This window comes from Electrophorus electricus, chromosome 7 (assembly GCF_013358815.1).
Source record: "Electrophorus electricus isolate fEleEle1 chromosome 7, fEleEle1.pri, whole genome shotgun sequence".
Taxonomy (NCBI): Eukaryota; Metazoa; Chordata; class Actinopteri; order Gymnotiformes; family Gymnotidae; genus Electrophorus; species Electrophorus electricus.
This window is the reverse complement of record NC_049541.1, coordinates 25149722-25221810: the sequence shown is the minus strand read 5'-3', so window position 1 is coordinate 25221810 and position 72089 is coordinate 25149722. Positions and strand designations below refer to the sequence as shown.

General features: G+C 44.3%; 1 protein-coding gene across 3 annotated transcripts; it reads left to right on the top strand.

Annotated features, from left to right (window-relative positions):
- The first annotated feature begins 23790 nt into the window (after positions 1-23790).
- Positions 23791-71184, top strand: cdh7a (cadherin 7a). 3 transcript variants are annotated; one of them, XR_003410057.2, is made up of 13 exons: positions 23791-24259; positions 28870-29335; positions 41750-42044; positions 45378-45497; positions 47557-47724; positions 48252-48439; positions 49326-49579; positions 50102-50238; positions 53641-53762; positions 59306-59423; positions 59622-59873; positions 67168-67766; positions 67861-71184. XR_003410057.2 is itself a non-coding variant. In XM_027001275.2 (12 exons), exons 2-12 carry the CDS (start codon positions 29105-29107, stop codon positions 67674-67676), a joined length of 2394 nt encoding a protein of 797 aa, XP_026857076.2. In that variant the 5' UTR covers positions 23791-24259; positions 28870-29104; the 3' UTR covers positions 67677-71184. The 3 variants fall into 3 exon arrangements, 1 of the variants encoding a protein (XP_026857076.2); XR_003410056.2 differs by having other exon boundaries at positions 67168-68094; positions 68185-71184; XM_027001275.2 differs by having other exon boundaries at positions 67168-71184.
- Positions 71185-72089: the final 905 nt, after the last annotated feature.

Below are 72089 nucleotides of genomic sequence, written 5' to 3'. Positions count from 1 at the left end.
GTGTACCAGATCCTGTAATGCAGCGGTGTCTGTAAATCTTTCACAAGTGAGTGGAACCTTCATATCCGTGACCCCGTAAATTAGTTTGTATTTGTTGCATACTGGATACTATATTTCATACTATGACAGGGACCACTATGCAGTGTAGAGTATATACCAAGTGCAGTATACGGTATATAGTATGTACTAGGCTATTGTGAACATAGCCATAGTTTGAAATTGCAGTGAGAGTTCTTGCATGGGGAAGTGCTTGGCTGTCTAACACTGCGCTTTTCCCGTGCTCTACATCACCCCGTGCGTCCCATGCGGGACAGGTCTTAATTAGATCCCTTCCGGGTAATGGGCTGGAGTGGGGTTTGGTCTGGCATGTTGGGAAGGTGTCAGCTCCAATGTTCTCTCACCATGTGAGATCAGAGTCTCCTCTCCCTCCCCTCTCTTACACTTGCACACGCACCTGCGCGACTACCCTCAACGCTGCAACCTCCACTCATTAAAAGCTAATTAGCCTCATTAGCATTTTAGCCCGTTGTTTTCGTCTTAGCGTCTCTGCAAGTACACGAGGTGCGAATTTATTCAAACTGGGTGCCTTTAATTGGACTCGAGTTAACGAGAGAGCTTTTCCACTTAGTTTTGCAGGTGCCAGTAACATGTATGCTTACACCCTATGTAGTCCTCACAATCATGTTAAAAGACTGTACATGTTAAAAGGCTCTGGCCTACATCTTGTCAGTAGCTGCAGCACATCTACCTGTGAACTTCTCATACCTCAGCAAACTGTTTGAACTGATACTGGAAGGCTAAAATAGTTTTGCGGAAACCTAACGGGGCTTCCAGACCTATCACACTCATCTTGGTGCATCAAGAGGTACTGTGTCCACCACCTCGGTTCATTAAAAATGTCTCCTTATAAAAGCTCAAATGGACTGTGCTGGGCTTGACACACCCATGTGTTGAAACAGTGTCCCTCTGCTGCGTCCCTGTTCCAACACTCCCTGCTCAGCCCGTCGGCTGGTTACCGAACCCTGGGTGAACCGGCTCAGGTGCGGAAACCACAGCTGGAAAACTGCAGAGAGCTGTGGCTCACGGCACCGGCACTCAGCAACAACGGCACTGGAAACCGGCCTCCACTCAGGAGCATAAACTCCCAGCTGCTACCATGCTGCGTACCCTCACAGGTGCCATTAACCAGTAAATCATGTGGATAAAATGACGGCTGAGCGAAGCAGGTGCTTGCAACAATGCACAAACATGGTGTGGATTATATTTAAAAAAGCATTTCAACAAGGTGCTAGATCTGAAGGAATTCTTAAAACGATGCCAATTTTGCCTTGGAGGCAAAACTACCACGACAGCACATCTAAGGTTTGCTAAAATGCAGCATCAGTGTACACTGAGCCTTATGCGTTCTGAAATCACATGGATGAGCTTCAGAAGCCTTTATCCAAATGACATCTCCCTTTGCCCTCCCGCACGTCATTGTGGTGCTGGCCAAATTCACATGGCAAATAAACATTATAAATTGTGCCTTTTTGCATCAGCAGTACATCTTTATAAAGCTGACATATTGATATCTGAACAGTTGACACCCTGTAATCAAAGGTGCAGGTATTCTGTTTTGATTTTCTTATCAGGAGCTGCAGCTTCAGGAGAGATGTACTACACTGAATGGGAACGTGATGTTCTCCCTCCAGGTCAGATTACAGACAAAAGATTTAATGCCTACTTAAGTTTGTCCATTATGGAATTAATTCATTTGCGAAATTCGCATGAAATGCAAGTAAGCACAACCCATGTATATCCCATGAATTAATCATCAGGTAATAAAATAAAAGAACCCAGGGAAATGTACATCAAAATATATAATGATAATGAACCCCAGACATTTTATAAAAGGTGAAAATCCTTGTTATTGTAGGTAAACTCTGCGACAAAAAAAAAATCGAATGAGAGAAGCTGTTTATGCTTCAAAGCCAGTGAAAATCCATTGAATAAAAGTTACTCTGGCCACGGGAGAGCCCCAGCTGTGATGTTGTCCATTGCTTTGTTTATTTACTTCTTTTAATGACGAAACGTTGAGTCCCTTCACAGTCCTGTTGGTGTTGATTATTAACCTATCTGTGAACCATCAATTAATCCACTTAAGGGTGGCGCTCATCTGGAGTGAAGCAATCCAGCACGGAGCTGCCCCGGCTCATTGGTATTCCGCTGGGCAGGGCGTGTGTATGGAGACTTAATTTGTTACATATGTCATGTTCCTCGTGCAATCCTGGTGCACATTATAGCTGGGACCACTTGGATATCCCTGCCCCCAAACCGTGCTCCAGGCCTCTCTCCCATTTCCTAAGAGAGCAGGGCGGAGACGGATGGAATTAAGGAATTAAAATGATTTACTGCTCTGAGGATTAGCTGTCTGGGCTTGGCATCACTGGAGCATGCTGGTGGTTTTGCTCACACAAATCCACTGCTCCACAATATACAATCTTTGATAAAAAGGTAAAAAAAAAAAAAAAAAAAAAAAAAAACAGGTTTGTCTCTGGGACAATATTAAAATCTTGATGGGAACTTAGAAGAGCCTCTCAGAACAGAAGAATGGAGACAGTGGAAATATAACCAACAGCAGAGGATTTCCTCCGTGGACAGTTTGTGAGAGTGCTGTCTGGGTCAGACGATATATTGTCTCCCTTACAGTGCTATCATATAAAGTAGGAAAGTACGCGAGAGTGGAGTAAAGATGGAACACGATCATATTTATATGTGCCAGATATGGCTTATTTGGAAGGAGTTCAAAAAGAGTAGTATAGAGGGAATTATGAATCTAACTACTTCCAGGATGCAAGACATTAGACCCAAACAGAATTGGCTGTTTGCTTCTTATCCCAGACCTGCAACTCCCCTTCCCCAACATCTATCTATTTTCCTCTCTGGCTCTCTGTTTGTCTCCGTCTTAAGACAGATGAAGGTCCTCACTGGCAGAGGGGCGGACCCTTCCCCCACTGCCCACTTGGCAAGTTGATTGACAGCATTCACTTTCGTCGGATAGATGGTCAGCCCATGAGTGCTCACTCCCGCCTCAGCTGCAACACAATGGTGGAGGGCGTCCCCAATGCCTGTGTCTTGGAGTGTCCTCACCGACGCAACCCCCCCCAGGGACTCTGCCTCAGTGACAACCCCACAATGAGCTGTCTGATGTCCAGTGGCTCTAAAAATGGAGGGACGTGTTCCCATCAGGCTGGCCCCAGGCTCTGCAGGGAATTGGCTTTGGCCCGAACACCTCTCCATTGTCCCCCTTTCCTCCCAGCTGCACATTTAAATCGTTCACGCTACTACCGCCGGGAAGAAATGGAACACACGTTTTCCAGCCATGCTAGGCTACTTTGGAGCATTTCCCCAGTTTAAGATACACAAAGAACTTCACCGTAAAGATTTGCACATTACCTCTAGGGAATTATCTATAGAGAACCATCTAGTCTTTATGACCCAAATGAATCATTTTATAAGCATTAGGACAGCAGAAGTTATCCCAACTTCGAAAAGCGATGGCAAAGTTATGTCAAAATTTCTCCTGACTGCCCATTCTGTTACAGGCTTAAAACGTCCAACCAGCAAAGGTAGCTTTGACAGTCATTCATCTGCTGAATGTATCCTTGATGGAGGAGGCAGGAAGCACAGGAGCTTCAGCACCTGCTTATGCAGCAGGCAGCAGTTACGTGCGGCCCTTATTAAACATGATATTCCTGACCTTTTACACACGCCCAGACATTTCCTAAGGCGATTAGGAGGAAGGGCCACAGCTAAGGGGAAGCATTTGCCCAGCATGCTGACCATGTACCCCACCAGGGCAGTTTCCCGGGGGGGGGGGGGGGGGGGGCAGTCTTTAAGCGCTTCCTTAAACTTAAGCGCCACACTGAGGAACCGAAACTCTGTAAACTCAAGCTCAGTCCTCATTTCCTATTGCAGATCCAGCAGTATTCAAAAAGAAGGCACAAAAAGGATTTCTCCTGACAGAGAAGGCGAGCTGAAGCTCAAACAAAATGAAGAAGATTAACTGTGGCTGATGGGCAGTAAAGACTAAATTAGTAGTTGTGTATAAAACTGTAGAGAGACAAAAAGGATAGTCGATGTAGCTATTCAAACCACTGCCTTGTGGGTCTAGTGTCAGCCATTTTTAATGGACCATTCACAAATGTAGCTAAGATGTATTGCATTTCATAATCAACTAAATTAGCTGCCAAGCAATCAAGACAATACTATTTTAAACTGAATTAATAACTGAATTTAGATGTCCAGATCTCACAAAAATTCAGAGAACTAACAAAAAAGGTTATGACCATGTTTTTTATGCATGATCTTGAGTCTTTTGGTATCCTCAGGTGTTTGCTGCTCAACTTTAGTCCCATCTGACTATAGGATCTGGTTCCAGTCAGTGTCTGTGTGATGTTTAGTTAGACAGCAGACGCTTCTGGCATGCCTTTAAAATAGTTTGTTGGTAAGCAGGTGGCATTTAATTGTAGTTTTAGAGACTTGGTGGCCCCAAGGCAGTAAGCACTCCTACAACTGTCCAGCTCTGGTCCTTGGAGAAAGTTTCCCCTCTCGTACCATCCTCCTCACAGTGAGTGGGGACAGAATATACACATGTTCTTTTACAGGCACATTAACTGCACCTGCTGTCTGAAACTTCTTAATTATTAGTGAAGTAATCAAGTATGAAGTTGTTTTATAGTCTTCTATTGCTTAATTTGCACACATTTATTTATTGTAAGCACGCATTTCCTCTCATTTGATTTATGTTACTTGACATTTCACATCTTATTTTGTGACTAAGACCTATTTACATTTGGCATTAACATCCATTCTTCATGGTCCAACCACGGTAATCAGATGATCACCAAATCAACAAACAGCATGCTCACACTTGCCCTGTTCACAGTATCTACTGCATCGATACCGATCAGATCTCATTTCCCCGAGCAATATTTACGTGTTTAAATCTGGTTTTCCACAAGCTACGTAGTGTTTAGATTGTCTTGAATGGAGAAAGAGTGTTCAGTGTAATACCTACTCTATCACTTAAAGGTGATCTTTATGTTACAATAAAAAAGTGCAGTAACTGTACAAAATGTTCCAGGTATCTTAAACTTGCAAAGAACAACTGGGATGCATTTCTCAAAAGCTTTGTAACGCTATGAGCTTTGTTAACTTTATCTTAAGAATGTTTGTTAATTAGTGTGTTAACCATAATGCTTCTTGATTTAATTAGGCACAGAAACTATCCTGTTTGCAGATGATGGTGCACTTCGGTTCCTAATTTTACAAGATCTAAGTGCTGCCTTTGACACAGTTACTGTATCCTTCTGTCAAGGGTCTGTGAGCTAGGCATTGATGGTTCAGCCCTCAACTGTATCACCTCATTCCTAACTAATAGAAAGCAGTTATCACTCTCTCTAGACAGATTTCCTCCACCTTTGTTCAATGAAGGGGTTCCACAAGGCTTAGTCCTAGTATCTCTCTTGTTTATTATCTACACACTCCCCATCGGCTGTATTACACTTTGTTTCAAACTGGATTTTCAATGCTATGTGGATGACACCCAAATCTGTCTCAGGTCATTTAGAAACAAACCTTTTAGAAATTAAATTCTGGATGAAACACAACTTTCTTATGTTAATTAATGCCAAGACCAAGATCAAAATCAACCCTTGCTACCTCTCTCCATTGATGATGGAGCTCTGACTCCTTCCCATCACGTTATCCTTGACGCAATTACTTCATTCAACACTCATGTCTGCTCTTTTGGCAATACTGATGATATTTTCACCTGTGCAGTATCACTAAAATCCAACCATGCCTCTCTCCATCTTCTGTTGAATCTCTCATTCACACTTTCAACTCTAGCCACCTGGACTACTGTATTGTCTCTTTGCTGGCATTAGCTCTTCTCACTTTCCCAAGCTTCAGATGGCCTGGAACTCTGCTACTTGTCTTTTCATTCATAGCCGGTCACATCAGCACATCACACCCGTTCTCCAAAATCCTCACTGGCTTCCTGTAAAGTACCCCATCCATTTCAAAATCCTTCTGTTCACATACAAAGCTCTCAACAACCTTGCATTTTCTTATCTGTCTGCTCGTCTTCTCTACCAACCCCCTCATGTGCTCAGGTCTTCTTCAGCTGTCTGCTTACTGTTCCTATACCAAGCCTTCATAGCTTTAGCGAGCGAGCATTTTCCAGAGTTGCTCCATGCCTCTGGAACTCTCTCCCCTCACATATCTGACAGTCTACTTCACTTTCTCTATGGAAATCCATAGATGTCTTTTGACATAGCCTACAACCTTCCTCAAGCCTAATCTATCTCTGACTTTGTGATATGCGCTTTTCATGTCCTGTTTAATGTTGTATACCCCTGTGTTGTTGTGTTTTCTTGACTGTTTTCTCATGTTCTATGTACCATGTAGCTTCAATTGTAAGCATCTTTGGGTTCTTGAAAAGTGTTTCATTAACCCAATGCATTATTATTGTGATTATTTTTATTACTGTAAAAACTCACTCCTAAAGGACGACTAACAGGACCCAGTCATTATTCACAATGTACTTTTTTTGTGGTTTTTCCTGTAGTTCTGCACTACAAAGTCTGAGGCCACCAAAACGTATAACACTATGCATGACGACTAAAGGATAATAATGATAAATACACTGCAGGCACTTAGGCTATTTACAATGCTGTCTTATTTCTTATTTTCATTGCATTTCTGAATGTGAATGCCAGGGGAAAATGAATGCATCTCTGTCTTCTTTAGGGAAACAGATGCAGGGAGACCCTCCATACAGACTAGTAGAAATAGCTTTAATTAAAGGCTAGCTAGCACTTTCACATTACTGTCTGAACAGCTTAAACAGAATATTAATGTGCACGCTGCAAACCATGTGTGAGAAGCTAGTTGTGCAAGCTACAACTAACAGTATGCTTATGCGCGTGCACGCACTGTGAAGCTTTCAATCCAATGCCACAGTTTTTTAAACTAAACTTTAGAAAAAAGCCCTTCTTTGTGTTTTTTTTTTTCAGCAAGCTTCCACAAACGATTATCTTCTTCTGAAAATGCTGTTTTCTTTTCAGTTTCTTTTGTTTATGTCCCACGTGGGCCTGAGCTTGGGTCCAGGGAAAAATCACAGAGGTTGCACTGGAAATAAATGGGGGTGAACCCATTTGAAAAATATTTGAAAGCACTGATTAACTTCAAGAAAAATGACAGAGAATGCATACACAAATTCTTCTGCACTTGCATGTCTTCACTGTCTGGCTTTTACTTTTTTTATATATCTTCATCCCGACAAGGCGATTTGACTGTTCATTATCATATAAGTGGTGAGAAAATGGGAAACCCAAAATGATTCAATATAGCAGGGTGGCTTAACAGGGGGAGCTGATGCACATGCACACCTCATCCAGTTTTCATGCAACACCTCATTCTGTCTTCAGTTTTCATGTCAGAGACTGCACAAATGTTTGCAGAGATAATATGAATCTTTGAAGCATTTCAGAGTGCATGCGCACTATGTAACTTAATTATAGTCTTATAGCCTGCTTAACTGCATTTTCCCCAAAGCTCCACTGATGGTGCAGAAATTCAAACTGAAGGAGCAGTGCTTTTTCACCCCAGTCAACCCTGGACCTGTGTGGGTTATTCTTCCACATTTTTCCGTGTTACTAGTTGATTTATTGACTAAGGGATTTTTTGTGTGCACACGTGTGTAACAAATACTTCGGTTTTCGTCGCTGTTGGTTGGTTTTAATGGTTGTGTAACTTGTGTTATTGCCAAACTCTATTTGATTTGCAATCATGTGTGCATATCAACATGGCTCAGGTAATCAAATTTTTGAATCAGTATAATATTAACAAACAAACTTTTAGAAGGTTTGAACTGTAAAGACAATGTACACTGGACAGCAAAAAATCAAGAGATCAGTTTTTAGGTTTGTTCAACTTAACAGCAGACCAGTTGCTGCCTGGCTCAGTACAGTGCATGCTGGTTAGTTTTATTTATTTTTTATTTTTTGAGGGGGGGGGGGGGGTTCGACTTGCATCAGCTCCATGAACGTGTCACAATGACATACGGCGTTACAGTATCATGAGAGTGAGGTGGCTACAGGTTTCAGAGCCAGCTGCTCTCCTTGGGCTCGTGAGCCTAGAGATGGCATGATGACTTCAGGGCTTAATCCGCATTGGCTAAAATATGTTTAGATTTAATTTCTTCAAAGAGTTGCCAGCTCATGTGTGGTGTGGCGGGTAAAACCATCCGGCTTGATGGCTCTCTGCTCGGCTCCTCCCCCGACTGCATTCGGATACTCTCGCTGACTGCCAAAGCGAAGTGCAGCTCATCTCAGTCAAGCCTAATCTGTCTGCTTTGTGTTTACATTACAAAAAGATCCAATCACAATGCCAGCCTACTACCGTATGATCAGGTCAACCTAAATCACTAGTAATACTAGTTTTTTAAATGAATACAGTGGATTCAGAAAATATTGAGACCTCTTGTTGCACACTTTACTGTTTTGTGGATTTGATTTTTAATGGATATAACTGCCTTTATTACTGATCAATATACACTTCATCATCCATAATCCATAGTAAATTAATTAAAAATCAAAAACTGAAATCTCTTATTCGCAAAAGTATTTGGACCCTTTATTCAGTACTTTGGAGACGCCCCTTCTACAGCAATTACAGTTGCAGGTAGTCTTGGATACGTGTCTACAAGCTTTACACACCTGGAATTGGGAAATTTTTTCCATCCTTCATGGCAGATCCTCTCAAGCTCTGCCAGATTGGATAGCAGGTGACTGTGACCTGCAATCTTCAGGTCTCTCTAGAGATATTCAATGGGGTTTAAGTCTGGGCTTTGGCTGGGCCACTCAAGGATAGTCAGAGACTTGCCCGGAAGGCACTCCGGTGTTGTTCCGGCTTCAGGTCATTGTTGTGCTGTAATGTGAACTGTTGCGCCAGTCTGAGTTTGCGTGTGGTCTGAAGGAGGTTTTCCACAAAAAAGTTTTAGTATTTGGCTACAGTGATGCTCCAGTATTTACTATTATTTATATATTATTACTATTTATATATTATTCCCCATAAGGATGGTATTAGTGAGGTGATGTTCAGCGCTTCATTTTCACCAGATATGCTTGCAATTCTGCCCAAAGATTTCAATTTTCATCTCATTAGAACATGGCTCAGCTAAATAAATATCTGAATTGGTACAATAACCTTTAGAAGTTCTAAACTTTTAGAAGGTATAAACTGTGAAGACATATTGTATATTGGACAGTGTGAAGTTGATAGTCAGGTTTTCAGTTTTCATCGTGGCTCTTTCTCACCTCGTCGAGTAAACCAAGAAGTACTTTAAACTAATTAATTACATTTTGGATTCTGAAAGCCTTTGGGAAACACTTTCAGAACTCAATCTTTTCTCACATTCTTTAATTTGTTCAATATTCTCCAAGATTGGTCATTTTCCCCCGAAGAGCCTTTATCTGAAGGCACTCCAATGTTATTTTGCCTCCAGGTCATTGCTGTGCTGTAAGGTGAACTTTCTCCCTGCCCCTGCTACTGAGAAACACACCTATGGCATCACGCGACCACCACCGTGAATCACTGTGGATTAGCTAGGTGATGTGCAATGCCTCTTTTTCTCCAGACATGTTTGCTTTTCTGCCCAAATTTTTATCTCATTAAAGCAGAGAATTTTTTTCACGTTTTGCCAGTGTCCTTTGGTTGCTGTTTAGCAAACTCCAAGCAGGTTGTCACATGCTTTTTACTTAACAGTAGTAGCTTTGGTCCTGCCACTCTGCTATAAAGGCCTGATTTATGGAGTGCTGCAAATGGCTATCTGGTCAATAGTTTCTACCATCTCTGCACTGGACTTTTGGAGCTCTTTTCGACTGATCATTGGGCTCTGTCTTACCTCTCTGAGCAAGACCCTTCTTGACCAGACACCTTATTTTGGCCAAGGATGGTTCAAGATTATACCTCTTCTTCCATTTCAAAATGATTGATGCCATTGTGGCACTGTGAACATTCAAAGCTTATTATTTTATTTATTTTCTGCCCATAGCATGGGCATAACTTTGAACAACCAGTTGTCGTTCTCAACTCATGTTTCAAATCTGACCTTGTCTTGCAGATTTCTTCTTTGTAACATAGGATTTGGCCTTTTCTCTCACAGGAAGGTGCCCAGGTACTTGTGCAGTCTCTTGTGATCTCAAAGCTAGACTACTGCAACTCATTACTTGCTGATCTTCCTCTAAGAGCCATCAGACCTCTACAACTTGTCCAGAATGCAGCAGCATGACTGGTCTTCAATCTTCTGAAGTTCACACGTTACTCCACTGCTGCGCTCCCTTTATTAGCTTCCAGTAGCTGCGTGCATCAGATTTGAAACCTTGATACTTGCCTACAACGCCAAAAATGGACGAGCCCTTTCATACATGAGGTCAATGGTCAAAGCCCGATTCATACCTTAAGTACTTTGAACCTCAAGTACGGCTCGGCTTGAAATATCATGCTTCAGTTCTCATGGAAGACAAGCATCGAGACTATATTCTGCCCTGACTCCAAGATGGTGGAATGAACTCCCACTTGCTGTCCGGACAGCAGAGTCCCTTGCAGTCTTTAAACGCAGACTGAAGACCTGTCTATTTGTGGAATATTTAAAGGACAACTGACCCTGCTCCCATATTGACTGACTAAATTAGCACTAATTGTAAGGTAGTGTTTATTACACTGATGTTGTTTAACAAACTATTTTTTATTGCACTTATCATTGTTTAAGATAGACCTTATGTATTTTGTACTTGTAGGTATCAGCATTGATCCCTGTATTTCTACAGTATTCTAGTTCATTGGTATGTTGGACTCTAACCTACTGTACTGTACTAGGATGTATTCTATGAGTAATTGACTTTTGTAAGTCGCTATGGATAAGAGCGTCTGCTAAATGCCGTAAATGTAAAAGTAAATGTAAATGCTACAATGTGATTATGGAGATCCACAGACAATTCCTTGGAATTTCACAATACAGTAAGTGTGCAACTCGTAAAAGGGTCTGAATACCTTCTGAATCCACTCTATTCTGGCAAAATCCAGACACTGGACATGTTTTAATGCCAAGTGGTCAAAAAGACATGGCCCAAAGGAGTTTGGCCTGGGTGTCACCTTATATCTACACTCCAGTGATGCTGGAAGTCAGAGATGACCACTTCTTAAAGAAATATGTATGCATAAAATGTCTGACTGGAAATATACTGTACAACAATGAAGTGTTAATAATTGTTTATAAGAAGTCCTTGGAGTCCCAATAATTGTGACAATTGTTTTTTTAAAGTTTATTTAAACATTTTTTTTTCTTGTGTTATCAATGTAATTTAAAATACAATCAAATTGATAATGAACATGATCAGTTTGAATTTTAACGCAAGTGGCTGTCCTTTGTTTTTGAGTCATAAAAAAAACCTACTCAAATAAATAACTAAATTTGAATAATAATTAAAATAATAATGTAAGCTCTCCATCAGTCTTTCTTAGGGGATATGTGTCAGTGACCAACAGTTATGAGCTCTAGTAAATCTATATCTATAGTCCTCTCCAGTGCAATTTGCATTCACAGTGTTCACTAATTTGGTTTTAAAATAGATTGGGGGAATGGAATGGCAAGGCTGTCATTTAAGTACAGAAGCACTGTAACCCGCCTATGTCTATGGGGACCTAATGCGATTTAATAAAGACTTCCACTGAGCCAGGAGTCGTGATATTTCGAGCAGAGCTCTGATGTCAAAAGCAGCGTGACTTTTATGAACTTTTATAACCTTGTGCAAGGAGGACTGGCATCTGGGGTGTTGTTTTATGTGTCCTTGAGCTTTCTAATGTATCTTCAAATCATCTAATCCCACCCATTAAACATTGTTCTCAGCTCACGATGCATCACAAGATCGCATTTCATTATACTTTCTCTCCAAGATTAAACCATTAGTCTTGCAGCAAGAGCGTAATCAAAGCTTTCTCCTAAGTCCTTTGTGGACGGCTCCTTCCTCCGCTTTCAGCAAATACTACAGGGTGCCCGCTTCGTTTTCCATATGTTCTGTTCTGGACAGCGCGTTGTTAACTGCGCGCTGCGGAGTTACATTGCCCTCTGCCACAAAAAGGTCAGAGGGACCTCGTGTGTCTAGCTGTTAAAGGGTGAAGCCAGTGAGTGGGGAGGTGGCCATTCGTGCGTGTCTTGAGGGGGCTATAGATGATAAAGTCTGGGCAGTGTCAGAGGTTCATTGAGTCAGACAGCAAGCTGTAATTCCGCGGCTGCAGGTGAAGGAGCCTGCTCTTGCCCTGAGGCTGATGGCCACCAGCTTTGGGCCCCTTTGATCTGCCTGCTCGCTGTAAAAAGTCCTCATTAAAGTATGTTTTATTTGGCTCCCCTGGCCACCCGCCACCCACCCCATCCACCTCCGCCTCCGAATTCAATTTGCATGATGGTGGTGCGGCGAGATCTCGCTCGTTCTCTCCTCCGTCCCCGGGTATCAATACCAGTCTCTCGCAGAGGGGCTTATTACACGGGCGCACGCAGGCAGGTCCCAAAGACTGATGGGTCGGCGTCAACCCTCTGAACTCTGAATACCATTTAGGGGAGGAAAATAAGTAGCCGCTGCCCTGAGGCATAACGTGTGGATTAAACTTTGTGTGAAATGCAGTGAAGATTGTTTGTAGCTATGCCTCGCATTTTATCTGAAGCCGTAAATGGCAGTAAACTGCACGATGCTGAAAAAAAAAAAGAGATGAGATTGGGCTGGGTCCTGCATTCTTTATTGTGAGACATGAGGCAGTGGGCTGTAGTTTAATAATACTGAACCTTCAGGGACGGTTTCCCAGACACGTCTTACGTCTAGTCTTGAACTAAAGTGCAGCTCCAATGGTAAATCACAATTGGAAATTGTTTAGATTCAGGATTTATCTCAATCTGGGAAGCCGGCCCTTAAGGAATGAGAGCTGCCAGTTTGTGCCATTGTGGCTGTGTCAAGGTGCTCGACGAGGAATCACGACAGAAATGTTGGCAGGAGAAATACAACACCAGGGACTGAAGTACACTTTAAGCAATTATAATAGAGCTATGTCATTCCTTTAAAAACAGACCGTGGCTGTATTTTCATCGTATTAAAACAGGCCAAATTAAATCAACTGGGAAAAAAATCTTTCCTCGGGTTATCACACAAAGCAGCTCAATGAAGGCAATCACTTTATGTATACTTAGAAATTACTTACACAACTCCACTGAGCTAATTGAAAAGTTTTATAAGTATTAAACTAATGACACTTTAACTTGTTAAAATCTGTCCCATGATCAGTGATCCATGATTATTGTGTAGTTGTACAGTTGCCTAGTAATGGGTAAAAACAGGCAGTTGTGTCCATTTGCACCATAACGTATTACAGCACTGCCTATGACTCATAGAGCATTTCTCTGATTTATGGTTCCCAAATACGGTTTTCACATGGGACAAAAAGCAAACCTACACACAATCTGAGGCAGATCTTGAGAACACCCCCTTCGACTGTGCGAGGTTTGCGTTCCTGCAACTCAAAAAGGTCTGGTTCATGGTGAGCACACTAGGTCACGCATGACTAGGTCCAGAAGGCACGGACACGTTCCTCTCTCTCTCTGGGCAAGTCAGCAAGTCCAACAGCAGCCCACGTGTGAGTGCCTGGACATTGCCCCCAGGATACAGGAGATGATTGAGTCACCAAATTTCTGTCAACAAATTAAGAGAAATTAAACTTTCATAAAGTATAAATGAAGAAAGAGTATTTTCTGATTTTTCCTGATAGGAAAGAGAAAATATGCTCTGTTAGATAATATTAGTTTAAACAAACTATTTGCATAGGGGCTTACACAATGGATCTTTGCTGGTTATGTGCTCTGCATATGTCGTACCATTTTGCTTTCTGTGGTCACACTCTAAACAAGGTGTTTAGAAGATGCACTGAAAGACATTGCTCTAACCCTGCACCTCAGCACTTGACTTCAGTACTTAGGTTCAATAGAGAATAGGGTTTCTTGTTAGAGAGAAAGGCTGAATTCCTGCATTTGGGACCTGCAGCTGATATGGTCTTCCCAGAAACTCAAAGTCTTTGAGTGGAACGTTAGAGACCTACAGCTTCCTATTACTTGGCTTCTCCGGAACAGAGTCACATGGCTTCGAGCGTAACGCAGCATCGCCGCTGGGTGCGGTTTTTACCGAAGTGATTAGCATCCCTTGCTCGGAATGGCTCTATCAAAGTTGCAGCCTTGCTGGAAGAGGCCCTGGCCTCATTTATATAACCCAGTTCTCTTATTGGTATTTTTACCCATTGCGTGGCATTTTTGTTTTGGCTGATACTCGTCAGACAAATCTGACAGGGCATCCTTAATGCTCTTAATCATGCAGTGCTGAAAAGATGGGGAAACAGCTTCAAACACTCGGGGCTTTGTCTGTGCACTTCAAAGGCCGAGCGTTTGTTGATCCCTCATTTATAAGGCCTTTGTTCAAATGTGGGTTTGTTTTTGGTCACTACTCTGTCAACAGCACCTGTGCGCAACTTTTACGCAGCATGGGCTTGGTCTGCCTTCTTGCACAGTCTCCAATCTAATATTGTCTTTTTAAACATTACATAGGGATCCGTCTGTGTCTCTGAAACCCTAATGAATAGCTGCATATGCTGACAGTAAAAACGCAGCTTGCTTGGTAAAATATCTGCGTAGCTGTTCGTTTTTTGTTTTGCTCTGAAGGCTGACTCTAATTATCTGTTCCTCGATGATAATTGTTATTATGTCTGAAAAAAAAATGGGGAGATTAAACTCAACACGGGGATTATAAAGGACGAGGCAATTATGGCCATTTCATTCAGAACTCAATATCCATCAAAATGAGGTCAGGGACGCAATTACTGTACCTGCGCTAACAGGCATCCCACAAAATGGCAAACACCGGGTAGTCAGAAGCGCGTTCTTTTCGCGTGGCCTTTGGTCATTACAAGGAATCCACACGTGTGAGGTCACAAGCCCTACGCTTTCCTCTAATGACCCAGGCTGTTTTCACCCAGCATCAACACAGAAAACCTGGAAACGTCCAGAATGACTGATCCCTCGAGAATGGGCCAATTCGTATTGTAACGGATGACAGTGTTGGACTACTTGATTAACGTTACATTTAGTTGAGTTTAATAGGGACAGTGGAAGCATGTATGCTTATAACATTTAATGTTTAAGAAACATATATTGTACTAAACAGTTTTCACACAAATACTAAATATTAATTCTGGACTGAAATAGTTGGTGTTAATTTGATACTGGTGCTTTAGCTGGGGACGTATATTCACTCATCCTGCTAAAATCACGGCGTTTCACTATATAATGTGAGTGAAGTAGGTTCTCACATAGCAGTAGACAGGCTGCCATTGACGCCTTCAGTGCTATATGCTGAAAAGGGCCTCTATCAATCAGCGCCGGGTGCACGGCATGATGTGCCGCGCCTCATAATGAAATGTAGCTGAGCGTCGTAGGGCAGCGTTTCCGCAGCAAGTCAACTCGTCACCGCCGAATCCTCCTGCAGCCGTTTCCCGCGGTAACGAGGCGAGCCGGGAGCAATCGTGATCAAATGGGGCGTGATTGAATGAGAAATAATTGAATTATGCGGGGGCAAAATCTTCACAGCAGGAGAGAACGCGAACAGAGGCAACGCGTCTCTGCTGCGGCCGATGAAGGAAACGGTTTGGGCTGTTTTCCAGTGGATCAGCTGGTTCTGACAGATGCACCATGCTTCGGCCTCTTTTTAATTTTCCAAAGGCGGTAGAAGCGAGTGTATATCGCGACGTCCAGTCTAGACGAGAAGGGAAAGAAACATTTCCCCGCTCTCTTGAAATTGTCGCCTGTGCACAGACAGGGTTGCAATAACATGGAGTAAACGTCTTGCGCCCAAGGCACATAGGCAAGTGGCAAAGAAACCGCACAAAAAATAAGTAGAGGCCTGATTTTGCATGGTGACGCAGTTAGGAAGCTCGTGTGCTAAAACAGTAGGAACTGAACATTGGACAGATCGTATCATTGGTACAATTTTGACATGCTATTTATAAATGTACACTTGCCCAGACTATGGGTTATATCAGATGACGTTTCTGTTCGCCCTTTATACGATAGCTCCTGAAATTTCGCTGTCTTTGTTGTTGTTGGAGGAGGGGGTTGTCAAAACGATTTCCCCCAGACTGCCGCTACTCTATTAAATACGGTCGTGAATGCCCGACACCTCGGTAGTAAAAGCTCACTTACGTAGCAGCGCTGCAGTCTACCCCCTAGGCTCCGCTCAATATGACCGCAACATCCACAATCATCCTTCTGTCGCCGCCTGGCGCGCTTCTGTCACATGGCTGGCGGCAGTGGCGAGCGCAATTTCGATCTAATAAACGTCAACATCAATAAAGCCGTCCGCCTAAAAGAAATCGGAAACCTAATCATGAGCTCAAATAAACACTCAGAGCCAAGGCTAGTCCCACGGTACCGCGGTCTCGTCAGAAAGGAAACCACATGAACGAACCCCAGACGTTATTGTGGAAACGGCTATAAGTCGGTCTGTTTTTGCATTTCATGGCCAGGTCTGCACAATGGTTGTCCCTTCGTCTTAATTAATGACCAGTATACAATCTGAACAATTTATGCATTATGGAAAAATAATGATCTCGTATATATAATATAGTCTTTCATAACATGTATGCCTGCGTATTAAATTGATTGCAATTTAATGAATGATATCAAACTGATATCGCTTGTTTTGCAATATGATCTGCAACTACTGCTGTTAGTTTGCTCACAGGGAGACAGCGATATGAAACAAGTACCCGCTAAGTCTGGCCACCTGCAGTTTTCCACACGAGAGTTACCCCCTCTGAATTATGGGCACGAATGAAGAATCCCCTTTTCACTTCGAGGGAACATGCTTGTAGATCTCATGTGAAATCCATTTCCACTGCTTGGAAATGCTCGAAATGTGCCCCGCCCGGGACACGAAATCTTCCGCTCTCTCCCGCGCCCTTCGGCTCACACTCGGCGGCGGTGACATCTGCGGGAGACGTGTGCGCTCTCACTCGCGCTCTGTTGGACCGCAGGCTTTTGTCAGCACGTCAGAGCTGCAAAGTGAAGTGTATGCGTTTACTCTTTTTTCCCTCTCAATGGGGGAAGAGAGAAGCCCTGAAGTAACCTGCAGGCTTTACCGAACCCTCCTCGCAAGCCTTTTTTTGCGGAAGAAAAAAAAACAGCATGTAGGTAATATTAACAACTTTGGAAAAACGGGCATTTCTCTTTACAGTAACTGCTGGGGGAGCTGCACTCGGAGGATGAGAGAGCTCCTTAGTTAAGTAACCCGCAGGCTTTTGGGAAGTCCTGTCAGTGCGCTAGCCATGTTTGTTTGGTACACTAATCCACTCTCGCTCCTTTTCATCCTGGCCATCCGTCCACTCTCTCCTGTTCAAAGGGGATTTCCATGGTCTAATTAGGTGTATCACAGTAATCTCTGTGCCCTCCACCATAGGCTACACCAGTCGCTGAGGGACAGCCACGCCATTGTAGGTCGGCCTTCCGTTCCCCAGGCCCGTGAGCCTGGGTGGGGAGCGTGTCTCCGTATTGGCTGTATCGAATCTAATCCCATGGTGCTTTGTTGTGTTGACCCAAAGTGCATGTTTGCTTTGAAACGAGAGCTAAAAATGTTCTCACCCTCGCTGGTGGCCATGCGGGGCTCTGATTGGCCACAGTGCATCTTTTGAGAGGAAAGAGATTTGTGGGGGTAGTGCAGGCAGCGGTCGAGGAGGAGGAGGATTTGTTCGTGTCTGAGCAAGCATGATGACGGACCCAACTGGGTGAATAAAAGCAAGACAGGGCCTCCCGTCTTTCACTGTGATTGCTGAAGCATGTGCCCACACACATACACATCAGCTCTGCAGGAGACAAAACCACAGACACAAACACACACATACACACACACACACAACAGCACCCATCTGAAAATCCACCCTCTCGGTGTGTGAAACATGATCAATAAAGGAGAGATTGTGTGTGCGTGTGTGTGTGTGTGTGTGTGTGTGTGTGTGTGTGTAAGGGAGGTCACCATGTGTGACAGACCCAGAGCCCCAGTGTTGTTGACATCTGTTCCCCTTCACTGCAAGCCTGATTGATTGGAGACATAAGTCCATCTTCAGAAAACAGAGAGCCTTTAAAAAAAGGTGGGGGGGGGGGCACCACCTGAAAGAACCATAGGAGCAGTGGCACTTTTGTTCTGGTGTTCCTGAACCCTGGGAAGGGACTGATGTCATTTCCTGGCCTCAGCAAGTGGGTACTCGCCCCAGGCGCTCTTCCGAAGCTGACAAGAGAAGTGTGAGCCTTCCCTGCCCCTAGCAGCCCTGGGCCAGAGCGAGTGCAGGAGGAAGAAATTGTCATCTAATTACGAAGCCTAATAAACTCGCGCTGAGGGGACTGCATTTCTTCCTGTCCGTTGGATAGATACTCTTTCGGCTTGACAGTCACTGTGACACAAATAAACACATCTTTTAAATATCTTCACACTTATTACTTGGTGTCAACTTAGGGTTTTACTCTAGTGCAAAGTAATAACAGATAAAGCTATTTTAATCATCTGTCTCCTCAATATATTTACATTTGCGACTAGCAAATGTTGGGCTGGCCAAAACGCTGACGTTACTCCACCCACAGTTAAGTTCTCCCGGCTGTTGGTGCTCAGGTGTAGTCAAACAGCATAGGAGTTAAAGACATATTTGAATAAAGCCCCACAATATCTGGATAAGCTGAGCGAGCACATGTGGACTGCTTAACTAGGAAGGATCATTTCCGTCTGTGTGTGCACAGATAGCGTTCTTGGGCTCCTGCTTGGTTACCCAGTCAGTGTGGTACACTGGAAAATGAAAATAAAAGGTGTAATTCACAGCTCTGCATTGAAGGTACACCACATACCAGTTTCACAAAAAAAAAAAAAAATAATAATAATAGTTGCACATTGCCTTTTCAATTATCTACTGTAAATGGTTTTCCTTTGGTCACAAAGCAAGACATATAGTCCCCAAATGTTGGTTCCTCATGCTCTCTAGTTAAGCTAATGTACCGTATGAAAAGAGAAGACAGCTGAGGAATGTGGATAGAAATAACGTCGTCTCCTGAATCCTTAGTAAAAATGAGCAAAAAACACGATGAAAACATGTCCATGTTGTTTATCTTCTTGACTTTATACTGATAATATGAGAAAAACCCAAATTTCCAGTGAGATAAAAAATATTAAAAGAAAAGTCCTTATTTTCAAATAGAAGAGTCTATTATTGATTGGTACAACTATAATTTTATATATACAAAATCGAGTTGTTCATATTTGACCTTTTTTAGACAACTGTGTTTAAGGTGCTTGGAAGAGGCCGCAGGCATGCCTTGTCACCTTGCACGGTGGGGTGCCAAGTTTTCTCCAAGCAGCACAGCTGGACAGCTACAGGGGCTGGTGGCATCCTGACGTCACTAAGTCTCCATAAGTCCAATTTCACATCACCGTCATGCCATGAAAGGCTTGCCAGAAGAATGTTTCTAATCACAAATAGAAATTCAAATCACAAATGGAAGCATGTGGAACTTTGATGCAAACCTGGCTCTGGTTGGACAGCACAAAACCAGAGACAGAAGTGAGTCTGGTGTAGAAAGAGTCAATGTTAAGGTCATACAGAAAAGAACTTAATCTCTAATGTGCAGTAGATGGTTTAGGGGTTGTTTTTCTTCCAGAGGCCAGGGGAATTTTATTAGGTTACAAGGCATTATGTGCTCAATCAAATAGCAGATTTTAGATCACAGTGTGGCTGTTGTTGTCAGGAGGCTAAGACTGGGTCATGGCAACATCTTCTAGGGGCACATTTTCCCCCCAAGCCATACGAAAATTGTTCACTAACCACAGACCACAGAAGCTTTGGCAATAGTCATCCCTGTGCCCTGACCTCGGTGCCTTTGAAAATCACTGAGATGAGCTGAAGACGAACGCTTACATGAATGTTTACACAAACTCCGAAGGTACTCTGATAGGTCTAGACAGATTATATAAAGGAATGATAAGATACCTGCGTGACCAGATATATGTGTTATTTCTCCTCATTTAGCATTATAGCGCAAGACTCAGAGCTGTTATCTAAGAAGCAGCAGGGTGCCAATAATTGTGACATGTTTTGAATAAAATCTTTTTTTACACAGATTATTTCTTCTGTCATCGGATTTCTTTGTAACAGTTTTAACTCACTGAGAGATCAGATTAATGTCAGATAAAGAGCAAAGACATTTTCCATTACCTCCTTGGTGTCACGATACGGCTCCTCCCCTTCAGAGTCTTCTTGTGTGTGTGTGTGTGTGTGTGTGTGTGTGTGTGTGTGTGTATGTGTGTGTGTGTGTGTGTGTGTGTGTGTGTGTGTTTGCATAGTCACGCCCTCTCATGGTTCTCACCTGATCCTTGTTCTGTGTCATTATCGTGTGCGTATATAAGTCTCTTGTCTAGTCGTGGATGTTGTCGATGTTTAACCCCGATAGCCTGCGAGCTACGTCTTCTTTGTTGTGTGCTAATAAACGTATGTCTCTATTTTCCTCAGCTCATCCCCGCATCCTGCTCGGCCTCCTCAACGTTACACTTGGCTCATTTTTGCCAAGGGTGCTAATAATTCTGTGAGTCACATTAAAGTCCAAGTAAGGAAACACAAACAGCATCATGCTGTCAGACACACGGCAAAACAAATCAAGAGGTGTGCAGTTCATCAGACGAGCTCCCAGGCGAGTGGAAGCCAGACTCGGCAGCACACATTTCTCAGCCATTACCTGCTTTGTGATGCTGGTCTGGTCATCAAGGGAGGCATAAAGTGGCATTGTCCCACTGCCTGCTGCCCTTCAGGACTAATACGCAACTCACATGGGGAAGCGTGGATCACAGCATAGCCACTGTGGAAATTACCTCGGTACAAAAGGAGTGTTATCCTGGCTGTGCTTGCGCTCTCGGGGACATCAGGTTCCATGGCTCTGAGTCGGCAGCAGTAGCAGCCGGGGGCAGACAAATTTCACAGAGAGTGTAGGTGAACTCTGAACTGTAGCTTCTACAGCTTCTACCCTCCTCGCCCAGGTGGGAGTTGAGACACTGTGTGTTTAAAACCACAGAGCATTAAATGCATTGGCAAAATTAACACTTATTAGTAACAGTATGCCTGGTGTGATAAGGCACAAACCTTATGTTCAATCAGTCCTATAGAGAAACAGGACCAAGAAATGATTGCATTAGAGAATATGGATGGCATTTAAATGTCCAGATGGACTTGTTCTCTCTTTCAATTGAAAGGCAAAATCACTGAGGTGACTGTATTGCTGCAAGCCCTCAGCTGAGGTGACATCTATAACAACCTTCACCAGAAAAGTTCTTGATTTGCCATATACTGATAATAAAATACATGGATCACAAGGGAATGTATTTAATTTAATATATTTCATGTATTTCCATCCATCCATCCATCCATCCTTCAATCCATCCATCCATCCATCCATCCAAAAATAAATGCAGTTTTCTGCCTTCTAGCCCTACAGTGGGTCAAGATGCAAAGAGCCAAAGTGTTTATGTTAACTTTTGCCTGTTACCATAACTTCATGCCTCTGGCTGGCTGTCCCAGCTCACAGGTGAAATATCTGTGGGTACTCTTGTCAGGGAGTTCACCTGCTGTGCCCATTTCTCCTAATCAGATTGCTACATGTTGCGTCATCAGCTATTGTCAGGAAACAGGTTTCACACCAGAGATCTTCGGCTCGGCGACGTCACATGTCAACATATGCCTGTCCAGTAATTCTGTCATCAGTCACTCTGAAATAAAAATTCTTTTTTTTGTTATTTCAAGTAAAATATGTGGGATTGCCACACAGGGGAAAAAATAGTTTATTGTATTTTCACATAACATTGCTAACATTTTTGATAATGTTGATGCTAATAATGGATAATACTTAGTGTCTTCATTATTTCCTACTGATATTCCTTCACTTTTAGGCCCAGTAGCAATTCGGGGTGAAACGGTCCTTTAACATGTGCATGCACATATGTTTGGCCTAAGAAATATGGCTCCCCAGTGGCTGCTCTCACCTCAAGGCCATCGTCACATATGGCTAGCCATGTTCCTACCCGACCTAATGTGGATATACCTTTACTGGAGTCAGCATGCAGACACCAGGTGGGTGTACAGGACAACCACTTTTTACTGCACAACAGTGCACTTCACAGTCAGCCTGTATTTTCTTAGCAAAGGCTCCAGCGCAGGGTCCAATGCAGCACAGCCTACTGAGCTCAGTTCTGCAGCTAAAGTGTTCCTGAGAGGACACATGCGGTGAAAACTCTGTTCCCTAAAAATGGCAGCCCACTTCAGTCTGCCATACCTCCCACACTTCTAACGGCACCCGGGTGACACCGGGTTTAGTCTCAGAGGTTGCTGCTTCATAGGATGTTCAAGAAATCAGTAGATCTTTGCTGAGGATCTCAAAACAGAAGTGCAGACCTGAGATAACTTTTCTTGTTCTCATTGTCGTATCAGGAAAAACTGTCCTCCTACACAGCTGTTCTTTTGGTTTATACTGCCCGTCTTTTTTCTCTTAAGTGGGCCTGTTTCAGCTGTTTCCTGTAAGACTAGCATAAAGTGGCACCAGGGCTGTCGAACAAAGCTCTCTCACACTGCTTAATCCACGGTTGCATTAAGACCGAGCTCTGTGATGTTTGGTCGTACACGTACTGCTGTGGCATTCAACTGTGCTTCTACCGTGCTACATGTCCATCTCTGAAACCTAGTGATGCCAGAACCACCTAATTGAGTTTCTCATAAAGTCATTTAGACATCTAGGACTGGATTAGACACAGCATCTCAATAAGAGCCTATTCTTGTATTTGTCTTGAAGTCACAGAGAGATCACGGTTTGCTTTCCCTGAGAGCTTTCTGGAACTGTTTGACTCAGTTCAAATGGGTGACAGACATATGTTATGTGTTATGCTCATTGCGGTGTGTGAATGTGTGTGTGTGGAGGGGGCAGGGTGGGGTGTTGGGCACGTCATAATTCCCTACTCCTGACTCATTCTCTCAGAGGCATCAATACCACATAAGATAAGTGACAGAAAAATTAAAAGCACGATCCCTTTTCTGTCACAGTTTTAGCCATAGACACAGACCATTGAACTTGTCAGTGAGCGGAGCATGTCAGTGAAAATGCAATTACTCTACTAACGACCTCCATTTCTCTCTCTCGCTCTCTCTCTCTCTCTCTCTCTCTCTCTCTGTCTCACTCTCATACATACATACATACATACATACACACACAATTACAACATCCACGTTGAAATTGGAAAAATAACATTGTGCGTCTGTATAGACGAGAAAATAACAGGCCAAAGCAGGAGTTTTATTTTGTTCAGGCTAAGACAAGTCTCAGGGTCACAAAACAACTCAAATTCGTTCGCATTACGATGACTGGGTATTACCTAAATAACTATGTTGCTTAGCCTAATTTGAATTTAGCGGAGAGTGTGAGGCATTTGCGCGCTTGGTCTGTTGAAGCCAATGCTGGATAGGGTGACTGACATCAGCACCACCCCTCGTTGCTACGCTACGTTTCCCCCTATGAACGATGGGGGCATAGCCCACCGATACAACGACTTGTCCAATGTGACAGGGCAGACACCTGTACTGTGGGGTGTTGGGAAGAGGGAAGAGCCAGGCTGGCGCAACACTTTGCTGTCGTTTCCGAAGAGTTTGGGTGATTGTGCCACTCCTGGGCGTGCTGCGCCGATGGCCGGGCGGCGAGCTGTCACTCCTCGTCGCGTGGTGCTCTCTCACTGGCCGGGTTTCGCTGCAGCTGCGACTTCTCAATGGGGTTCATTGTAACGGTTTCACGTTGTAGCGGCGAGGAACCTCGGTGAAGCAGCGCTGCGACTGCGATCGCGGTGAGGGAAGCGGAGCGCGGCGCTCGTCAGTGGCAATCGTCCTGTCGTACAAGCGCCGAAGACCACAGAAGTGCGCAGTGGAGGGAGATGCTGTCACATGCTTGCTAGACTTATTCGGGGACGGACTGACCAATATTTTAACAACGAGCCGGAATCCTTTTTCTTTCTGTTAAGACGGGTTGCTTATTTGAATGCGCAGAAGGATCGGGAAGCCGAAGGTAATTTTTTTTTTTTTTACGTTGCTGGCTGGCTAGACTGCGCATTGTTTAAAAATTGTGCTGTTGTTTTTATTACCTTAAGAGTGACGAGTGTGCGCCATAATGATTTAGAAACATCCATATAGCCTACTGGAAATTGTTAGTTTATTTGTAATATCTGTATATGCTGATTTCTTTTGTTTGTTTACTCCATTAAAAAAAAGATTTATAGTTTTTCTTACACTGAATTCATCCCTTAGCCCACTCCAGCAAAACTATGTTGAAACCTCTTTTTTTTTTTTTTTTTTTAAACACAGGCTACGCTGGTGATTTCTTAATTAGCATCCAATGGATCAAGGGGGCTAATCTCTGCGATATATTTTATACATCGCATGTGTATGAACATTAATTAATGGGCTGTTTTGATTCGTGTATAACTAAGTAATTATAACACAAGCGTTTGCCGGACTCAGTCTTGGCTAACGATCATTACGCTTCAAAAATAATTTGGTTAAAGGAACTCTGATGTGGAGGAACGGAATATCAGAAGGCATCTATCTATTTGAAAAGTTATGACCATATTGTTGTCTCCGGAATGTTATGGAGTCCTTTACGCACGAAGACTTCTGTGTGTAGAGGTCAGTGGAACCTGGGAGCCAGAAGGACACGTTTGTGATTTAAATAACATCCGGCGTGTTTCACCCGTTTAGACATTTTTAGTATCGGCTGTCGTAAACAAAAATGGCTTAAAACAAACACTTTTCGAAGAGAATATATAAAAAGCAAGCGTTGCGAAAACGAATAATAGCTTTCTTAAAAAAGATTTGTATGAAAACATGCGAATAACTTTTGTGCAGGCCTACTGATGCCTTGAAATCTAAATGTATAGAGACTGTCAGGGCGCTTTTGCGATACCACAGACGGTGCGGCTTGTAGTCGAACTTTCTCAGGCTTGCGCCAGTATTAGTCGCTAGGTGGCGCGTTGAATGAACGGTGGAGACAAGTTTAGACTTAATCTACAACAGTGAGTTAATATCGACTCCGCTGATAGTTCGATTGATATTTGTAAATGCGAAAGTGATGCCTGTATACTGAATGTACATTTCCAAGGTTTAATTTTTAGGGAAAAAGTTAAGGGAAACGTTACTTTTACACTGAACTGTGCATTTATAAGTATGCAAGCATTTAGATTGTGCGCGTGACGGGCTGGGATGGCGTTCATGTGAGGGCATCTCTCCAGTGCCCGTGCACAATCTGTGTCAAATTTGTTTCTTGTGAGTTAACTTAAGAGTAAATACATTTTAAAAAGTCAGAAGGGTATTGCTATAGTTGGCCTTCAGGAATGTACACTTTTGTGATGAAGTAGTGTAGTGATGAAGGCTCCCTGTTAGCTCCAGTAGAGTGGTGTATCTCTGAGCAGCCACAAAGTACCATGGTAAGCCTTTTCAGCTCCTTCAGTGTGTGGTGCTGTTCTCCTGTGAGCAAAACTGCGAGGTGGCCATAATAACAAGGCCATATGCCGCCAGTCCTTGCCATGCTGTGTTTGATGTCCAGATGCCAGGAGTTATGTACTGCTGCATGTTTGAGCAAGTGTGTGTGTGTGTGTGTGTGTGTTTGTGAGGGGTTATGCGAGGCTCACTGAGAGGACAGCTCAGCTGGTGAGTGCTTTGGGCAGGCAGGGGTGGTGTGGGGCAGGGGTGTTTGGAAGAGTCGTGGAAGTTCAGACTGCTCTTGTCAGAAGGCTGGGGAGGCTAATAGAGGAGTCATGGAAGTCCAGACTCCTCTCGTCAGATGTCAGGGGAGGCTGATGAAACTCCATCACCTGGTCCCAGACCATTTGGACTGTCTGCGAGCAACACGGCGGCTGAGCCCAGCAGTGAGACGATCAGGGCCATGCACTCACCAAAATCAGGTGATGACAAAGAGGAGGAGAAGGAAAGAAGAAGGTGGGAGGGTGAGGAGAGATAAATATAGCACAAAAAGACTGCGTGGGATCAGGCGCCACCATTATCACGTTTGGGGCCTCTTTGTGTGTGCATTAGATTCCAGACCTCTAAATGCAGTAAGACCAGACAGCTTAAAAGAGAGCCATTGATGGATCACAATTAACCAATGAGTTCTCCATGCAAGACACACCAATACAAGTTTTGCTCAAGGACTGAATTCTTACTGCCTTGGCTTAAGCTCTCATCATATCTAATGTACTGAGGTGCGTCAATGCACCTAATTAATCCTACACTTCTCATTCTTATTTAAGTGCCCATTACTGTGAAACAGGATTTGTTCAGTTCTAATACATTCTAATGTCACCTGAACTTTTTCTGTCGGCAACCTGCCTAGCCCTTTATTCCTGCCGTGTGATATGCTTCTGCTGTAGGGAAATTGCATCTTTTTTTCTGAACACTCATTCTTTGCATCCCATCTAATTCCACATGCACAGGACCCAGATGTCCCCCACAGTGAAAGTGCTGTAAGATAACTGGAGGTGATAGAGAGGAGAGAGTATTATTTTGGCACAATTGCATCCCCCCCTTGTAAGTGTCTGCTGCTCTTTGGCATTTGTTGAATTTACCTAGTGAAACGTGTAGTGATCTAATCACTAAGCTAAGCACTTGTAATTCCCCAGTAAAGGGAAGCTTATTGTGGAGATTAGAGGGTTTAGATGAGGCATTTTCCCCTCTGAGGCTGGCCTACTCTCCAGGTCGCTGGGATGCAAAGGCTCAAGACTGTCTGTTCCCTTCCAGCAGGGCTTCTATTCACAGTCTGGGAGGGAAGGAGAGAGATAGAGAGAGAGAGATTGGGAGTGGAGAAGTCCCTGAAGGATACTTACTTACTCTGCTACAGTTGCTATACTGTTCACTAGAGAGGGAGAAAGAAAGGGAGTGCGTTAGAGAGAGAGATAGATAGAGAGTGAGGAGTAAAGGGGAAAAGGAGAAAGAAAAAGGAAAAATGTTTGAAGGAAAGAGAGAGAGCATAAGGGGATAGAGATACTGACTTTCTGAAGGATGCTTTTTTTGCTTTGGGAAGGGCGCCTGATGCTCCCCTCCAGAAGACCTTCTTATCTCCACATTCTGCCCACCTTCTGTAACATATCTGAAATCTTCCATCTTACATCACCAGAGAGCACAGGAGCCATGTATTGATGGATGGATTTGTGTACTGATCAGCCCCCCAGAGAACATGCATGGTATAAAAAACCTGCACTCGGTTTAAGTTTAACCTGGCTTGGCGTTCGTGGGGTTTGTGGCATTCATATTGTTCATTGTGTTTATGGGGTTCCAGGGCTTTGTGTGGTTTGTGACATTCATGGTGTTTGTGGGGTGTGTGGGGTTCATTGGGTTCACGAAACCTCCTTGGACTGCACTGATTTTGCGTTCAGGACCTGGCACCTCATTGCCAGGTCAGAAGCTTTGAGGCACTAAGTGTTTCTGTCACTTTATATGAACTGCTGTGAGGAGGATTTCTCTACAGACTGTCTGTGGGTCCTGCCCAAATTCTGTTTAAACAGAATTCTTGTCCTCCCCAAAGAATGTTAGTTCTTGATTTTAAAGGGGCTGTTTGAAACATGTATAAGCCTCACTCACGCGGAGTTTAGAAGGTGGAGCTCTGAGAAATTAAGAGGAGGAGCTCCAAGATATTAGGAGGCGGAGCCACGTGAGTTTAGTCGTTGGATCCTAGAGATTGAGGTTGAGCTTGACTGTCTGGTGCTCTGTCATGTCAGTCTGGGGTTATGCCCTTTTGAACCATGGTTTTTCTGCATTACTGATGGAGCACGCTGGGTTCCCAGCCAACGTGGACTTGCTCTGCCATTTCTCTTCTACACCCATTAGTATGAAAGTGGAGGCAAGCCAGCGTCTGGCAGAGACGTCTGGTTGCTTTTTTCTAGACTGCTCTCTGCTCTTATCAGATGCTGCTGAAACAGACAGCCACAGAAGGCTTCACACAATATCACACAATCTACTATTAGGCATTTTCATTAAGCCTTTATTTTTACAGTGGGGACTTGGAGTGGCAGACATTTCAATGCTCTCAGCAATGATCTCTTTCTTTTTTCTCCACCCCCCCCACTCTCTCTCTAGAGTTTGGTTTCTTTTCCTCTTCCCCCCTCTCATCCATCTCTCTGCTCCCTGCCCTTAAGATGAATGTGTTCCACTTTTCGTGGCTCTGTCATTTGCTGTCTGGAGCAGAGAGCTATGGGTCTGTTTGGTCACCTGTAGGAGACCCACTCACTTCCATTGAAATATCAAAAGATGTCACTTAACCTCAGGGTCAATCGCATAATATTATTAGCATTGCATCTTAGTAAATAGTTGAAAGAATGAGGTGAACGCAAAGTCAGATGTCATTTTTGCCCTTCTCCAAGAGTGCATGTTATTGGATGAAAATTGGGGCTTGCATGTACTGAGTTCCATACAGGCATTCTCAAATCTCTTTGTTCTCTCCCTCTTTCTCTCTTCTCTTCCCTCTCTCTCTTCTGTTCTTTTTCTTTCTCCTTCTTTTTCTCTCCCCTGATTCTTTTGCTTTTTCCCTTTTATCCTTTTTCTGTCTCTCCCTCTCTCTTGATTTCTGTCTCTTTCTGCTTCTTTTTCTCTTTGTTTTGCATTGTCTTTCTCTCTCACTCCCTCTTTCAGGTTTGATGCCCCTGATTTGGCTGCGATCATCATCTGCTCATCTCATGCTCTGGCTCATCAATCACTTTCCCTCCAGCTGTCCTGCTCCGGTCTGTGCTGTTGGAAGCTCTGTCCCCTACCCGCTGCACCGCTCTCACTGAGAACCTCCAGATCCACACTTCTAGATCCTCCTGGTCACCAGAAAGCTCTCCTGCCTTCCCTCCATCCTCTCCTACTTTCTCCTCTGGCCCACAACATGAACGGGAGGCGTGGCCTGTGGACAGCACTTGCCCTCTTCCTGCTGGTCCAATGGGAGGCAGGCTCCTGGGGAATGACCCTCAACTCCATTCCGCTGCATCCAGCATCGCGCCGAGCCCATGGGGCGGACCCAGGAGCACCTCCGCCCAGGCACAAGAGGAACTGGGTGTGGAACCAATTCTTCGTTCTGGAGGAGTACACCGGCGACGACCCACTCTACGTTGGCAAGGTGAGGTGGCCGCATCCAAAAATTCCACAGAAGCTCCATGGTGATTGGAGGATTGTAGTGGGATGGTAGCCATAGGAACTGCACCACTAGAATAGACATTCCCATTCAGTGGGAGTTCTAGCTTGTATGGCACCCTGGGCAAACCCCCCTTTCTGCCATTCTGCACTAATTGTAATTTTTAATAAGATATTTGGAAAGACAGAAATATTTATAAAATTACTCAAATCTATCAAAATATCAAAAAGAAGTAATAAAGACAAAAAGAAACACATTATTGTATATGAATTCAAATAATAAGAGAAACAAATTATTATACTATTACCCTGCTCCTAACAAAAACACACATATAAATCAAAATTATAGTAGGAAGACCTGAGGTCAACCAACCCACGCCCAGTGTTATAAAACCTGAGATAACAGAACACCGATGGGGAGGGGATACAGCAAGTGGGCAAGGAGGGAAAAGGTCCAGGTACATACAGATGTAACAGTGTTCCGAGTTGTCCACCTTCGGAAGTATGAGCGGAAGTATGCTCACTGCAGTACAATGAGGGGTTGCAACCATAAAATCCCAAGGATTTTGTGGGAAGACTGGAAGTGTCAGCAGGAACATTTACAATGTGTTAAGCTATGTGTTCCACCTCATCACCTTTTTTAACACGAATACCTTTTTTCACCACTTCCAAACCTTGCCATTGGCTAGCTCTCCTGCTGTGTGAGCACGCAAAATGTGACCTGACTACGACTGTGGTTACCACAGAAAATTAGGGGTTTTAGTAAAGGATCATACACTCAATTAAGTATTATTTAACAACATTCCGTTCATTAATATCACTTATTTTCTGGATTTAATCAAACAAATAAACAAAAATACCACAGAGGTGCTGGACCTACATAAATAATTTCGGGAATCCAGGCGCTCCAAATTTGAGAGGTACCGTATCTTGTTCTGGCAGGATCCAGCACAAATGAAGCACTTCTCCTGTCCCCTCCTCATATAGTACTTCCCAGTGGGAGACATTCAGGCAGCCTGCCTGTCTCACAAACTAGAGTTGGGGTGTGACGCTGTAAGAGAAGAGGCAGACTGCACATTTCAGTGTTTTAATACAGTTCCAGCAATGAATGCACCATACTCAATGGGATAATCCACAATCAAAGTCAAGGGCAACGGTGAACATAGGTAGGGTTATGATGCAAACAGATGCACATGGAGGCACTGACAGAAAACAAAAAACACGGTGCACCCAGTGACCCACATGGTGACATGATTAATGTCATTGGCATGATTTGCAAATGTCACCGTTCCAATTTGTGTTTGTGTGTGTGTGTGTGTGTGTGTATGGACACCCTGTGGCGACCCCAGTAAGATGCCGCCCTGGCAATAGTCCATGTCGTCCATACCAAAATCCACCACTAGGGTCATCGTTAGGGGTGGCATTGAACATTTTGATGCTGGCGCCGATTAATTTTTGTCCATGTCAGGTTTAATAAAAAGTAACTTGGATAAAAATGGCTTATTATTGTTAGTGAATGTGAACACATGAACCATTATGTAAGCTAAGATGCAGTCTGATTGCAGCCTTAGCTATCAAGCTAAATGTATAATGTTAGTGCTCTTCACTGGGAAGCAAACCTAGTCCTTGATGATCTTACAAAAGTATATGACTCCTTCTCTCTTGGGTAACATTTTTCTTTTTAAGACAGTGTGGCGCTTAATTACTGCAGATAAAATCATAATACTCGACTAACGTTCCGCTCAACTCTGGTCGTTCTAGAGGAAAAACACTTCCTGGCTAGGTTCGAAACCTGAATAAACAAATGCCCTAGCGACACCCTACTGTTCCCATTTATGTCCATAACAGGTGAAATTTACATTTTTTATTCAACACCAGGTCATCGGGTATTGGCTGCAGTAACAGAGGTCCCACTCCTTCTGTTCGAATTCTTCTACATGACAAAAGTGGAAGTTCTGTTATTTTTCATGTCTATCACGTTTTCTCATCCCATCCATCATTGTCTCTCTGAGGATGGCAGCTGTCACATTCCTAATTGTGCAAAAAAAAAAAAAAATTCAAAGAACCCAAGTCTAGGTTATCTTTTCTGAGGTCTACATTTGATGTTAAGATCCCTTGCCTTCAACCACCACCCTGGGCCCTCCCCTCATCACAGCCTTGCCAGGAAGCCTCACGTGGGCACATCTGTCGTGCCGGGCACGTGTCCGCAGTTTGCCCATAGGGTTTAGCCAGAGGAGCGTTAGGGCCAGGAGCCTGGGGGCTGCTGGCACCTACCACCCTCACGTGTTTGCTCCTCCAGGGTTTACATCACTTTCCCCAGCCTATCAGCTGTGCCCTGTCAGTTTTACCTCTGAACTCATTACTTTTTAAACTATAGTTGTTGTTTTTTTAATATATGTTTTTATCCCAAATTTTCACCCAACTTTAGTTGTGCCAGTTTACACCCACCAGCTGGCATGCTTCCTTGAAGACACGTGAAGCCAGTCACATCTTATCAAGCTGCGGCCCAGCCTGCAATGTAGGGCAGCTGAACACACCCAAGAGGAAAGTGTTAACTACCCTCATCCACAAGCACAAGCACGTCCACGCCCACTATTGGCTAGTGTTTCTGTGATTGACAGGGGACAGAGCAATGTCATCCCTCCCACCAAATGAGCAGCACAAATTTTGCTCTCTGACTGCTGGCCACGGATGGTTCTGGCATTGTTGGTGCGTGTTGGGGCGTCACTTGTTTAAACGAATTTCTGTTGACATGTCCTAAGCAGGACCTCCAAAACCAGTCCATCGATTGATTAATCAATCGATCGATAGGTAATTATTTTAGAAAGTGAATGTAAAAAGTTGCTGCTCTGAAGTTCAATTTACTTTCCAACTTCATACTGAGATTTATTACTTCTCCTGTTTTGTCTCGAGATTTCATGAGTCTTTGTCATGGCAATCTTTGTGATGCAGGTGTGCATCATGCATTAGGAGACCCACATTCCATCTGCCAGCTGATTTAGTAGTGCCGCACATTACTTGGGCTCCTGCTATTGCTAAGGCTCCTTCTAATATTTGCTCTTTGAGGCTTTCTGTTGGTTAGTGGAGCTTGGCTAAATGTAAGTTGGTGTGCACATTCCCCTCAAAGCCTTGCTTTGGCTTTTAACTGTGTCTCGCTGGCTCTCCACTAATGGCTGGATGTGGGGATGAACATGTCTGTTTAATGAATATCTGATACATTGTGTGATCTGGGCTCTTTGATATCAGGATTTCACAGTCCTGCTCCCAGATTAAAGATGTATGGATTAGTAACATGGGGAGTGCAAGAAGTCCTGCCTGGCAGTGAAATCGAGTTAGATTGTGTTGTGTTTGTATTACATTAGACACAGATTTTGGTGCTTATGTGGTTTTGTGTGTTCTGAGATACAGTGGCGATATTATTGCTGAAGTCAGAGCCTGAATTCACACCTCTAGAGAGGAGCTGAGCCCTCAGGTGGCCACCTGTCATTCACATCCCAACGGCGCCAAGCAAAGCCTCAAACAGCCATGGTGATCTTCATTAGGACCCGGGCCGTCCGCCACTCAGCCTGAATGGGAAGATCCAGGCAAAACAGATGTGACTAAACATGAGTTGAGCCTGGGCTCCGAGTGATAATTCAGCAGTCACATGCACATGCCATACTGTCTTATCCATGCACACATGAAAACACACTGCCTTTTTTCGTTTCCCCCGTCTCAGACACACTCTTGTTGCTGACTTGTTCTCTGTCTCTCTCTTTCTCTCTCCCTTACACAACTGGACACAGTGTCTCCTCCAAATATGATTATATTCTCACTCTCTCTCATACACACACCCAAACACACACTCACACACTCTTTCTCATTCACATGCTCTTGCCCTGTCTGTCTCTCTGGGATCCTGTCTCATGTTTTCTAACATCCATGCCGGTCTTAAGTAGGTGAATTTATTCACAACAGTGGTCATTGGTGTGCTTTAACCTTTCCTGGGGCTTCTTTTCATGTCTTTCATGTATTCCTCCTCCATGCTCTAGACGAACTAAAAAGATAGCTTTGGCCCACTTGGACCAGCTACAAGAAAAGGCGGAGGTTCACTTGCCTGTCTCTGCCCCTGTTTAATTATAGAACAAGGCAGAATGAAATATGGAGAACATTCATATTTCATGGAGATCATTCAGGAAATCTATCTTATATGAGTCCGATACATTACAACCCGACATGACAGGTCCCTTATGGAAAACTTTACTATTGAGGGATTGTACGTACATCCTTTTTGCCATGGGGTCTATTCTGTCCACAAAGAAAAATCAGAGAGGGCCACGTGAGGACCATGTGATGTTTACATTAAGATCATTACTGTAGAAGACTGTGGAGATTGCTAACTGGCTTGAGCATGTCCTGCAGGTGTTGTTGGCCTCGAAGGCAGGAGACGGCAGACATAGCTACAAACGAGTTGACATGCAGAACTCAGATCAGACAGGCTGCTGACTGAACGGAATTTTCAACGCTCCCGGAGGCGAGCACCAAAACCATTAGGAACGTTTTGTCATTGCTCATCTCTTTGGCAGCACATCATACCAGTCAGAGCTGGGAGGGTCTCCTTCGGATCAGTTTTTACTGATCCCAGGAATTTGTCACATTGGGCATGGAATGGGAAAAGACACTTGAACACGCTTTGGGATCAGCCTGTAAAGTTCATCGTATGTAAGACATACATACGGTGTGTCTCATGAGATATTTTTTAACACTCATAGGTGTATGCACAAACACAACCCTCCTCCTGGTTCTTTCCACAGTGCTGTTTTTCTTTCTCGGGAAACAAAACAAGATGAAGTTCCACAATTAATAACCTCAAAAAAAAAACTTTCAAAATGAGTCCAAATACAATGCTTGTGTTGCATTAATGAGTTGTCTAGGACTACAGCAGAAAGCGTTCACTTTCTCAGGTGTCATTTTTAACATGCTGATCACTGACAACAAAGGAATAAATGAGTAACCAGAAAGAAAAAAAGCCCAATTCTGTAAATAAATGACGACAGAGTTAAATCAATGCAATAAATGAGTAAATAGCTTTTGATGGCTGATTTTTGAAGAGCCTCCAGGCAGTGCATATATAACGCACTTAATATGTAATTATACCAGAGAGGTTTTAATGAATATTCTTTTGTCATCTTGATATTGTAAAAGCAGTAACTGAGATTATTGCTCATGACCCCTCCGTGGCCTGATGAATATTGATATGATCGGCCCTGCTTGAATAAAGCAGTCAAATAAAGGGGTATCATGGGGGCACCATGAATAATACATATCTTAGTCTCTATGGTGGATTCAGTAATTCCAATAATTATTAGTGATGACCCCAGTGTCTCTGACTAAAGAACACATTCATTACTGTACTCACAGACTCCAGTGAGTTTGCGAGGAGCTGAGCAGGAGTGTAGTTTTCTAAAAGCTCCATAGCGCTGGGTTTTAATGATTGGCAGTCCCGCTTAAAGGCTGGAAATGCAACTTTTGGCTTTTAGAATAACGGCCGTTAATTTGGCATGGAAGTGCTGCTGTAGTAGCGGCACTTGGCACGTTTTTCCCCTGCTCCATGGCAGCCTGCTCGCATCAGCGAGAGTCAGCCCGTCAGCCAAGGCGGCAGGGTGAGATCAGGGGAGACAGTGTGGCGCAGGGCCTGTCACAGGCAGTCGTGGCACAGGGCCCGCCCAGAACCAATCCCTGAGCCAACCGTCGAGGGGTGGCTCAGCCCCTGGAGAGAGAATGCCTCCGAGGCCTGCTTGCATCACATGGCGGAGTGTGTGCAATAGCTGCCGTCAGTGTTGCTGGTGCAGTCTTTTTGTATTTTTATTTTCTTTCCATTGTCAAATTCAGCTCATGCCACACCTCCCAAACAAAGGCCTAAAATGATGAGTAGGCCAGCAGTGACAGCATTACCTGCTGGCAAGGGTTGCCAGATACCCCCAAAACCCTCCACCCCTTGGCCAGGTTGAGCACATGACACACACTCTCCATTCCTTCCTTCTTCTATCACCTCACTGATCTCCCACCCATCCCCCCAGACAAATTCAACTGAGTGAAATGGAGAAGGAAAAGAGGCTTTATCATGTTGGGATCAGCAAGTGCTCCCTGGACCCTCCTGGGAGTGATTTCTAACATGTGTTTGATAATTAGGTGTGTTGCAGAAGGAGCCTTTTCGTCTGCTTCAGTAGAGGGCTGCTGCAGATGAGAGCCATCAGGTTGGCAATCATGACCCGCAATCTCACGCCAGTGGCACGCACACATGCACATGCACGCATACAAGACGTGTGGACTGTACACCTGCGCTCAAACACATGCAGGCATGATCACGTTGTACAAACACAGGTGGATACTGTACTTGCAAACATTCTGTTTCACACACACACACACACACACACACACAGCTATGAAAGATGAACACAAAGGTCTATTCAGATAATTAAGGCTGGGCATATTGGGTGTAGGTGACACCAGCACTGCTCTTTTGAGAGAACCTGGCAGAGTCTTCCTCTCATGGAGGACAATATGAAATGATGCCTCTGGATTTAATGACGAGGAATAAGCAAAGGATTCCCCTACAATACACAAGGAATAAGACTCTTGAGTCCCATGGCCCAGAGCCGCACCACAATACAATACGATTCCATTTGCATTTATATAGCGCCTTTAAGATGTTGATTCAGGTGAAATATTGCAATGGGGAACGGATTCATCACCTTGAGACCACATTCGAAAGGCAGAGGCAGTGCAGTGCCACACGTGAAAAGCCATCAGGTACGAATGATTGACTTATCTCCCATAGTCAGGCATTTGCATTGTGGCGTGCCCCATCGGAAGCCGATGCTCGGGATGGCTTTCAAAACAGCCGGAAAACTCCAGTAATAAAGCGGCCAGTGGCTCTGGGAAATGGGTGGTGCTCTGCCCACACCTGTCGCTTGAAGTTAAATGTCACAAACAAAAGAGGGCGACGAATGCCAGCCTTGATTTTTATCACCCCTCTACAGCGCCCAAAGAATACCTTACATGCACCTGCAGGGGCGACGGAAACGTGTGCGAGTCAGGAGAATTGCCACAGTGAATGATAGCTGAACAACTTGTAATATCTTAAGTTATTGCTTCAAAACTTGAGTGTAGTTGGAGTGATTTCAGAATTGCGGGCTGCAGTGGGTCAAGCTTTCTGGGACTTGATTATGTCTCTCACACTAAATGATAGTGGGAATCCTTCAATGTCTGTGGGAATTTTTCATTGACAGTCCTTTTCAATGTTGCTTGGTCTGTGCCTGTAGTTGGCATTTTACCTGGATGGGAGCATGTGTGCTGTGTGCTGCGCTTGTGCAGATGATGAGGTACAATCTTAGCCTGAATTTGTGTGTACAGGCACTTGTTTTTTTGTGTGCACTGTTGCACAAAAGACACTGTGCATTATTGAATGTCGTCTTTAACATGTCCTAAAAGATGGGCCAAGTCATCTGTTACAGGCTAAATGTAATTGGAAAGAGCATTAAAATTACATTTGCAAAAGCTCTGAAATGCAGGCACATTTGGGCACATTCCATAATGCAAAGGGATGCGGTTTGAAGTTTCAATGACCTTAGGTCACCATACTGAACAGAAGGCACAGGCATGTTTTATATAGGATATTTATAGTGTAAATATAAAAAGCTCAATTTTACTATGTACACTTAACGTAGAGAACACTTAGTGCACATAGTAACTGCAGATGCTATTTACACCAAATGTGCATAGTCAAATCACACTATGTGTGCTAAATGTAGGCAGAATGTTACTATGTACATACGGTGTAAATGACAGCTATTTACACTTAAGGTTGCAATGTTCTTGATGATACTATTTGCAGTTCTTATATTAAGTTCATATAGAAACACCATGTATCATGTTTCATTATACTGATTTGGCCATAACCTTTATTCAGCAATAACATTTTGCTATAAGTGCAAACAGTGTCATGGTGCTTACCAGCATTATTCTCTCTAGCATCTGATTACTATTCTTGTCTGATTAGTACTAAATTTTCTCTGCCACATATGCATGTGTCTGATCTGTCTGATGAATAGTAGGGTACATTTCAATTTTGTAATACATTTTAACCACACTAAAGAATAGCTCTTTCTGTTGCAAATAACCAATTGCAATGCATCAATACTTAGGTCTGAAGGTATAATTAAATGTGTTTTATCGAAGAAAGTAAAACTTAGAGGAAAGAACATTATTCAAGTATGTGAATGACAGCTTTGACCACAAAGGAATCAAACTCTTGCTCTAAAATAGGTAGCCAAGTAAGTAAGAAAAGAAAAAAAAAATGAAATAAGGTAAAGTGTAATATAGTAGAAAAAAATAGAAAGGAAAATAAGAAAAAAAGGATGTCAAATAAATTCAACCATCATAAAATATTCCTGTTCTTGCTGCTGAAATGAGATGATGCTTAATGTATTTCGCTCCTCCACATTCTTTTGCTGAACAGTTGGGACAGTGTCCTTCAAGATGGCCTCTACATTCTAAAATATGACTATGAGATGACATGATATTTAACCATAAATTAATGCCCAAGGACAAATTTAATGATATCTAACTAGCTATCCGACTGGCTTAATTGCCCTAGCACATACAACCAATGGGAGTGATGCATTATTGGACTTTAAACCTCAAGTATTTAAGCTAATTTGAGTTTCTCAGTTATTCATTCATGCATTACAACATACAAATTTAGCTAAGCTAGCCAATGTATCCAGACACACTAATTAACTCAACATGGCTCCATACTCAGAAGTCATGTTAATGTTAACACGCAAATTTACCCACTTTCTAAAGTTGATGAGATATAAACAAACAATCTGAAACTTACCTAGCTAGTGTTTACCAGCTTAAATATTGAACATAACTGAAAATACAATCCTCTTGACTCTCTTTGTGTAACTTAACATTAACTGTTTTTATACTCCACCAAGCAATATGAGCTTACTGCTAGCATTATGATGCTATACTGCTAAAATAGCGACCACAAATGCTAATTAAAATTAGATAAAATATATTGCTTAAGTAATAAATACTACTACTACTAATAATAATAATAATAATAATTATTATTATTATTATTATTATTATTATTATTATTATTATTATAGAAATAAAAGTCAAACTTGATTAACCGAGTCTTCAGTTTCCTCAGTCTGCTGCTGCTGGAGCTGCTGATTCTGGCGCCAAATTTGAGCGATGGCCGTTATTTGCACGTGATTTACTAGGCAGGGTGCAAATAGCCAAGCTGTGTTAATGCTATTTTTCACTTAGTACAAATATTTACTCCCGATATATTTTACACGTGTTTATATTTTATATAATTTATGTATATATTGACATATTCATTCATATGTAACGTAGGGTTAACTCTTTTTTTGCTATATAATAGGTTGTTATTGGATTAAATTCGTTTAGAAAGGTAAATGAAGGAGTGTGAGAGTGACTATGTGAAGTTTGGGATTTAAGATTGTAGATGGTTCAGTTTTGCAGGTCATACTGTAAAATATAACAGGTTTATTTAGACATGTTATGTGTGAAGTGTGTGTCACCTGTGGCTGAGGAATATGATGAATAGTTCGGATGTTACTATGCCACAGTCGGCATGGACACTCAGGGAAGTTGCTTTATTTTATCATTATTTACTCTTCGTGTGCTCTAGATATGTAATTCATTTCGCAGCACTCGGTTCTTTAACAAGAGCCATGTTCAAAAGCTTGATCGCGCCGATATAGGTAATTAAGAGAGAAGCCTCCATCTGTAATGCGGCCAGACTGCACAAATTCAGTCACACTTTGGGAATCGCAACCAACGAATTACGCCGAATCAAGGGTAACGCTTAGCCAAACACCGCAGCGAGGCAATCACTCAAAGAAACACGGCCCAACGCACGTTTTGCTGCAAAGTTTGTTTTAGCTCGAAATGCGCTCATTAAACGCGACTGCAAGGAAAGTAATTGATATGTGCTGGCAGGCAAGAAAGCACCACGTTTCTAATCAGCCGACAGAGCTGGAGAGAGAAGAGGAGGACGCCGTGTTAAGGACGCTCCTGTACAATCCAGGAAGGATCGAGACAGATGAACGGTAAATTAGCCGTGTGTAAAACACGCGCCGTGTGTAATCTCATCGCATAATTGGCCTTGCCGTTTTTTTTTTTGCCTGAGACAGATGACAGGGTTGTAATGACTGTCTTCATTTGTCTTGCTTTATTGCGGCGTAATGCGCCAGCGGCACGGACCTGGCCGCGCTCCTGCCGAGCGAGGGTTTACAGGGCGGAATCAGCAGCCGCCAGCAGATTCCGTCTCTTTCGGCGATCCTTCACCGGAGCACTCTTTGCATCCGACAGTGCGAGGAAAGCGCCGGGGTCAATAACTCCTTTAATGGACCCTCGCCGAACATCAAGCGCTGGGCTGATGGCTTCGTTTACACGTGTGAACGGCAGCACCGTCGCCGCCTAGCCGTGCCTGCAGTCCCTCCGAAGATTGTTTAGAAATCCTTGGCTGCGGTAATGATTACTGACATTCTAACAACCTCAACAAATACTGGCATCCGTCCGGTTTTATTACGAGCGGCAATGAGGATTCATCTCACTGGAGTCTGGGGCCTCACAATGGCTCAATACAGATTAAGAGTGAAGCAGCTAGCCATTCACCCCACACCAAGGCAGAAATAGGAGTGATGGACAGAGCTCACTCATGGCAAAGACCCATAGTAAAAGAGAGAGAATATTTCAGGTGAAAGCCCCTGGTCTACTGGTCACTCTGCTGCCTCGTTCTCTCTCTCTCTCTCTCTCTCTCTCTCTCTCTCTCTCTCTCTCTCTCTCTCTCTCTCTCTCTCTCTCTCTCTCATCTTTTCTCTTCATGATGACCCCTCATTCTCTTTTCCTCACTCCCCTTTTCATTACTTTATTCTCCTGCCCAGGCTTCCTGCACTCCATTAAGCTGTGCTTGTGTTTGTGTGTGTCTGTGTGTCTGTATGTGTACCCACCCACATGCATATACGAAGGTAATAATTCTGGTTTGTACTGCCTCGGCTGATCTATATGTAAGTGTGGCCTTTGGAGCAATAAAGCACAATACACAAATTGTAATAAGCCATGGTAGTCATTTTACAAAATTATACCTACAATAAAGATTTTGCATAAAATAACATGTGAAGTAAAGCACTGAGTTCAGCCAAACACCACTTCTTCATACTGACATTGGTCCCTAGAGAATCACTGAAACTCATGGCCAACAAATATTAACGTTTGAATAATTAGGCTTCACTGTCATGAAGAAACTAAATTTTTGTGAACGGTATTTCCTCCCAGATGCTGTAATATTTTGACATATTATTTTTTTGTGTTTTGGGGATAAAGCGCAGTTTCATCATTAAACTGTTAATGAAGAGTTTTTGTGAAACTCAGTGGACATTATAAAACAGAACTGAACCACAGCAGTGGATAGAAACACAGTCACATGTGGGCCCGACTGTACAGCTGATTGGTGGATGTTTACATGAGCAAAGACAGGCATTGGTGCTTTTTTCACCAGGAGCCAGCTTGGAGGCTGGTTTCCTACTGTGCTATGGGACTTACTCATTTGGTTGGTTAAGATGACACATGTAGCATAGTTGGATGCAGATGAACACATCTCTTCAGAAGACCAAAGCGGTTATATGGTTTAAGCAAAAGGACAGAAAATGACAAGCTTAGTATTTGTGGTTTTGTATTCTCCATGAGAGAGCTCATAAATATTTTTTCAGCTCAAATGCAGGAATAAACAAGTGAGAAAAAAAGAGGTTTGGTTTTAACAGAGGCAAAAAAAAGAGTTGCAGAAGAGACTTGTTAGTCAGAGTCTGTGGACTGTGAGTAAAAATGGTCATGATAGATATTTCAGCAAAACTCAAATGGGATTTGCTACTATAGTGATTTTCATTTAAATACAAAGAGGCCCCTGAGACTAAGAAAAGGGTTTTACTTTGTCAAAATGGACTTGCGGTTCTTCACCATGAATCAATGGTGCTGTTAAAACGTGAAATTTAAGTAATATTTACAACAGACCATAGCTTAGAAAGAATGCTTAGTACGGATGCCAGGAGGCGTAGAGGGTTTATTGCATCTTGAAGACTGACAGTAATGAATATGCAACCTTCGATCTAGGAACATTAAGCCTAAAAATGTCATTGTCACTCAAAGGTAATTTTAATTTACTTCACATGTGATTTACAGTATGAAAGATATTATTTGGGACAAGGTTTGTGGTATTCAAAATGAATAAAATCAGTATTAATAAGTGAGATTCTTTCTCAATCTCTTTCACTTAACTCTCTCTCTCTCTTTCTCTCTCTTTAAATGTCTCTCTGCACAGCTCCACTCGGACGTAGATAAAGGGGAAGGGAGGATTAAGTATGTGCTCTCGGGCGAGGGCGCTACCACCATTTTCACCATCGACGAGAACACGGGCGACATCCACGCCACAAAGAGGCTGGACCGCGAGGAGCAGGCGTACTACACGCTGAGGGCGCAGGCCCGCGACCGGGCCTCCAACCTCCCTGTTGAGCCCGAGTCAGAGTTCGTCATCAAGGTGCAGGACATCAACGACAATGAGCCCAAGTTCCCCGACGGCCCGTACCAGGCCCAAGTGCCTGAAATGTCTCCAGTTGGTGAGTGACCATACTCTTAATGAACCCGGGTGACTGGGGAGACACTGACGTTTTGCTGTGATATTGGGCATCAGTAATTAGCGACTTTAAAGTATTAGTAAAGTGCTGTCATTTTATTAGGTACACCTGCTCCATAGCTGTACAAAACATGCTGCCATATGCTTCACTTTTTTATACAATAAGTTAATCCACCACAACTACAGTATTAATTTATCTATATAATTTATCTAATATTATACACTGCAGTCCTCTTCCCTTTGTGCTGTATTTATATCATTTACATTACCTTTGCAGCATTGGGTAGATGCGCTTATCCAGAAAAAAACTTATATCATAAACTAAAATATATGCATTTATATGTACATACATAAAATATCCAGAGATTACCTGCAGGTTTTAAAAGAGGTCATTAGTTAAAGACGCCAATGGAAACATAGCACCAAAAAAAGGATTGGTAGCATATTAACATACTTCTAGAGTAGGTGTACCTAATGAGATGTGTCCGCATCCAGAGTGACAGATAAATCCTACTCGTTTCATATACTTGAACATCGCAGTTCACTATCACAAAACATTTGTTTTCTAGTCCCATGGTCTGAGAGGTAGTCAGCATTTATCTCATACCAACAGTAGAGTGCTATATATCGCGCCAAGACATGAAAGGAGAGGAATGTTCCTGTCTTTATCGTCTCCTGTCGAACGGGTTTGACTTTTTCTATGACAAAAAATTTGTGTGCTTCAGAACTAAATGCAGATTTGTCACTGAAAGAAGTGTCTTTGCTAACTGGCAGCTTGGTAATGCCGTAAAAATACACAATTAGTTCAAAACGTATACTTTAAGTTACTCATCTGACCGATCATTAGAGCATCGTGATATAAACCCACCTAAATCAGTCACGAGGCAGGTAATATTTACACTCCACACATGCTGCTAAAAGCTTTTGTTTGCCACTGTTTGACCATGCAGAGCACAGAGCTCTTGACAATCAGTGGGAGAGGGCTGACATGCTGTTTTATAATAGCAATTAACATGTGGGCTGCCAGTGTCTGTCCAGACCTAGGAGCAAAACCATTAGCCTCTGCAAACGCAGGCGACCGCGTTCTCAGCGACCGCCTTACAGATCAATTTAAAATCATTAGTGGCTGAGTGCTGATGAATAGACTTGTTTAATGAGAAAATTATTAATTTAATTTAGTAATTAAGAAACAGGAGATTGTTTGCTACTGCAGACCTTTACGGCCCCTTTTACGCATCTCTCTCTCTCTCTCTCTCTCGCTCTCTCTCGCTCTCTCTCTCTCATACTCTCACCTGACACCCAGTGTGGAATTTCATAATGGACACTTATCATAACACCTCCGGCCTGGTCATTTTTCACGCCTTGCGGTTATTATTAACATGTGAGCGCGACCACATTAAAACATCATTGTCGAGTCAGCCTGCCAGACCACGTTAGGAAAAGGTGTATGAGTGCAGTTTCCCCCCTCTTCTCTCCCTAATTGAATTCCATTACTGGCTGAAAGAGGATAAGGCTCAGCTGTGCCCCCGGGAAGCCTTATGGGCACCGTGGCTGGTGCTCACAGCTGGGACACAGGAACTCTTTTCGCAAGTGAAATGTGGCATCGGATTGAAAGACAACATAGGTCTGATTGCGAAAGTCGCCCTCATCAGCACTTGCCTGGAAGAGCCACCTCTGTTCTTAACTTCCAGGTGAGGTTGTCATCTTGATAAGCTGTACCATGCATAACTGGTGTTAGTTCCCCCATTCGTGACTGGCATTCTTAAAGCCCAAACATTCTTTAAATCAAATGACTCACCAGCGTTCATTTTGTCACAGTATAGCCAACTTCTTGATGAGTGGTCTATTTATTTATTTATTTATTGTGCTGATAGCTCAAATAACTGGTTTTAGGGCTTATATTATATACACATATGCAGGGGCGGTTGTGTGAAGCACATTAATCAATATGTCATGTCTTATTACAGCGCTGAGCATCGGCTAATGAGGAAAGACAGTGTAACTGATGGTGGGAAAGATTTAAAGCAAGCTTAAAACAACATATTTCTGACTGAAAGAGCAAACAAGGTACCAATGTGCTTGTGAATGAGAAATCTTAGCTGTAGAGGATGCAGAATAAATTCCCTTATTGTCTGTGCCTGATATTACAGTAAGTGCTCTCTTACGCTATGAGTAAACCAAGGATTTATTCGGGTTCTGTGTGACCATAGCTATTAAAAAAAAAAAAAACTTAATTTTATCTGTTAGTTGCTATCCATTAGTTAATGTCTAAAGCAATTTTCTTTCCGAGCAGCAAGCTAGCTCTGAATGTGTGGTGGGAGAGAAATGAAATCACAACCCATCATCTGATAGCAAGTAAGGCCTTTTCACTGGAGGTCCACGTGCCATGGTATTTCTGCGGTGTCCCGGTTTCGCTCCTGGACTCCCATCGGCGTCCTCCAGATGTTCAGCTTTCAGATAGGACACGAATTGGGCCCAGGCCCAAATGTCTTATTTACTCTTTTCACGAGCAAATGCGTTTAAGGAAAAAAATTCTGTGCTTTTCCGGGGAACACCACAGCCTACACCAGCCCATAAATTGTGCTCGAATGAAGGCCCAGCACTTTCCATTAGCCGTTTTACCGTTTAAATAAAATCTATCTGGTATATATCAGCTACCCAGCCAGGCAATATTAAAGTTCCCCTGTGGTTTCATACCAGGGCAAAGACATCTGTGTTCCTACAGAACTACAGATTGTGCATGTATGTGTGTGTGACAGAGAGGGAGAGGGAGAAAGACAGAGAGAGATTTCTTCTGCAAAGAAAGGACCACAATGCATGGACAGAAAAATGAATTAAAGCACGAAACCTGTCTGGCAAACAAACCTATCTGCGCACTTGTGAGCAGAACTTTGAGTGGAGGCATAACAGTCAGGAAACTTTACAAGCAGAAGATTGAAAATGTGGCCAATCCGGTACGACTCAGAGGAAGACTACAGGCAGGCTTACTGTGATGGCATGTAGCATTGGCTGGGTTTGGATTCATTTGTGGATACAGCACTCAGGAAACGTGGAAACAATCACCATAACGACACAAACCGAAGTCACATGCCATAGAGGGAAGCCGCCCGCAGCCCTCCGACTTTCCATCCACTTTCAGGGAAGAATGGAAATTTAAGTAGCTCATTCCCATTTGATTGAATTGAGGGCTTTGAATTTATTTTGGTTTCAGACAAGTCCCTGCAGTGTTTCAGATTCTTCCAATTCCCAGGACATTTAAAATCGCCCCACCCCGTGCAGTACTTTAAGGAATAAAGATGCTGTTGTTGTTTTTCAGGCACATCCGTGGTCGAGGTGAAGGCAACGGACGCAGATGACCCCACGTACGGCAACAGCGCTAGGGTCGTCTACAGCATTCTCGAGGGGCAGCCATATTTCTCCGTTGAACCCAAAACAGGTACAAATTAAGCAACAAACAAGTTAATGGTAAAGGGCCACGTGCTCGCAGTGACCCGTGTCATCTTCTTGCAAGAGTCTTATGTTTCCTGGTTATCTACAACCAAAGGAGCCCTGTAAAGTTGGGAATAATGCAACAGCTAACCTTTATATTGTCTTTGGAGATCTTGTCACTTATCGGTGCCTAGGTACTTCGGCTGGTGTGTCGGGAAATTGCAGTGGAAATGTGCAACCGTTACACTGTAAGCATGCTGCGGTATCCTTTGCTGTGGGACAGTGCTGCTTTTAGGTCACTTGGTACTGCGTTCGGAATGTGGCGCCAGTTCGGGCCCAACCCGAGGCGAAAGTTTAGCTTCGTGCCACAGCTCAGTGCACAGAGACTCCAGAGAGAAGCGAAGGCATCAGTCTTGCACTCCCAGGCATCTAGACGTGGCTTTCATAGCCCTTGCAGCGCGTACAAGTTAAAAATGCCCCGTGGATGGCTGCTCGAGATGCACTGATTATTCTCTGAAATATTTTTGGAAGATTTATTGTCTGGAATCTTCAAGTGGGAACAGCACTGTGACACGAAATGACGTATCTCACAAGACCATGGTGGAGTCTTGTAATATATCTTGGCCTGTCACATAGGAATAGAATCCTGGAATTAAATAATGCAGTTTAACCAGTCATGACAGCCCAGACACTCTATAGTGAAATCTCCCTACTCCCAGCTTTCAGATGAAGAGAAATTTAGCATTCAGATTTAGAGTTTCTACAGTTTCAAAAACAGTTTTTTTATATATATATATATATATATATATATATATATATATATATATATATATATATATATATATATATATGTATGTGCTTCCCAAAGTTTCCCAACCTCTTTCAAAATCCCGAGAAGTCCCTATCATATGGCAGCAGCTAATCTGGAGGAGCTGTCCTTATTGCAGCACGTGTCCTCTGAGCCATCTAATCCCAGACTCCCATTCGTCTCCAAACAAGCCGTGCTCTCGCATCATCACGCTACTGCAGATAAATGCGCCTGACTTGCCCCAGGGGCGGTGCGCGTGGGACAGCAGACACCCAACTGAGAGCGACCGAGCCTTCTTCCTCCACTCGCCGCCAGTGGTAGGGTGCAGGCCTCTTTGCTGTGAACAGTTTTATATGCTGGTGAATCAGCCTTTTTACACATTGTGGTCTGTGTGGTCGGCGGTGCGTGCAGGGAGATCATTGCGGGGCCACTGCCTGGACCTGCTCCAGCACAGAACGGGCGGAAGGAGCCAGCACGACCCATACGCCGCACATCACCTGATTACAGGAAAAGATATTATGAATGCAATCAACGTACTAGCAGTAAACTGAGGTCATACCTCCTTCCGCATAGGAGGCCTGCCATCATGGACAAATTACAGGCCCTTGATTAAACTTCTTTTTTAGTGTGTGAACTAATTTTAGAATTTTTCGTTTCTCCCAATGAGCATGTGGAAGTGACGGGTGGCAGGCACAGCAAATAGCAGCTCGTATTGATCAGGGTTTATTCCGAATGTCTGGGGCGCAGGACAGAAAACAAGACGTTTAATCGCACGGGAACGAGTCAACGGATGATAATGCCAAAACTAACAAAGATCCAGGGAGGAAATGAATTCCAAATCCAGCGCAGACGTGGGTAAAGATGGCCTGTTGCCAAGAGGCATTCTCATGATATGCTTTCGCGACGGCCAAAAAGGTCAAGTCTGGGGAAGTTCTATGCTTCGGCATTAAAGACTTTAAAATAAGACAGGCCCTGTTTCAATTAGCATGCAGGTTTGGTCTTGCCAGAGCTGGGCAGACCGTGATCCATTCCAGAATCCTTCAGTGCTAGTTATGTTGTGAGCCTATCTCGGAGGACTGTTCTTTGTAACTATTTAAGTCTAATCCTAAACCAATATCCATTGAAAGTGCACATAGTCCAAGATGATGCCTAATGTTTGCCTGGAAAACCAGCCTCACATGCAATAAAAAGTTGCTTTTTTAGTGTGAAAAGTGCAAAAGAACAGATATAGACTGATAATAGCTGCTGGTTTTTGCAGGTATCGTGAGGACAGCCCTGCCCAACATGGACCGCGAGGCGAGGGACCACTACCTCCTGGTCATCCAGGCCAAGGACATGGGCGGCCAGATGGGAGGCCTATCGGGGACCACATCTGTGACCGTCACCCTGACCGACGTCAACGACAACCCTCCGCGCTTCTTGCGAAGTATGGCTGTCCACCACACGTCCGACCCACTGGGACTGCTGTCCCAAACGCCATACGAGTCAATGTGCTATTAGCCCTAGTGATGAAGCAAGGGCCAGTGTGTCATTACCCGATAGATCGCCTGCTAAATGGAAATCCCCACTATGTTTTTCTTCATCTCATCTAACAAATGAGGAAGCGTGGACCAATGTTAATTCAGGTTATATCTCTTTACCCGTGGTGTCTCAGCAAACAACAAAGGAAACGTGGTTGTGTGTAGAGCAAATGAGAGTGTTTCTAGGCAGTTAGCTTGGTAGAGTGGTTCATGCGTCATGGTGGGGGCAGATCCGTAGCAAGAACTAACCAGGCACAGTGGCCAGGTGATAAGAGAAAAAGAGAAATAACATCAATAATTTCTGTGTGTTTGTGTTCGTGTCTGTGTGTGTGTGTGCACATGCGTGCGTGCGTGCGTGTGTGTGCGTGCGTGCGTGTGTGTGTGTGTGTGTGTGTGTGTGTATGTACGCGCACGTCTGCTGGGTTCCTTGCAGAATCCTATCAGTTTCCTGTGTCCGAGTCTCTGCCTGTGGCCTCGGTGGTGGCCAAGATAAAGGCCCTGGACTCAGATGTAGGACCCAACGCTGAGATGGAGTATAGAATTATAGAAGGGGACGGCCTTGGGGTGTTCAGGGTGGAGCCAGACAGAGACACCCAAGAAGGGGTGATAATTCTACAGAAGGTAGGTCAAAGTGCTGCCATGTAGGGGATTCCTTCCAGCCCCCCTGGTCAAGGCCAATCATGTAACCACATGGAGAAGTGTTGTGCTAAGACTGTGAATTCATGGCTAACACTTGAGCTGCCACCTCTAAGGGCATCGTTTTTCCACTGTGCATTAAACCCTTTAATGACTTTTATTGGCACCGCTGCGAATGAGCTGGCGTGGTTGTGCATGCGAAGGACGTTCGAGCTAATGGCAGAATTAGGGTGGCAAGCGAGATCGCACATGCAGATAATCTACAGGCGGTAATCCGAGGCTACAGATCCAGCTGCTTTTGAAATCTCCAGACCAAGTCCCAGATAAGATACCCGCCGGTGCCTTTGAGCTGTTGTTAAAGTCACTTGCTCCGTGCTCGACTAAAACCGGAGTGGAATATGTACTGCTACCACCGCTGTCTCAACTTGTCTAGCGGGGAATTTTCACATTGAAAGGTGGTGCCAGTGACTCTTTTTCAAAACAGACAGGTGTGATAAACGACTTTTAGAGAAGCTGTTCCGAAAGACATTTTTGGAACAGCATGTCTCTCTCTTACAATTGACAAAGCTTTGGTGCTGTCCTCTCATGATCAGTAGTCTGGTTAAATGTGAGCTGGGGGAGGAGCAGCAGATCATGAGGTCATTACGCTAGTTCTCTTATTGGCCAGTTTTCAAGACAGGATTCTGATGCAGTTTTCAGGATTCTGATGCAGTTTTCAGGCACTTCTCTTTCTGTCAGTTGTGTCGATGTTTTGAATTTCACTTTCTCTCTTTACTTATTGGTTACCCCAAAATGACTCAACTGTACAGTTCACTGACTGGGTGTTCCTCTTTCTCATTCTTCTTTCCCTCCTTCTTTGACCTGACCTCAGAGTCTCGACTTTGAGACCAAGACGAGCTACGCCCTAAAAATCGAGGCGTCCAACAGAAACACTGACCCGCGCTTCCGGGCTCATGGGCCGTTCAGTGACACGGCGATGGTGCGGCTGGCCGTGGACAATGTGGACGAGCCACCCGTGTTCGTGGCGCCGCTCAGCAGGATGGCGGTCTCGGAGGCGGCCAAAGTGGGCACCGTCGTTGGCACAGTATCCGCCCTGGACCCCGACTCCAGCAACAGCCCCATCAGGTAGGCTGGCATGGTGAGACCCACCCATTTGCCACGCATACGCACAGGCGGCATTCACCAGCAAGTGCATTTTTTTCCTTGCATTGCGTTATTGTTAATTACAACATCATTTTTTTCTTATTTCCTCCTTCAGCATTTTTGAATTACATTGATTAGCTTTGATATTGCAGATTGAGAGAGCATAAAGAGAATTGATTGCCACGGTTATTAATCCTGTCATGTGGAGCTAATACAGAAGTGTATCAGAGTGTTAATTATAGAACTCCGTCTGCCTAAATGAGCTCCACGCTTGACGCTTGTACTTCAAGATTAATGTTCCCAGCTAACTGTGTTTGGGTGACATGGGCAAGCACGAAATTATTCTGATTTGTTCTGCAAAATGGGGAAAGTGTTGATGTTGATGCAACACTGCCGTTAAAAATAACAGCTCGGCGCCACATCCGTCACAAGCGATTACGTTCTGCTGAACGGCTCGAGAGGTCGCCTCCTGCTGAGTTTGCTCCTCTGAACGTCCATCCACAGATACTCGATAGACCGCAACACCGACCTGGAGCGCTTCTTCAACATTGAGGCGTCGACTGGGGTCATCAGCACGGCCAAGCCCCTGGATCGAGAGCTCAATGCTGTGCACAACATCACCATCCTCGCTGTGGAAAGCTGTGAGTGAACCTCTCCTGCGTGGGTTTATCTCTGTAGGACCGAAGAGCCTGTTTTGCTTCATACAGAAAGGACACGCCTGTTGCAAATACGTGCTCTTTCCTTCTCCAACAAGGTCTGCGTCTGGAATTACTACACCGTTTTTTTTTCCTTTCTTACATCCTTCATAATTGAGACCTTCGAATAGCAGAGAGGTATTTCATTTTCTGGCAGATGAATAATTTTTCGTGTCCCATCACGACATGGGACTTTCAGCAGCTGGGTTTCACTCGCCACAATCCCAAATTCTATTAGAATGAAATCCCGCATACTGTAATAAGAGATAAGAATTTAAGCCTCCCGAGCAATTTCCCAATGAATATCATTATCATGAGGCTAGCGGGCTTAGACTGGCCCAACAGCTGGCTCAGAGCTGAAGTAATCAATATTTCAGACCGTATGCTGCTGGCGTGTACACCTCACCGCCTCTCTCACCGACCCTCTCCCTGAAAATCTCGAATCTGCATGTGCTAGTGCCGTGTAGCAGGTGTTCTGCAGCAGGGACGTCCGAAGCCGGCCAGCTCCTCCTGAGCCTGTGATGTGGACATGTTTAACCGGAGTGTGCCAGTTCATCATCCATCGATCTTTGTCAGATACATCTAAGCTTTCTCAAATGGACCTTGGCGTGGAAGATTGAAATGTCCGTCCTCTTTTATCTGTTTGAGGGATTGAGAGGGAAAAAGAAAGGGAGGGAAAAAGAGAGGTTGAAAAAAAAAGTTTTGGATCCATTTGTCTTTATTTTGCAGTGGCATGTTAATGACATTAGATAGCACACAGGATTTGTGATATTGGATTCTTACATTCTAAAACATTTTTTAAAATTTCCCAGCTACAGCATATGTTGTCCATTATATCATTTCAGCTTATTGCACTTGTTACAGCTCATCATATTGGTGACTACTGGTAGACTCCTGTATAGCACTGGTCATCTACAATGGCCAGTGTCCATGCCACTGGCACAAAGGGCTCATATAAGAGAACGGCAGTGGTGTAGTCAGGCATCTGTCTCTGGGCAAGTACACAGAGCTCCTGCGGTAACTGCGGGTGAACACCCAGATATCCGGTCCAGTGGCCAGTGTCCAGGCCGGCCGGGACGGAGGTGTGGATCCTTCAGCCTGTGCCATTTTTTTTTGGACTCACGGCTGTAGCCTATAAACCGCCATGGGCGGTGGGGCCCACAGGCTTCAGGCCAGCCCTGCCTCTGCCCAGCTGTGCACACGGAAGTGCAAACCTGCATGCACCACTAGACCCCCAACCAAAAAGGCCTAGCACTTCACCCACAGCACTGCTGGCAGCATGGGTGATATCAGCATGGTCCAGTGCCAGCCATCGGAAGCAGACTGAGGTGTGCAAACTGTGGTGGGAAATGATCCTTCATAGCAGTGTTTCTCAGCCCTGGTCTTGGGCTACATCTGCTCTGCAGAGTTCTCTGGTTCCCCTGATTCCACACACCACATGACGTTCAACTAATCAGCCAATTAGTAAGCCCTTCCTGAGCTGAACTCTATTAAACACATTGTATGCATATTAGAGCAATGAAAATGTTAAACTGTGCAGGGCAATAGAACTCCAGGACCACGATTTAGAACCACTGGTTTATGAGGTCAAACAAATAGATGAATGAGCTGTAACTGCGGGCTATTTTTTCCTCTCCATCGTCCAGGTGCAGAGGTCTCGGAGGCAGATGTTGCCACTCTATCTCCAACCATGGATGCAGTCCATGCCTATTTTTCTCAAGATCTTCGTGCGGGTAGGGTTAGGGGACGGAGTTCGCAATTGTTTTTATTTCCCCCTTGCCGTCTCGGATTGGCGCCAGCCACGAAACACGCAGCGCACAGTGTCCGGACGTCGGGTCGGCCTGGGTCCTGCTGTGGGTGCGCACCGCTCGAGAGCCAGCCAGGCGTGTGCAATAAATCACATGTTTCAATGAAACTCCAGCAGCAGTGAGTCAGCGCTCACAGAGCCTCACACCTACAGGGCACTTAGAGGCTCACACCTACAGGGCACTTAGTGGCTGACACCTACGAGGCACATTTATTTAGGACAGCCATTGATTCCTTTGGCTTGGGACCATGCTCACCTTCTGTGCGCCATTGTGTGGGTCACAGATAAAGGCCTGCTGATAACTGGAACAAAGGCTCATTTAAAGGAGACATTCTTTTCGTGTGGCTAACAGTGAGTGAAAACTAACAGATAGTGTTTACTTCTCATGATGTCACTTGCTAGCTGTCACTTGCAAGCTTTATCCTTTTAAGATGAACTTGTGTTTTTTCGCTGAAGTATTCCAGTAGTCCATGGTGGATTAATTTATATATAACATTTTCAGGGATATATCGTCGAGCTAATAAATATCTGTGTAGTTTGAGGAGCAAACACACAGCCACATATTCACACAGAAAATCATGCACACACACACACACAGACTCATTCTTATTAATCAGTGTTGTCGCTTGTGCTTGAAGTTGCCGAGGATTGGCACAGTGCATTCTGCAATTTCTACCAGCTGCGTCTCTTCTGGTTGACTAAGCGCTGTTTGCCCTCCACAGGTGTTCGGGTTTGGCTTGTGTTGTGAGGAGCACCACACTCATAGCTGCGTTATACGCTTACAAAAAAAAAAGGATAGGTGGCAAACCCCCATGCGGCTTATTAATTTGCTGTTTGCCAACTGTTGCATAAATAATCGTGTCCAACAATTTCCTCATATACGTTGCCAATGTAGCAAAGGCGACCTTGATATGCAGCGCGAATTAGCCCTGTGGGCCCAGCAAACAGGCGAGAATCGAAGCACCTTCTTTCATTTTCCTTAATCTTCATTCAGTCTTTTTTTCCTTCTCGATAATGTCCGAGTCACATGAGAGTCTAGTGCTGTTGGTTTGCAGCGGTGCGGTGTGGTCCAGCCTCATATCTGTTGCTGCTGCCTTAAAGTCACTGAGCCTGGAAAAAAAGGAGCATGCCTGACTCTAAACCCATAAATAATGCAGTATCCCCTCAGTCACATCGACACCCACACCTGATATTTACATCTTTCCAAGCACCTCATCCAAAAAGATGGGCTTCTAGAACATGTCTAAAACAGATTGTGTGGACTTTTTGTTAAATCCCTTCAGATATGTAATTGTAAACCTTGGGACTTCTATATTTGTTTTGTCTTTGAGCAACAGTAAGTCGTATTGAACCAGAGGTTCTTACACCAGAAGATCCAAAGATGCGTTAGATCCAGGATCACAGCGAGACATGTTGTGCTAAGCTTACTGGGAGGTCTGGGAAGGCTAACTGGGAGGTCTTGGAGGTATAATTGGGAGATCTGGGAGGCCTGACTGGGACTTTCCTCGGGTACATGCTAACTCACTCCGTCTCTCTTCCAGTGGATCCGACGCAGGTGGGAAAAGGGGTGACTCTCATCACGGTGATGGATGTGAACGACAACGCACCAGTCTTCGCTATAGAATACGAGACGTTCCTGTGTGAGAGTGTCGGCCCAGGCCAGGTACTCCACCGCCTCTCCACCACGCTGCTTGGCGAGCAAAACTCGGAGCGAAACTCGACCTTGCCAGAGCAAAACAACTGCTCGCATCATTAGCGAGTGCCTCCGGGCCACAACACTCTCTCTCGTATCAGTGACATTTTCAGATGCAGACAGTCCACTGCTTTGCGTCTTCCCACATGCATGTTCACTGATGTAAAGAAAGCAAAAGTGGCACTGTCCTTTCCAAAGTGCAACAGTTCATGAAGAGTTCATGCTTGATGAATAAAACAAATTGGTAAGGGGGATAAACGAATGCAAAGAGAATAAACCTCATACTCCAAACGTACATAATTAGCCCTTAAGTCTTGTTTGATTGGCAGTTTGGGACCTTGGGAGGTTGTGTAAGCATAAAAAACAACAAAGAACCTGACTGGATCTTTTTCTTTTGGCAGACACGCTGGTCAGACAAGCCAAAACGTTCTCCTGAACTACATGCTTTAAAGCTGCACTATGTAAAATCTGTTTATTAATATTGAAAGACGTCACATTACTGACTCGAGAAGAAAATATCTTCTAAAAACCTGAAGCTGCGAGTCACCCTGTGAAGCATGAAATATTCATTTGAAAAGCAGAGATGTCGGGAGTTGTTCAGGCCACGCCAGACATTTTAATGTCACATGCACGGGCTGAAAAAGGTCTGGCTCACTGGCTAGGCTGATTGGCTGAGTAAAGTTAGTGGGGGCGTGGCTGATCTGTACAACACTGAAAGTCAAGGACTGGAAGGAGATATCGCCAATGGTGGGCACGTCAGAGCAACGAACCCGGTCATCCTCTGTGGCTTCAACCGTGGTCAAAGCAAAGAAATGTAGAAATTATGAGAGCCAGCAAGCGAAATGGAAGAGCATCAAAGCTCAAGCTTTGACCAGAATAAACACTGGCTTGGCTGTTCAGAGGACACAACAGCTCCATGAGCTGAAGGGGTCACAGAGGGATGCTTAGTCAGCTTTTGTTTGTGGCTGAACAGGTAAATTATATTGGTGGTTTGCTAGCTAGCTGTCACTACTAAATTATTGTATTTTTTCCTTTAGAGTCCGTCCTTTGTTTTTTGACACCAGGGTAGCCATTATTCTCAGATTATTTCCAGTTTTACTGTCTATCTGTCATTGTGTCAGCAATGCTATTTTCATGTCATTGTGTTTTTCTCATAGTATTTTTCTCATTGTCTCAGGCTTGAACCTGAATTAAAATATCTGGAGAATGTGTGGTTAATGATGGCTAACTTGCTAAATTAACCTCACTGATGTTTCTTGGTGTTGCACTGGACCACTGGCTCCTGTAAGAAAGTATGTTACCTAACTTTTGACAGAAGTGCGTCCAAAAGCAGACAATTTCAAAGCAATGGATATTGAGCCAAAAAGTCTAGTTTCAAAGCACAACAAATACATATTGTTTTTCCTTAGGTTTCTAAAGAACAGTACCTTCTCCCAGCTAAACTGCTCAGGATACTGATGATAGCAACCTAGCTAGATAAAGCAACACAGTCAGATTAATCAGCCACTTTTACAGCTAAAGTTTAACCTAGTACTCAGTGAATATGAATGAGTATTATCATATATATGTACAAAAGGTCTTAAATGCAAATCCAACAATTCCTTGCCATGTGTGACAGGTGTAAACGTGTTGGGTGAAATTGTGCTCCCTTTACTGAGTGGAAATACGTCTGTTACAGCGTTCACTGATGCAGAGTGGCATCCAAGAGGGGGTCTTGACCCCCAGCCAGCTGAGAAAGCAGAGGACCCAGCTGGGCTGAAGTGTCAGGAAAACAAGAGGCTTCAGTGCAGATTTTCATGGCAGGTCTCTCTAATCGGGGGATCAAAGCACTGCGTACTGGCATGGAAACAGCTTTATGGCCATGCAAATGCAGTTGGGTGGCATGAAATTGGTTTGTTGAGGGAGTGTGGCACAGAGTAACCAGAGATAGACCTCGCTATGGTGGCCAAGGCAAAGGGCAGCATGCTACTTTTTCTCTTCTCCTTCATACTGACCATTCAGTGGAAGCAGGAGGCTTCGATACAGACACATTCAATGCCGTAATCTTATTAGGGCATTTGCCTGCCTGAGAGTCATTAATGACCGCGTTACTGGATATTTCTGTAGTAGGCTGTATAAGTCGACAGAATGGCTCAGTCCAACTGAGAGTGATACAAACCTCTGCTGGAGGCTCCGCGAGCGCAGCCGGCCTCTGATAGGGTAAGACTTTTGCTCATGCAAATGCCGGAGGCGCCGGACGTCTGTGGCGTGGCATCTGAAGTGGCCTCCAACCCTGCAGAAGAGCCCACACGGCACGAGCTCTTATGAGAATGCACAATAAAGGCTGGATGTGGGCAAGCTCTGGCAGCAGGTCCCGCGCCGTTGCCCGGGAGAGATCTGGGATCGAACAGCGGCATCTGTCAGAAAACAGCCTGATTGAGTCTGAGTGATTTGGAGACCAGTGGAATGGCTGTATAGACAGTATAAAAAACACTCATCTCTCCCGTCGGAGCTTTTAAGCAGGAGAAGAGGAGCCCTGCAGGGGTGCAGGAGATGGAGCTCGGCAGCTCCCCATGGGAAGATCATTGTTTGTGGCCCCCAGCAATTAGGCCCCGTGTGCCTGCCTGTCGCCAGAACTAGTGCGCCATCTTCGCCGGAGAGAAGCATTAGCAAAAAGCTCTTCCTGTGCCTCTCTGGCCCACCCAGACCCACCCAGACCCACCCAACCCTTTCCACTTTCCCATATTGCTGTCATATTAAGAGGCAATTGACTTTGCCCGGTGTCTGGGGCCCTGGCAGAGTGCCTGGACACTCCCCTCTCTGCTGAGCCAAGAGCCGCAGTCATACGCGACCCGGTCACCCCCAGCCCACAGCCCCACCGCAGGCTCTTTGACCACGCTACCATCGCTCGGCGAGAGTCAAAGACACTTTTGATAAGTCATGTTTCCTGTTAGAGATTAGACCCTTATTACAGTTTCCATTTTCACTGCTCACAGCAGTGGAAACCCTTCTCTGAATTTGGAAGACTGATATTAAAGGCTCCAGGCTTCTATATAACCATGAGACTGATAACCACATCTTCCTTTCTGCACAGTTACTCATATGACCTTTTTACTTGTTGCCCCAATAGCAGGACTTTTTAATATTTTCATGTAAAGCATTGCAGCAACTACGCAGAGAGGAAATACGATATACAAATCCTGACAATCACGCTCACTTGTATTATCATATCACGCACTCAGAATGCGGACGGCATGGATGCCATCCCAGGCAGCCTCTGGGCGCAATTTCTTCATCGCTCCTGTGATACACGTCAGCCACGCATTTCTGCACCAGACGCGATAGGCCTGCCCCATCTAGGGCCCCGCCACTCGGAAACAGCTTACGCGCGAAGCCCTTGAATTCCAATGAGCTCCGCCGAGCTGCGGAGGAGGTGTTGCGTACTGCTGCCAGCGCTACCTGCTTCCCTCTTATCAAACCCGACAGATTTATTTTTCCCCATCGCCCCTCGCGGAGCGTCTGTGACACAGAGAAGGCGGCGCTCGCTGCGGACTAAAACAGATGGCTGGTTGTAAAGAAAAACTCCCCAGGCCCCCAGCGCCACGGGCGCCTCTAATGGGGTCGCGCCAGGCGCTCGTCTTCTCCCTCCGTTTCTGGCTGGCGCCGCTTAGCCCCGTCTCCTCGGACCGCACTTAAGAGTGGCCCGTGTCAATTCTCTCATTTAACGGGGCTCGTATGAATGGCCTCGTGTGAGTCAAGGCGACAATCGGCCGCTGATTCGGCATGGATTAATCCACCCGCGTGCGATTTAGCCGGACTGACTGAACGCCGAGCGCCTTAGCGGTTTCTCTTCGGAACGGATCCCCGGGTCCCCTAGCGGCCTGCCAGGCGTGTGTTCCAGACGGGCTGTGACCTCCACCGCTGCCTGATTGGCACGGCATGGACTAAAATATTTCCCCTCCTCGTTCACGGTGGGGCTTAGCTGGCACTGCAGACAGCCCCTACCCCCTCCAGCAACTGCTCCATGCTGAGTTGAGAAGACTAGGTCACCTATATTTCCTCTTGTGCATGTAGTGCTCCAAGCAAGATGCCATAATAGATTTATGATCGTTGCTGCTGTGAGTGTATGCTTGCTGCTAACTTTATTAGGAACATTTATTTCGTAGAAATGCATTGTACAGTAGGTAGACGCTATTGGCCATCTATTGTCACAAAATGTATTAGCCAGTCTCAAGTTTTTGACTGCAAGATTGGTGTTGGCTGCAAGATTGCTGTTGGCTGTGTGTGTGTGTGTGTGTGTGTGTGTGTGTGTGTGTGTGTGTGTGTGTGTGTGTGTGTGTGTGTGTGTGTGTGAGTGCACATTTAATATTGCATTCAACACCAGACTGACAGTGGCGCATAAAAATACAGCAACACTACCTCTACAATGCCATTGCCATGGTGACACTGGTCAAATATCTACAGTGGCCTGAAATTGACCAATCATGAACAGATGGCTATCAAATTGTGCATGGCAACAAACAGGTTCCTAAGTGTAATTGTAAAATTTTTCAAGGCACCAATAAGAGAGGTGTCCCTAATAGAACAGCCTTTGGGGCCAGGTCTGTATTTCCTGTAACCTCAGTAAGTGACTTCAGAACAGATCATTGTAGACTTATCAAGAAGGAGCTTCCTTGGCAAGGGAAGACCGGATCGTCCGATAGAGATTTCTGGCAGTATTCCTCCAAAAGGGGGAGGGTCTGTGTTGCAAATCCTTTCATGAGCAGTCAACTTCACTGCGTTACCCAGAAGAATATTTGTACTCCATCCGCTAAATTGTTGGTATGATCTGGAGCTTAGTATTAGAACATCCTGAACAGCATGAAGTACTTAGTGGGGAAAGTAATGGTTTTAATGGTTTTATGGTTCAAAAGTATTTACAGATTAAGAGATAAACCTGTCATTGGTTCCCCTGCCAAATAATCAGTTAATGCAGGGGATAGGGGATGAAAGGATGCCCCTAAGTGGATGAAAGCTTCGGACACTTTCTTCCTGATCGTGACTCCGTACGGTGAGTAACAGCGGATGAGTCTGCTTGCAGCCGCTGACTGCGGCCTGACCCATGGAGAGAGCTGGGTACTCAGTGTTTAACCCAGGCCAAACCTGCGGATGAGGCCACGGCGGTTTGTCCGCGGCGAGGGAGAGTTCTTATCTCACTGCCTGATCATTGTCAAAACGCAACATGTCTTCTTTGCCCAGGATGGATCCTCTGCTTGGCTAAATCCCGGGGTGCTGTGTAAGAGTATTGACTTGCTTGACCATTGTTTGGATTTGGTTTAGGACTCTATTTCATATTTGGCCCTGTTGCCCAGGCGTCACCATCAAACTGAAGGCCTAAAATTGAATTTCTCACTCAGTTACGAGGTGCACACTCTAAATAGTGAACCCTTGACACCAGATCAAAATAAAACCACTTAACTATTGGAAGCTGAATTTTACTTTTGCCATTTGCTCTGTTGGTGTGTAGCGGCAGTTAACGGGTGTGGATTTCTCAGGTGATCGAGACCATAAGTGCAGTGGACAAAGATGCGCCCCCAAGTGGCCATCGCTTCTTCTTCTCTTTGAGCACGGAAGCTGCGGGAAACCATAATTTCACCCTCCGCGACAACAAAGGTAGCAACACTTCACAATTTGGGGTCTTGTCTTCCTGAACACATTTAAACATGCATGCGAAATCTCTCTGGATATCCCCATGTAGGCTATAGCTGACCATTCCTGACCTACTTTAGTAGTTATATTTAACTGTAATATCTCCTCCCTTCTTCTCTTCTATTCTCTTCTCTTCTCCCACTCTTCATCTTTCCTCTCCAGACAACACGGCGTCTGTCCTGACCAAGCGGGGAGGTTTTCAGAGGCGAGAGCAGGCCACATACCGCCTGCCTGTGCTCATAGTGGACAGCGGGAGCCCGGCTCTCAGCAGCACAAACACCCTGTCCATACGCGTGTGCGACTGTGACCAGGACGGCACCCCGCAGGCCTGTGGGACTGAGGCCTTCCTGCTGTCGGCTGGACTCAGCACCGGAGCCCTAATGGCCATTCTTGCCTGCATCCTCACCCTTCTCGGTAAGAGCTTGTCATTGTCCTTATCCCTGTCATTATCACCACCAGCATCAATTATTGTCACCGTCATCATCATCATCATCATCTCCATCGTCATCATCGTCACCAATTGTGTTCTTTCTTCAGAGTGCATTAGAAGCTTGGGTGGGATAGTGGGGGCTGTTGCTAGTCACTTATGTAACATGTTTTGTACACCTTTCAGTTTCAGCTCCATGTCAGCTTATCGATGCAAAACAAATGGAACATCAATAAGACCATGAGGATGTTATCATGCTGTTTGGCTTGCATGTTTGTGCCTCCCTTAATCATTTCCTTGATTAACAGCAAATCAAATTAAAAAAAAAAAAAAAAATGCTGTTAATTGGCTTTTGGATAAAATGCAATTTTACAAACAAATAACATTTGTCAGTTACAAAACTATGTTAGATCCATTAGTTCTGACTGATTGCTACTATGGTGACACTCTTGTCACATGACTGGACTGAGATAGCTCAGTTAGATAGTGTGGAAGCTGTTTGCTGGGAAGGACAGGGCCTGTCTCAGGGTCTTCTCCACCAGATTGGCTTGTTTTCCATCTCCTGAGTTCATACTGACGTGCCTGATTAGTGTATTTGTGCCTTCATTGGCTGATTGTTCGACGAGTGTCTCTCCTTCCAATACGCTCTATTCAGAGGCTCTGATTGGTTGACTTTGCGTTGATTTGTTGACCTGAGAACTCCGGAGAGAGAAAGTGAATATGGCGCTGATGGTAGGATTGATTTCCTGATTATGGCATTGATGGCCTGCATCGGAGTCCGGGCTAGCTGTGGGTGGGCTCTCTCGACAGGAGAGCGGTGGTGGAAGCCTCGCCTTCCTATTCCTTTGTGTCTGATCAAGGCTCTTTAATAACTAGGACACGCACTATGCATCCTGTTCATGAGGAGACAGTAGAGATGGCACTCTGATTTGACCCGTGCCCCGTTTCCTGGTCTCCCATTGAACACTTGATATTGAGGTGCAGCAGGAAGAAGAAACATGAAGAGCACCTTTCAAGGCAGATTAAAAAAAAATAAGCCCAAGTTTTATAGTAAATTATTATTCAGCAGCATCATTGTTTCAAGTTTGTTCTTGCCCATTACAGTCTCCCACCGCCTTCCCTCCCCGGGTCCTACCCTCCATGGATCTCTCTTATCATTTGAAACGCCGAAGCTTAAATAGTCTCTCAGAAGGGTGCAATCAGTCAACAGATTGCAGTGTGATTGCATTTATTTTTTTATTTATTTTTCCTTTCCTCATGGCGGGACAGAAAGGCAGAGACAGGAGGAGCTCTTTCGCCCCTGCACACAACGCGGCTCCTCCTGTAGAGCGAGTGCTCCCTAATTAAGAATGACAGAAGCTGACAAGAGCTGCCGTCCCTTCCCGAACCCCTCGCTCCGGCAGTCTCCCGCTTCCTGTGTCTCTTTTGACTGCTGCATTCATTTGCAGCCCTTTCCTCGTTATATCCGGAGCATTAAATTCCGTGACCTAGTCCCTGCGCCTGTTTTTGCTGCAGCAGCTAGTGGCTCATGGGGCAATAGGGCTGTTTTGGCACTTTGTTGTCCTGCTCGGTGTTAAAGTCTACGGGTGAGCCAAACTCCTGGAAAAGTCTCTCCCTCTCGAAACAGCAGGATTAGACCACTGCTTTGCTATGGCTGAGCTGTGCGGTTATTTTAGGCTAAGAAAACCCAGCCCGGGGCAACTCATTCATGGTTAAAGAGGAGGAGGGAGGATGGTGTGTGTGTGTGTGTGTGTGTGTGTGTGTGTGTGTGTGTGTGTGTGTGTGTGTGTGTGTGTGTGTGTGTGTGTGTGTGTGTGTGTGTGTGTGTGTGTGTGTGTGTGTATGTGTGTGCGAGTGAGTGGGTTTGTGTGTTCGGGAGCTTAGATGAGGCACGGGGAAGAATAGCCCTTTTGTCCTGCCTTTTGTTTGTGAATAATGAATCAACAAGTCCTATGCCCACCGTCAGTTTTGTTAGTCATCTGCACAACATCCATTTGGTGCAAACCCATCCTATAATTTAGCAACTCCCAAGGACACAGGGGAGAGGGGAATTAAAACACATTTTCATTAATATGGCACATCCAAATCCGATAACATACTTTTCCATACCAGGATTTACATAATGTGTTATGAAATTAAATACACAATTAATTACATAAGCTGTGGCATTTGAGTCAGGTCAAGTGCTGTATTTTTGATTCAAAAAAATTCAAAAAGGAAAAAGACCTTTTAATTTCAAATGAAAAACTGGATTGCAGTTAAAAACAACAAGTGTGTGCTGGCAGACGGAGCCGGCCCCCCTTCTGCCTTGTTACCCTACAGCCTGGTGTAGAGGAGCAGAGAAGTTACCCCCTAGGTGCTCTGGGCCACTCCCAGCCACAGGGCCTCCGGGCATGAACGATCTCACCCTTTCTCTTCAGCCTGACCACGCCCACTCTGGGGTGTTCCATATTCCTCTAGCTCTGCCTCTTATCAGCTCCCCACCGATGCCACCAACAGCCTCCCTGACAACGCCTGCTCTGCTGATCATATAGTGCTCACTTGCATACCTACTGAAGCTGTGGGAACTGCAGGAACTACCGTTTCCGTGGCTACCAGCAGCTTGGCCATGTAAATGTGCCGAGGGAGACCGGGCCCTACTGGGCCCTGATCTTCCCACTCATCTCCACTAGCGGGCGCTGCCCGACGGGCAACAGCAGCCACGATCTGGCTGTCACGCGCACAGAAGAAGAATAACAGCACATAATCTCCCCATGAAGCCTAATTCTGAAGAGGTCGATGAGAAGGGGGCTCCCTGCAAAAATATATATATATATATATTTCCCACTTGTTGTTTAATTGATTCGCCATGATGGATTGTTTTCTCGATCCAATTACCCTAAATTGGGGATAATGTTAAATTGATCCGTTGCTCTCCCCCGAAACATCCATCTTGTGTCAAAACTGCAGCAGTGCTGCCTGGGTGAATGGGGGCTTTAAGTGGGGGGTGGTCAGCGGCTGGACAGCCTCTGCATAACGTCTATATAACATGCACATATTCGCATGACAGCAGCGTCAAACACGTGTCCGGAAGACTGGTTTGTGGTGGAAGCATTTTTTCCCTCCCTCCTCTATCTTTCTTTTTTTTCTTAATTTCCCGGTCCTTTAAGTGAAGTAATGCACATTGATGGGGTGCGGGTTTTCATTTTATTTAAACGGGTTTACGGAAAGGGGAGGGTCCAGCTTCTCTTTTACTGTAAGAGACTTGATACTTTGAGGAACTCCCAGGTTATTGACTGTTTGAATGCAAAAGTTGGGAGTAATAAGAAATTGTATGGTGTCCTCATCTAATACCTTTTTTTTGCTTTGATTCGTTGTTCCGTCTGAGGCTTTGATTGGTTGAACACTTCGTGGAGGTTCTTCACAGGAACCTTACAAACTTCTGCCCATCATATCTACAGCTGCAGAAGCTATGGACATTCTTATTTTACATTTACATTTGGCAGATGCTCTTAGCCAGAACCATTTACATATTTATAAGCAGGGTTGGCATGGTTATGTTAAAAATGGATTCTAGTACAGATTACAGATTACCTATTTCAAAATATAGTAATCCTATACCAAAGGGTAATTATTGTATATTAAATTAAAGTAATCGGTAATTTCTCTTACTTTTGGATTATGGCACGAGTTAAACTGATAACAATTGCAGGACATAAGAAAAAATTTACATCGGTTACTAGCTGTTTAAATTTCAGTAATCTGTGTCTAAACACAAAAGAAAATGAATAAAAATATCTTATTTAAGGTGTATAAAGTCATGTTAAACAAATCACATACGATCAAACTCTTGTGTTAACCTTAAAAAGCCACGTGTTCATGCTAAACAAATCTTGCATTCACATGAAACAAGTCTCATAATCACAAACAAAATAGCAATTACCTCTAAGAGTGCAGCACGTGTTAATGAAAACAAAAAAATGCATGAATAGCACCGGAAAGATCTCCAAAACACATGTCTGTTTCCAGTCACGAAGGAAATAAAAGCCCCAAAATACACGCAGGGTAGGAACGCGGCGCATGGCACATATTTTAAAGCTTTAAGTAAAAGCAGGCTACATTCGACATTGATGCTGATGTCGCGTGACAAGAGTCTTGGGAACCCTTTAAAAAAGGGAAGAAAGAAAAGAAAGGAGAATGTGATGTTTAAGATGTGATATTACCCCGTTTTTAAAATGTACCGCTAATCTAATTACTGCCTTTCTTCTGTACCTGAAATGGGGAACAGTTGCTTTTTTTTTGCTCCTGATCACGTAACGCTGTTACGTGTATTTTGTTACGACCCAACCCTGTTCATCAGTGTGACAGTATGTACGCTCCCTGGGAATTGCACCCATTATTTCTGCCAGGTGAACCACAGAAACACAATGAACCTCTTGGTATTCACAAAGCATCTGAGTGCAAGAGTGATAAACTGACATCAGATTCTGACTGTTAGTCCCTGTGAGCAAAAAAAAAAAACCCCAAAAAACCAGCAGACATCTTTGTAAAGCAGCATGCTTTGTAAATACACTGAGGTTTATCATAATCCAATGCATTTAACGGAGCAATTCCTCACATACCCAAGAAACAGAGTTGCTCTTTTTGCATAGAGCCAGACGTTTTGATCTTCAACCAACTAGCCCCTCCACCCCGCACCGCTGCAACCCCCACCCCCCACCCGCCCAGTGAGCGTTGGTGCAGTGCAGGTTCCCGTGCCTGTGTGACCGCTTCCCAAAGCCAGTCTCCCCCTCAATCAGCCTGTCTGGCCCTTGGAATCCGTACCATGCCCACAGGTGAAGTATAAGGCTGTGGTGCCAGATTTCACGCTCTCCACGGCACACCAGTGCATGGAGCAGTGGATGTTTACTCCTTTCTCCACCCACACATACAAACTGTTCCTCTCTTTCTCCTTAGCCTTCCCCTTTCACATCTCTTTCTCCCTCTCTGTCTGTCTTTGTTTCTCTCTCTCTCTCTCTCTCTCTCTCTCTCTCTCTCTCTCTCTCTCTCTCTCTCTCATTCACACTCATTCAATTTCTGTTCAGTTCAACATAAATGTATTGCCATAACTGTAGCTAGTACAGTATATTCTGTATACTGTATAGATGAAGCAATAAAACAATATTAGTGGTAGAATTAACAACAGCCATATGGCATTGTGCAATAAGGTATTTCATATATTAGATCTGACTGATGGAGTAGAAGTGAATATGTTGTCATCCACTGTCTCTCAGGGGGTGTAATGTTGTGACAACGTAATCATTTTTTAGCAATGATTGCTAGTGCTCTCTCTCTCCCTCCCTCCCTCTCTTTCTCTTTCTCTCTCTCTCTCTCTCTCTCTCTCTCTATCTCCATCTCTGTTCCTCTCATCTCTGCTGTGCTCAGATGTCAGGCAGCCAGGCAGCCAAATTTATTGTGTCCCTGTGCTATCTGTGGGCCTTGGACAGAAAGCCCCATAGAGAGGATACTCGCTGGCCCTGCAGGAAGGCACGCCTTTGCATCTGCGCTGTGATTTCTCACATTCCCTAGTGTGCAGGGTGAACCATCCACAGCCATTATGTTGAGAGAATCCCATCATAGCCATGCTTGTAATTTACCATACCTGTTTTTTACATGCTTTATGTCTACTGCATGTGTATGGACAACCTTTAAAAGGAATCGCGAACATATGTTTTCGTCTTCCCCCGTAACATAACATAGTCTTTCATCGTAATCACACAGATACAGTATGGTTCGTTTTTATAGCGTGGCGATATTATCAATGATCATTGTTTAGCATGGAGGATGGCGGGTGTGACCCTTGCTTTCGGGGCCAGGGTGATGGTTTGCAATTGATGTATAATCCGGCCTCCTATTGAGGATACAGTAGGCATCTGATGGGTATATAAAGCAGGACTTAGTGCTAAGCCGTTAGTGGGGGAGCAGCGGAGTGCGGGGTTAACCCGTCCGGGTCGCGCATTCCCAGCACATTTCCGGCTTTAAATCTCTGTGCTCATGCGCCTGTGCGTTTATGGCCACTGGTTTAACTACACACAAACATGACAGCTCCTGAAACTGAGGACACACAAGGGCCAGCATGGGCTTAAATGTCTAACATTGAGCAGGAGAAGTGTGTGTGTGTGTGTGTGTGTGTGTGTGTGTGTGTGTGTGTGTGTGTGTGTGTGTGTGTGTGTGTGTGTGTGTGTGTGTGTGTGTGTGTGTGTGTGTGTGTGTGTGTGTGTGTGTGTGTGTGTGTGAGCTTGCAATGGCCAAATGTTCGCACAAGCAATTTTCCAGGAAAACTGGCCTAGTGTCAATGGGAGGGTGGGTTGTCTATTTGTCTATTATTTGTGTTTGTGCATGCATGTGTGCATGTCAGTGGATGTGTGTGTGTGTGGATGTGTGTGTGTGTGTATTCACTTGTCAGTTGTCTTCGGTGTTCAGTTTTCTCTTGTCATCTAAAGCATACAGGATAGTAATTAAATGTAAAGACTTGAAGTCCTTAACAGTCTTTCCTGCACCATCCGTGATAAACCACCCCTCCCTGCAGATCTGTCGGCTGAGCTCTTAAAGGCACTCTCTCCTGACCAAACTCTGATGGATATACTGATAAGACAAATGTACCTGCGTGGACAATACAAGTCAACTTATGTAGGGAACATGAAATTCTAAAGCTTGGGGGATAAAGCATTGCTTTTAAGGTGCCTAGAAGAATAGCGAAGTGTTTTGGTGCAGTGTCATAAATAGAGCAGAGATGGTATCTCCCCTGAGCTTTGGGGTATTCTGGACTTACAGACTCTTGCTATATCTCAAGTAAATATGCCGCCATCGCTGAGGTGACATTTGTTTTTAAAAGGTCCAGTAGTTGAAAGGTTGCTATTCTGTCTTCTAACATTGGCAAGATGGAGAATGTTATACTGAACATAACAGTATTTTTAAAAATTGGTACCTTTTTTTATAGGTTGTGTATTTCTGGAAAGAATGATTAGAGATGAATAAAAATTAACAAATTTGCATGTTTGTTATTATTTTGTTAATTTTCTTAATGTTGCGTTTTTCAATTATGACTATGACTAATTTAACTTGACATTTTTAATAACATTCATTAAATTCTGTGGGAATTGTGTCTGTTCTTTTGAATCGCTTTGGCTGACTTGCGTTTACCGACAGTTTAGCCAGGCACATGTGATAAACGTGGAGTGGCTCTGTGTAGTAGCTGTTCTCTCTGGGCTGTTCTGCATCATAGCTCTTCTCGAATGGCTCTTCTCTTTTGCTTGTGCGCAGTGCTGGTGCTGTTGATCGTGACCGTACGGCGGAGGAAGAAGGAGCCCCTGATCCTGGACGAGGACCGCGATGTGCGCGAGAACATCGTGCGCTATGACGACGAGGGTGGTGGCGAGGAGGACACCGAGGCTTTCGACATGGTCGCCCTGCGCAACCTCAACGTGGCCCGCGACGGCAAGGCCCGGCGGGACGTCACGCCCGAGGTGCCCACCCTCTATCTGTCGCGCCCCCCAGCGTACAGGATCGCCCCGGACAGTGGTGTCTTCCGCGAGTTTATATGGGAGCGGCTGAAGGAGGCGGATGTGGACGCGTCCGCACCACCCTACGACTCACTGCAGACATACGCATTTGAGGGCAGCGGCTCGGTAGCCGAGTCACTCAGCTCGCTCGAGTCTCTCAGCTCAGACTCGGAGCAGAACTATGATTACCTGAGCGACTGGGGGCCCCGCTTCAAGAGGCTCGCTGACCTCTACGGCCGCGCCGACAGCGGCACCGTGTTCTCCTCCTAGCCGGGGGACCAAGACACACTCAAACAAGGACATAATGGAAATGAACAATCATCGAGACAGTGCCAATGACTCACCAATACTTGAAAGGAGGTGGGGGGGAATAAAACAGACAAAACATTCTGTGTGTGGGAGAAGATATACTGGCATTGATTACCAAACGAAAATGACACTTTTTTTGTAACAGGTGTTTCATGACTTCATGTGATAAGATTCTCTGGGGACTGCGGATTTATATTCTGGCACTTTGGAAGAAAACCACAATAAACCACCAAGCCTTGACTTGGGATTTTGCTAAGAGGGCGAAGGGAAGAATCTCTTGCACACGTAAGAAGAATGGGCAGAGGGGCTGAGACCACGTGAGACCGACCTGGAATAAACTCTGTTCTGCAGAGACAATTGGAGGTGTTCGATCTCCAAGGTGATAAATCAGAACAGTGCCACACATCTTCTCCCTGTAACACTGTAACACTGTTCTCTGATCACTATCTCTATGTTTTTGTTCTCTCAGATGTTTCTATCTACCATGGGTTCCTCAGTAAAAAAACAACTATGAAGAGCAGCTGAGAACACTGAAATACTTTCCAAATGTTTGCCAGACATGTTGCCTTGTGAGGTACCACAACTGGTCCTGTGTAAAATATCTTTTCTGCATATCCTCTCGCCTGACATTAAGCTTTATGTTCATATAAAATGAAGTGTCACGATCGCTTAACTTCTGCTGAGGCACAAGAAAGCTGTGAATGCTCCAGTCTTTCAGAGAATGAGTAAATATGAACAGTACCTCTGGGAAAGAGGGTGGGAGTCCTTGCAGATGTTTTCATTTTTTTTCCCTGTAGGGGTAGGGGGCATCGGGGCTGGCCTCTCGGAGGGGTAAGTGTTGGTCATCCCGTTTCTTCTCCGCAGGAAGAATGTGGAGCCAGCAAGAAACCGAAGTTCAGGCCATGGAATTAAATCCATTCATCTCTCTCACTTTTCAACTCCAAAATAAATTGTTTATAGTGTCAGGCTCTGCCTTGTGTACCGTGTCCTGGAAATACACACTGGACAACCGTTGTTTGAGCCAGCTTTTACCGAAGAACAGCCAGGCTGCTGTTGACACGAGGGCTTTCGGTGGAAAAAGCCTAATGCGTTACATTCTTCAGTAGTTTTCTTTGAGAAAATGGAGATAATTCCAGACACCTAGCTGATTCTTGATGGCTATTATTATTGTTTGAGTAAACATGTTATCTCACAGCATATGTCACTTCTTGCCTAAGTGTAGATAATCAAGTTAAATTAAGAATTTGAAACCATGCTTTGAAATCTTCTTCATATGTGCCATAGTTGACTTATGGACACTGTTTTGTACAGACACCATCATAAGGTAAAGAAACATGGCCAGCTTCATGTTTGTTTCTGTCCAGGTGACTGTGGGCTTTTTTGTTTTTTTTTCTGGTAGTTCTGTGACTCTGGACTGTGACTATTGCACTGATCTCATAAATAGGTCGCCTGCATCTCTTGTATGCGGTGTGGGCCCGTGTAGTTGGACGGATGATTGGTAATCAGCGTTGGCGTGGGGCATGAATGGCGCCCCTGCTTTGATGAATGGTGGCAAGCCAGGGTGGAACATTTAAAAGGTCTCCTCTAAATTAGCCTCAGACAGAGGTGACTGATGACTCCGTTGTCTCGAAGAGGATAAACACGCATCCAGATATACGATCGCATGTCCGCGTGCAGCCGGACAAAATAGGCGATGCCCCAGCCCAGAGGAAAGCCCCGGTCCATAAATCGTCGGGCCGGCTCGGGAATGGAAGGAGGCTTGCTGCGCCCCTCCGTAGTGGATATGCTCATGTTGGAAGGCCGGGCGCCCGTTTAGCTAGGTTGGTCTAGCATAATCCAGCTGTCACAGTGTCTAACAGAGCTGTATACATGAATCATTTCGAAGTTGCAGCGTTGGGTTGGGTTTCGGCTGTGTTTCTGGTGATGTACTTGCAAATCCTGATCTCAGATCAGGACCTCTGCTCTGAGATGAAGAGCTCAGTGTGGGCTTTATGTCCTGAAAGCTTTGCAGAGTAACGTGTATTGTAAGGTGGTAGGGAGTGTTCGTTTTGTTGTTGTTTTACCCTATTCAAGATTTAAACACATAATGTTATCTACTGTTTAATTGTTTCAAGTCAAACTTGGGCACTTTGATAATCTGTATAAATTCATGGCAGCTGAGAAAACTGATCTGTTCTGGTTTTTGTCCATATAACGCAGTAACATATCTTGCACGTTACAAAAATGTGTTAAAGTGTTCAGAATTATCAATGTTCACACTGCAGCACTAAAATAATTCACATTATTTTTCATACGCACTCCATCCTAGAGGTTGGATTGTCTAAAAACCCAAAAATGAACGCTGAATTATTTATGAAGTCAATGGCACCTTGTTATGACGTTTGCTTATGTTCTCAAGCAAAGAATTAGAGCCTTGTGCTAATGGATTTTCTGTATGACCTCAATGGTAATTCAGTCATTTGGTCTCTGAAGCAAAGGTAATGAAGATTGAGAACACTGATCATTGGAGAGAGGCTGTTATCTTGAAAGCAAATGTAATTATTTGTTAACTGGCTCACTAAATGAAAACTAAAAGGGCAATCGAAATCTCGTTTGACTTAGCACTAAGTAATATTAAATAGCATTTTAATTAGCTGAATAACCAAGGAGCTGGAGTTAAGAGATAACACAGAGAGAGGGGCCAAGTCACCCTATCAGTACTACAGACATAAATCACAATGATTGAAAATCAATAAAAGTTTTGCATTTGAGCATAATCATAATTTTTGTTTACTGCACTGCCTATTACATTTGTTAAATGGGTTACATACCTTGTAAATGCGCTCAGTAATGACGGAGGACACGGCATGGGGTGAACTCTGCAATTTTAATTGTTGTCACTTAAGAATAGAAAAATCTAAAAAGCATAATTGCAGAAGGCTGTTCAATTTTAGCTGAAGTTCATTTTATATGCCATGAATGAAACAGGAATTGGAAAGACTTTTATATATTGGTGCTATTGTGCCCTGATAAAAAGCTTTCTTTTGCACTGTGTACTGAAAATGTCCCATATGTTTCAAAGCAAAAACACAAAACAACTTTTGCCACAATAGCAAAGTAGAGTTACAAAACTGATCACTAATGGTCCATCTTTTTACTCCAGAAATTACATTCCAATTCGTTCGGCAGCATTGTGCGTTTTACATATGCCTCTTTTTTCCTTTCCACAAACTATGAGCGGTCTGCAGTACAAGCAGGGGAGGAAAGGATGGGTGTCTTAAGTGGCCTTCTGTCCAAAAATAGGCAAAGCAAGATCTTTAGTGCATTAGAACATGCAGAAGCCACCTCCGTCTGGCAGACAATCAGTGTCCCCAAAGTTACTTGCTTCATCTCACCAAGTTTGTACAGAAATGTTCGTACACGGAACCCGCTCAGTTTTTGTAACCGGATTTTCCAAAAACGCTCTCGGCTTAAAGGTCTCATGTATAATTTTCAATAAAGTAACATATTGTTTCAGTGTGAGTCCAAATTTGGGCGCTTTTCATTCGACAGTCGTCGTGTGTATTTATCTGTGCCCTGTGCATATTTGTTTGTCTACTGAATGGGCAGGTGTTATTTATAGCTTGCTTTACACAGTCAGACGTGTGAAATGGCAGGCCAAGATGATCCCTTCAGTTTCCTAATTGATTAGGGTAGTTTCACAAGCCTTAGTGCGGTGACCCCAAAGAGATACATGCTCAACTGGAGACGGGCCAAGACAGACATCATCGCCACACCTCTTCCCCCGCACATAGCCGAGCTTGTGTGCTCTGGTGGGGGTCTTTGCCATTTTCATTAATTAAAAGCCTTACATGTCTTACATATCTAGTTTTATTCTTCCAACACGCACCTCACAAAGAGACATGGAGAAAAGTGAGCAGGGCATCTAATTGTCTGTATTTTGCTGACAAAAAGATCACTAAGCATCATGAAAAATACTAGTCCATTTAGAAAATTAGCAGCATTGATAAAGTCACCCGGGGGATGATAATAAGGGCCTGTCTTTCTTATATACTTCCTATGAAATACTTACAAAGCCTGTGGATTGGATTTACTGGTTTCATTAAGCTAACGAGATATCGGTATGGGTGTGAATATACAGCCTTAACCCTGCTTGCTGTGTCTATACACAAAAGCCTCAGCTACATGCACACAGCCATCGATTTCCTCTCGAAATTAAATATACGATTTCACACATTTAACAAGATTGCTTCAAGAAAAATCCAATTACTGCTTCAAGAAGAAGTGGAAAACTCATTAAAACAGGCTGGGATAATTACACAAGCGATGCCTATTTGAGGCAAATGAGAGAGAGGTGAATGTGCCTGACCTGACACGCACACACACACACAAACA

Bases quoted from the DNA above. Each gene is read 5' to 3' on its own strand.
- cdh7a (XM_027001275.2), top strand. From the start codon at position 29,105: ATGAACGGGAGGCGTGGCCTGTGGACAGCACTTGCCCTCTTCCTGCTG. The intron at 29,336-41,749 runs GTGAGGTGGCCG...CTCTCTGCACAG, and splicing joins ACCCACTCTACGTTGGCAAG to CTCCACTCGGACGTAGATAA. The intron at 50,239-53,640 runs GTGAGTGAACCT...TCTCTCTTCCAG, and splicing joins CATCCTCGCTGTGGAAAGCT to TGGATCCGACGCAGGTGGGA.